The sequence below is a fragment of the Lithobates pipiens genome, unplaced genomic scaffold, assembly GCF_037356315.1.
Source record: "Lithobates pipiens isolate NorthernLeopardFrog02 unplaced genomic scaffold, aLitPip1_a1.2 Scaffold_16, whole genome shotgun sequence".
Lineage (NCBI taxonomy): Eukaryota > Metazoa > Chordata > Amphibia > Anura > Ranidae > Lithobates > Lithobates pipiens.
Window position 1 is genome coordinate 41,336,961 of NW_027507748.1, and position 72,089 is coordinate 41,409,049.

The window sequence follows — 72,089 nt, forward strand, 5'->3', positions numbered from 1 at the left end:
GTGGGAGACTTGGGATGTCTGACAGTCTTTGGTGTAAAAATCATACAAATATTAAAAGATCCCTTTTTAGCTCAACTGAGATTTTACAAACAAAATGTGCTTGATTCTACCAATAAAAACATCAACTTATTTATGCCTGAAGCCAACACTTCCCCCAACCACTTACTCTGGTTCAAGAGCTTACCGGGCTTCAGTTATTCCAAAAAACCTGCAACAAATGTTAAAAGGCATAACTGACATATCTAAGAAGACCTTTTTGATTCCCTTTAGTGGGGTTGATTTTGTGCCGATTTTCGCCCACATTAATAACCTCCAAGCTGAACCACTCCATCCTTTTTACTGCCATCTCAGCCAACCTACCCGACACTACTTGATGTGACAATCACACCCACTACAAGAGTATTCAGAGAAATGTGAAGATTCGATTTTTATTTTATACACACAAATATACACACGAACATATATATGCACAGAGACAAATGAAGAAAACTAACAGAAAAAAAGGAAAACATGGTACTGATGGGGACTTTTCTCCTGATGCTCCAAAGGGCGGACTGAGGTAACTTCCACTGGCAGGAACTCTAAAGTGACTCCTCCCACAAGTGCTCTTTATTGGACCCACTGCTATATATGCTCCCGCCCACCGCCATGTCACACTGTGCTAAATGGCACCACATGACCCATTCCATCTAACACTAAGGGTTTTAATAATCGTATTCCTATGAATTCAAAGAAAAATATCCACAGCTGTAGTTTACTCGAAGACCAGTCTTTTTACATTGGTAGGTGTTGCAACTGTTTGCCGTTTTCTTTGGTTTAATAAACTGTCCGGGGATTCCTGAGGAGAAGAAAGAATAATGATACAAACATGCAAAAATGGCACAAAGAAATACAGTGTCTTGGAAAAGTACTCACACCTCTTGAAATTTTCCACATTTTGTCATGTTATTGGGATATTATGTGATAGACCAACACAAAGTGGCACATAATTGTGAAGTGGAAGGAAAATGATAAACGGTTTTCAACATTTTTTACAAATAAATATGTGAAAAGTGTGGCGTGCATTTGTATTCAGCCCCCTTTACTCTGATACCCCTAACTAAAATCTAGTGGAACCAATTGTCTTCAGAAGTCATCTAATTAGTAAATAGAGTCCACCTGTGTGTAATGTAATCTCAGTATAAATACAGCTGTTCTCTGAAGCCCTCAGTTTGTTAGAGAACCTTAGTGAACAAACAGCATCATGGAGGCCAAGGAACACACCAGACAGGTCAGAGATAAAGTTGTGGAGACGTTTAAAGCAGGGTTTATAAAAAAATATCCCAAGCTTTGAACATCTCACAGAGCTCTGTTCAATCCATCATCCGAAAATGGAAAGAGTATGGCACAACTGCAAACCTACCAAGACATGGCCATCCATCTAAACTCACAGGCCGGGCAAGGAGACCATTCATCAGAGAAGCAGCCAAGAGGCCCATGGTAACTCTGGAGGAGCTGCAGAGATCCACATCTCAGGTGGGAGAATCTGTCCACAGGACAACTATTAGTCGTGCTCTCCACAAATCTGCCCTTTTATGGAAGAGTGACAAGAAGAAATCCATTGTTGAATGAAAGCCATAAAAAATGGTGTTTGCTGTTTGTGAGAAGCCATGTAGGGGACACAGCCCCCCAATGGTAGCTTGGTGCTCTTGGTACCGGTTTGTCTCTGTAACTATATTTTCAATAGCCTCATCAGTCAGAAATAGTTGTAGGTATGCCAAGGGGTTGTTATCTTCAATGTCCACTTTCATACCAGGCAGGTACTCCAGTAAATGGGAATCTTGGGGACGCTGCCTGATCCGTACTGCAGTCAATAGATCACCAAGTCCGCACATCACTGAACTCAGGATCGTCGCTGAAATCACTTTCTGTGTCTGATGATGACTTTCCCCACGAATCACTATCACTCAATTCTGCAAGTCATTCTGTATCGCTATCACTGTTTTCATGCAGGTCATAAACCGCTTTTGATGTAGAGGCATGCTTTTTGGATGCCATGGTCATTCTCCAATTTCCAGGCAGAAAGAACAGTAAAACTACATGCAGGTACTGGACAAGGCACTGGGGACAAACTGAGGTCAAATGATTTGATACAAATTATTACAATGTATTGTGTTTTATACATTTTGAATTTGCCGCCGGTTCCACCACCCTGCGTTGTGACGCTCACAGGAAATGGAAGCCAGGACACAGAGCATCGGGCAGAAGATCCGGCTGCCGGACATAGTGTACATCGCAGGAATGTCGGGACAAAGTAAGTTATCTCTTCCAGGATCCAGCGAGTGTGGCTCGGGGTTGCAGCTAATGGTACTGAAATTTCAACCCGAGCCACACTCGGTAATACTGCCAAGGAGGTTAAGTAGAGTAACGGTTTAGGCTACTTATTGCATATATTTTGTACATGCTTATTTTGCTAGAAAGGATAATTGGCTTGTGCATGTTGTAGGCATAAGCTATGAATTGTGTTGTATTGTGTAGCCTACAGTTGAATGTGCAGCTTTTCTGTTTAGTAAAGCATTGATACACTACAGAAGTCTAAGCTTCCTTGGTTTTACAGCAAGAACCTTTAAAAGATAGACCAGGGGTCTCCAAAGTAAAGCCTGTGGGCCACATCCAGTTATCAGACTTGCCACAGGGACGGTCTCTCTGCCAAAGCATTGTCAGGTTGCAAAACCTGTGATGCATACTCAAAACACAGCTGCAACCACTCTCGACGCTCGGCCTCAACCAATGAGGTACTTCAGTGCAGACTGGCTGCACCTCCCAGCTCCCGTCTGCTGTTTACATCAGTGTACATTTGCATACAGCTTGCCTATGTAACAGTGGGGCAGGAGCCAAGATGGGGAGGTGAAGAAGGTCTGCATTTGAGGCACAATGCACAGCGGTACAGTACGAAGAGACTGATGAGGAGGAAACAAATGTGCAGTATGGGGATGGATTGGCTATGTTGGGGACACAGTTGTTGGGAGGGTGTGGAGTTGGTTGCTCTGAAGTGGACACAGTTTGGGGGAGTTCGATGGCACTGAAGGGGACAAAGCTGTGGGGGGGAGGGGTTTATGGCACTGAAGGGGACACCGTTTTGTGTGTGTGTGTGGAGGTTTATGGTACTAAAGGGGACACAGTTTGTGTGTGTGTGTGTGTGAGGGGGGGTTTATGGCACTGAAGGGGACACAGTTGTGGGGGGTTTGATGGCTGTGATGGTGACACAAATGTGCGGGGAGACTCTGATGGGCACACAAATGTGAGGAGGGGCTCTGATGGAGACACCAGTTTGCAGGAATCCTCTGATGGATGACGGAGACATAAATGTGCGGGGACACTCTGATGGACACACAGATTTAAGGCCCTAATGCACACTGGAAGTTGAACCCCCTGCATTTAGCTGCAGGAGTAGGATACAGGTGCACCTTCTAGCAGCTTGGTACATTTTATTCTATTCTGCTGCTGCAGATTTATTTCTATATATTTTTTTTTCAGCCTGCAAGTATGTATAAAATTTACGATGTGGCCCTCGAAATGAAAAGTTTGGAGACCCCTGTGTTAGACAAAGCAGAACATCGGAGGCTCATCTGGGATTTGCGCTAAAAGCTCAACTCAAGCAGACCTATTTTCTGTGGTGTGATTTGTTGCTTCTGCTGGGGCAAAATGCTGCGTATACTGTTTAGGAAGAGCAATGCCCCATACACACGATCATTTTTTATGAAAACAAATGTTGGATGTGAGCTTGTTGTCGGAAAGTCATGTGTATGCTCCATAGAACGTTTGCTGTCGGACTTTCCGCCAACAAATGTTTGAGAGTAGGTTCTCAAATTTTCCAAGAACAAAACTTGTTGTCGGAAATTCCGAGCGTGTGTACACAGTCCACACATGCAGTCCACACAGTGCACAAAAGTCCACACATGCTCAGAATCAAGCAGAAGAGCCGCACTGGCTATTGAACTTAATTTTTCTCGGCTCGTCATGCGCGTTGTACGTCACCGTGTTCTTGATGTTTGGAATTTCCGACAACATTTGTGTGACCGTGTGTATGCAAGACAAGTTTGAGCCAACATCCTTCTGAAAAAAATCCACGGTTTTGTTGTCGGAAAGTCCGATCATGTGTACGGGGCATTAGGCTGCAAAGGTTTCTGGTGTCCAGGAAGAGAGGGTGTGCACTTTTCCTACCTGGGCCAGAGATAGTCACTGGATGTCTGTTGCAAAGGTGCTGGCTAGATATGCTTCTCCTTTGAACAGAGCTTGGGGGGATGGAGTCTCTAATCTTTCCTCAGATTTTAGTCTGAAAAGTTTTGGCTTTAGTAAGGGAGATATGGGGGCAGTTGCTGTGTTTGATTTGCACTTCCTGCATGCTCTACATATTGAATCTGAAAAGAGGGAAAAGGCAGAATTAGAAAGAGATTTACTGAAGGAACAGCTTGCAGTGGCATCCAAGTGTTTGAAGACATTGCAAGCAAGGCAAAAGATTTAGAAAGTAGGGTAATCAAAGTTAAACCTGCAGTGGCCTCAAATTGTGTTCAAACCCCTGTAGGCAGAGCTGAAGATTTGAATAAGCAGTGTGCAGCCTTTATAAACAAGTCTAATGATGCCCTAACAAAGACCCTAAGCCTGTAAGCAAAAAGCAGGAAATGTGCCACTGTTGCTTCCCATAAGTGGGAAACTGAGGATCTGATCAGCTAGTTTATAGATGGCCGAGTTGAGTCAGATTAAAGGAAGGCAAGGCCTATGGTCTCCAGGAGACACATTTGGACTGATTTACTTAAGGTTGGGGTCCTAGAGAGGAAATAGATGGCATTCCTACACCAGCATTTCTTAAAGCGGAGGGCCACCCTAAAAAAAAAAGAAAAAAAAAAGAAAAAATTTTTTTTTTACTTACCAGAAATGGCTGTTGCTAGGCAGATCGTCCTAATATGCCACTTCCTACACCGCGGTTATCTTCAGTCTTCTCCTTCTCGCGTTGTCTTCTGGGGAAGATGGCGCGCTGTGTTCTGGGTAATGTGTGTGTCCCGATATACAGCCGGGCATTCACAAAGTGCTGCGCGACTCGCACATGCGCAGTAGGAAATATTCAGTGAAACAGCAAGGCTCCACTGACTGTTTCCCTTAGTTCGAATGGCGGCACTGGGACCCCGAGAGCCGAGGGACGGGTCGGCCTCGGGCGGCTGACATCACGGGCACCCTGGACAGATAAGTGTCTTTATTAAAAGTCAGCAGCTACAGTGTTTAAAAAAAAAAAACTCAGCTGGCCCACCGCTTTAAGAAGTGGAAGCAAGTGGTTGGGAATGGTAAATTCAGTCAAATTAAGTGTTTCTGTTGCCATAAACTGGAGCATTTTGCTAGAATGTGCTATGCTGTAAAGACTGGACAACAGCAGGCCTGTGTTCCCAGGACTGCACAGAGAGACATGGAAGCTTATTAGTTCCATTGCAAGTCCATGCCTTTCCATGAAAGCGTTTCAAGGCAACAGAGGGCACCCTACAATAGTTTTTCCAGTTAGAACTGGGAAGATAGAGAAATGTGAGCAGTGAGTTATGTTTTTGGCACAGTTGGAAGGAACATATAATCTGCTTTGTCTATTACTCTTGTCAGGTGCTGAGAATCAAGAGGTGGAGCAAGGAGAGCGGATGAAAAGGCTCGATGGGAGGAGACAGACCAGAAGAGAGTGAGGAAGATACGGATGATTTCCTGATGGTGGATGAATTGGAGTGGACTTTCATCTGAGCATTTCCTTATAACCAACAGGAAGACAAGACTTTCATCATCTGGACTTTCTTTCCACAGACTGCCAAGGACATTGCTAACCCTGCTCAAAGGAATGTTGCAGCCTTCTGAGAGAAAAAGATACGGGGGTCAAAAGGGAATTTTTTTCCTCCCGTTTACAATACGGGGTTTATTTTTTGCCCTTACCTGGACAAAGGTTTTACAAGCTGCTGAAGTTTAACATTTTTCCTATATTATGCTATAAAGCCAAGAGGTGGTATGTCTTGCCATTTCTATTTGTAGTGACTTTATAGACATAATATGGAGTTATATTTTTAGCCCATATGTTGTTACAATCTGTCAGGGTGCACATGCCAGCAGACAAGTTCGTCCCTCTAGAAGTACTCCAAAGCGGAGAAGAAAACTTATTCCCTTTGCTCATAGGAAACAAGCATTGGCACATAGAAGTGTGCATGCACAAACTGGCGTGCAAACAGGAGCCGTTGCGCATTCGCGATTGTCACTGGTGCCAAACGGTCTATTTAAACCTAGCCAGTGCTTGCCTCCAGTGCTGCTTCGTCTCAGCTCCTGTGTGCTCTGTTACCCATGAAACCTGTGTCCCAATCTCTGTATTAACCTGGCTTGTTTTGACCATCCCTTGAACTCCACCTGCATTGACCTCGGCTTGTCCTGTGACCCTTCTACTGCCTTCTCCCTTGGCTCCTGTTCGCATTCATCTGGTTCCAGACCTGGCTTGTCTCCTGACTATGCTCCTGCCTGCACCCTGCATCTGACTGTCTTGCCATGTATGACCCAGCCTGCCTGACCCTGCTATCTGTTGCTGTCACCTGCACCAGCGGCCTGTCAAGATCTTCTTGTATCTTCTCCAGCCATTCAGGACATCCGCCCTGCTGCCTGCAAGATTCCTTGGCACTCGTGCGACTCTGCACTCTGGCGCCTTCTGTTCACATTATCAGAGGCCCCGAGTCAGAGGTGTAAGGGAGGTCTTCCTGGTCCAATCAGGCTCTACTACCAGGTACATGATAGTACAAAGCAGCCATGTTTGAGCCTGGACGAGCGACCTCCCTGGTGGATCAGCTGTGCCATCACCTTACAACACTTACTCAGACGGTCAAGAATCTGCAAGATGGATACAGGCTTGAGGAGCAGATCCATGAACTCCCTTCTCTCATGTCACTCTCTGTCTCATCTGCATCTGTGGCATTTCCTCCTGCACTAACTGTGGTAATGCTGCCATCTGAACCCAGAGTACCGACTCCAGAAAAGTTCTCAGGCCATTGCAGCAAGTTCAGGACTTTTCATAATGCTTACAAGCTGTACTGTTCATTACAGCCCCAGACCTTTTCTCTTGAAGCTACTAAGGTGGGGTATGTAATTTCCCATCTAAAAGGTGAGCCTCAATCCTGGGCCCACCGTTTTCTGGAATATAATAACTACTGTCTGTCAATTCTGGAGCTTGCAGCTGTTTTATTGATTTGATTTTTGCACTACAACATAAGATGCCACTACAGCCAAGATCTCATGGACTTTCGGTTCACCTAGCAGATGGGTCACGCATTAAATCCGGTTCTGTCACTCAAGAGACTGTTCCTCTACCGGCCACCATTTTCGGTAATCACAGAGAACTGTTACGTTTGGATGCCATAGCCTCACCCTTGTTCCCCGTCATTCTGGGTATGCCATGCCTCCAGGCGCATAATCCCTGCATTCATTGGGATTCAGGAAGAATCAAGTTTCCTTCTCCTTACTGCCAGCAAAATTACTTTCCCAAGCCATCTACTCACCAGTCTCCTCTGCTATGTATAGACTCTGATGCTGAATTGTCTTCTTCTATTTCTGCACCTTACCGAGACTTTGCTGATTTGTTTAGTAAGAAAGGAACGGAGACTCTCCCCCTCATAGGCCATATGATTGCCCCATCGAGCTCCTTCCTGGGGCCGAAATACCATTCCCTCTGACGGACCCTGAATTTGCTACTTTGAAGGAATACATTGATGACAGCCTGAGAAAGGGGTTTTTCCATCCCTCCATGTCCCCAGCTGGAGCTGGAATTTTCTTTGTTGAGAAAAAGGACCATTCCCTTCGCCCGTGTGTAGATGACCTCAATAAAATAACGATTAAAAATCGTTAACCCCTGCCTTTGGTCCCAGAGCTGTTTCAGAGACTCCATTCTGCCGTCATCTTCACGAAATTGGACTTACGTGGGGCATATAATTTGGTGCGTATTCGTGAAGGTGACGAGTGGAAATCGGCTTTTTGCAGCCGATTTGGACATTTTGAGTGCTTAGTAATGCCTTTCGGACTTTGCAATGCCCCAACAACATTTCAGCACTTTATTAATGTCTTCCGGGACTATCTAGATCAATTTGTTAGTGTATCTGGATGACATTTTAATATTTTCTACCTCCTTAGAGACTCATCGAGAACATGTCAGAAAAGTCCTGACTCGACTCAGACAGCACGGCCTATATGCAAAACTCGAAAAATGCGAGTGCGCGTGCCAAAGTATCCAGTTCCTGGGCCTTATCCTGTCCACAGACACCATCAAGATGGATGCTCAGAAAGTCTCTGCCATCCTGGATTGGCCAGCTCCCATGGACAAGAAGGGGGTACAACGCTTTATAGGATTGGCAAATTTCTATAGGAAATTTATTAAGGGATTTTCTGCAATAATTTCCCCCATTACACAGTTGACAAGACAATGCAAGCGTTTCCAGTGGTCTTCAGAAGCACAGTCTGCATTTGAAACCCTGAAGGGGCGTTTAACATCTGCACCTATTCTCCGGCAGCCAGATGCTGCTGTACCATTTGTCTTCCAGGTAGATGCTTCAGAGAAGGCAGTGGGAGCAGTTATATCTCAACGTCAAGGGGCCAAAACCTTATTACACCCTGTGGCTTTTTTTATCCCTGGCTGAGAAAAATTATGATGTGGGAGACCGTGAACTCTTGGCAATTAAAGCTGCTCTCGAAGAGTGGAGATACTTGCTGAAAGGGGCAGCTCACCCAATCTTGATATTCACTGACCACCAAAATCTGGAATACTTACGAGCTGCAAGACGTCTGAAACCTCCACAGGCCTGGTGGGCACTATTCTTCACTAGATTTGTCTTCCATATCACTTACAGGCCAGGGTCAAAGAACACAAAACCGGATGCTCTATCCCATATGTTCGGTGTGTCAGAAGAACCTGCCCCTTCAGACACCATTCTTTCCCCTGGGAATTTCCTCTTGCTACAGAAAGATTTCCTGTCCGAGATTAAACAAGCTTCTATTGGGATCTCATCCTCTTTTGGGGTGGTGTTACAAGCAAGGGATGGACTGTTATGGCACAACGACAGAATCTTTGTACCTGAAAAGGTGCAAGTTGCCGCCCTGGGTCTCTGCCATGACTATGCCCTTGCAGGACATTTTGGAATCCACAAGACATCCGAACTCTTACAACGTATCTTTTGGTGGCCCAGTTTAAGAGAAGACTGTAAAAAGTACATAGAGTCTTGTCCTACCTGTGTTAAGAATAAGACTAGCAGGACAAAGTCCTGGGGTCTGTTGAGACCCTTGCCAATTCCAGATAGACCTTGGAAAATTATTTCAATGGTCTTTATCGTGGAACTTCCTCCTTCCGAAGGTCACTCCACCATCTTTGTGGTCGTAGACGGTTTATCGAAAATGGCACATTTCTTACCCATGAAGGGTACACCATCAGCTTCAGAGACAGCACAGATCTTTATTAAAGAAATTGTGAGACTGCATTGACTTCCTGTTAATATAGTGTCAGGCAGCAGAGTCCAGTTCACGTCTAGATTTTGGAGAGCCTTGTGTGAAGTCCTGAAGATTGAGTTGTCCTTTTCTTCAGCATATCACCCACAGACCAATGGTCAAACTGAAAGGACCAACCAAATGCTGGAACAGTATTTACGCTGTTTTTCTTCCTTTTTGCAGGATGATTGGGTGGCACTATTACCATTAGCAGAGTTCGTATACAACAACTCAGAACATTCTGCCACCAAGCAGCCCCCCTTTTTTGCCAACTATGACCATGACAGCCCCTGAATGTCCCATTCTAGCAGTTCAAGATACAATGAACTTCTTCAGTTCTAACAACCAACTGTTGCAAAAAAACCACGGCCAAAGCCCAGGAAGACTATAAGAAGTCTTTTGACAAGAAGAAATGGGGAGATCTGATCCCCGAACCTGGTGATCGGGTTTGGTTAGCCAACCAATCTAAAGTTAGCTTGCCCAAAAAAAATTGGGCCTTAAATTTGTGGGTCCATTTGCAGTGAAGAAGAGGATTAACAACGTGGCCTATGAATTGGCACGACCAGAGTCCTTTAAAATCCACCCAGTTTTTCATATTTCTCTTCTGAAACCTGTCCGGACCCATTTCCTGAATGGAATAGTGTTGTAGGAATCGTCCTGAAAAACTAGCCCAGTTGGGCATCCGGAGGCTGCCCGTTGGAGAGGGGTAATGTCAGGGTGCACATGCCAACAGACAAGTTCGTCCCTCTAGAAGTACTCCAAAGCGCACAAAACACTTATTCCCTTTGCTCATAGGAAACAAGCATTGGTGCATAGAAATGCGCAAAGTGGCACGCAAACAAGAGCCGCTGCGCATTCACGCGTGCGTCTAAGCTTGAGTGCACCCTTGATTGTCACTGGTGCCAAACAGTCTATTTAAACCCAGCCAGTGCCTGCCTCCAGTGCTGCTTTGTCTCAGCTCCTGTGTGCTCTGTTACCCATGAAACCTGTGTCCCAATCTCTGTGTTAACCCAGCTTGTTTTGACCATCCCTTGAACTCCACCTGCATTGACCTCGGCTTGTCCTGTGACCCTTCTACTACCTTTTATCTACTAACCAGAAGCTCCCGAGGAAGCGATAATATGAAAATCGCGAAACATGTCAAGCACCCAGTTTTTTGATTATCAGGACCTATGAACACCCCACCAACATATGCCACATCCTAGTGGAGGCCATCTGATCCAGATATTAATACCCCACAGGAAGTACACAAGCTGTTATACCCCCTTTTTGAGCTCATTAATGGGTCCTTCTGTTTTCGTTTTTTCCTTTTTTTTTGTGTTTTTTTTGTTTTTGTATAGTTTAATCAATTTGTATTGTCTTTAATGTGTACTTGTATAATATGCATTGTGAATTATTAAAATTTTGATATCGTTTTTTTATATGTGCCTGGAAAGTCCATTTCTTTTTCCACATTTCAAATCTAGTTTACTTATGGCATACATTTTGTACATGCTTATTTTGCTAGAAAGGATAATTCGCTTGTGCATGTTGTAGGCATATTTTGTTAATAGTTATGAATTGTGTTGTATTGCGTATCCTACAGTTGTATGTGCAGATTTTCTGTTTATTAAAGTATTGATACACTAAAGAAGTCCAAGCTTCCTTGGTTTTACCGCAAGAACCTTTAATAGATAGATGAAAGCATAACAATCAGCAAAATTTGTCAGAATTAATTTATACTGATAGAGGAAGGAGGCAGCAGACAGAAATTACACTTAGTGCTCCGGTTTAAGACAATTACATACTATGGAGAGATGTGCATTGTTCAGAAGTCTGAGATTTACAACCACTTTAACCATGACAAATGGCGCTAGAAAGTTATCCCTGTGTAGGGCTTTAACTGAACAAGCTAAAGGAACAAGTTTATTGATTATCATGCACAGCTGCTCAAGATTTTGTCTGCTTCAGGTTTGGGCCGGTTCACACTGGTCCGACATGCACTCCAACTTCCAGAGCACAAGTCGCATGCAATGTCAAAGTCAACGGTTCCCTATGAAAGCTGCCTTAACTGGTCCAACTCGTATCGGTCTAACTTTGGAAATGCTCCCTGTACTACTTTGGTCCAACTTGGGCACAATTTCAGCCCATTGATTTAAATGTAAGTTCGGTCCAAGGCAGATCATCATCTTAACTGATCTGACATGTGACTTGTGCTCTGCAAATCTTGAGGGGAAACCCCCATCCTGGAACATATCAGGCCACATGCCCTCAATGTGGGTGTGCCCCCCACCCCAAAGCACCTTATTCCCATGTTCATAGGGACAAGTGCCTCTTCCCGATGACAACCCTGGCCGGTGGTTGTGGGGGTCTGTGAGCAGGGGGCTTATCAGAATCTGGAAACCCCCTTTAACAAGGGGGGCCCAGATCCTGCCCCCTCCTTTATGAATGAGTATGGGGTACATGTTACCCATACCCATTCACCCAAAAAAAAAGTGTAGTGTTACAAAAAAAAAAACACGAGACATTTTTGGAAAAGTCAGAGAATAGCACAGGAAACAAGTTGTCAATTTCAGCTAAACCAGGCAAGTGTTTTTTGTTTTTTTTGTGAGGTTGGCTGCAATTAAACAAAATGGCACATTCTTGTAGATTAAACATATATACAATATATAATTAGTTTTAACGTTTACCTTAGAGAAGAATATATTTATAGTAAGTTACCTTGTGAATACTTCTATCACTGGATGATAAAACACTGGGTGATGTCACTTCTGGTGATGATAGTGTTTCTATTCCAGAGTCATTCATTGGTGAGTATAATGGAGAGTTGACCACTTTTGTTGATCCATTGTTCACCTCGTGTGATCTGTTTTTGGAGAGTATCAGTGTTGCTTGTCCAGTCTCAGCCTTGTCCAATTTCTTCGGTGTCACGTGCTCTGTCCTATATTTATACAAAACATTTACAAACAGTTGATTTTTATTTGATTGGGAATAGGTCATTTAAGCTTCATGTTTTTGCATTGATTTTTCAAGACGCAATAAAAACAAGACAAGTTGATATCTGATTGGCTGCTATGGGCAATCCATGCACTCAGTTTTGATCAATTTAATAAAGAAAATATAGTCATTTACAGTCATTTAAGCGTTATTCAAAGTGATGTTGAATGACACCTTCCTACATATACCTATAATAATTAGACTTCAAATTTTCAACTCAAGTGCTGTTAAATAAAAGTTCAGTTGGCTGCCATGGATCACTGTACATGGATCGCTGCAAATAATTGGTGATAAGCCGAACGTACCTAGGTTTGGTTCAGATCCAGTTTGACAAATTTTGTCAAAGTTCAGATGCCAAATACGAACCTCACTGAAGTCCATAGGAGCCAAGCCTTAGATATCAGTGTAGCAACCATAACCCTTTGTAGGGCGGCCTTAACTTATTGGACTTACCGGTTACCTCCGCTTGGCTTGTTCTTCCATGTCTAGGGGTTCCCAGGGTTGATACCCAACAACTTGGACACTGACACAAATAAAGTCCTTTTGATAGGGTTTTATTTTGCAGGGGTAACATCCAACAACACAGTCTCATATAGGAACAGAGGGTAAGGGTGAAGAACTCAGGTACCTTGAACTGCAGACATAACAAAGTCTATTTTCACCCAGAGAGTAGCCACTCACAGCTGGGCACTTCAAGGCCAGAGATCATGGCAGTCAGCATGTTGATTCAGAACTAGTAAAATCTCTGAACTTGAACAAGTTGTAACTGAAAGTGAACAGAAACCTTTTTTTCCTCAGTACCTGGAACGTTCTCTGTCTCCTTGATAGTACTGGAAAAAGTGTGGATGCGTCAATGTCCTTCCCAACTCAGCAACCAGGCACTTCTTAGGATGCCACTTGTTGGCCCTCCTCTTAAGAGTCCTCCCCCGGTCACTTTCACGAGCTGTGGTGCCCCTCCAAGCCGAGAGCACACCCGAACACCTTAAATCCTCCCTCAGTTACTGCGCCTCGGACCAGCCAGTTCCGAGACTCGGGAACAGACGGATCCTTACCCCAGACCAGGCAGGTCTATTGGGGGTAACCAACAGAAGCATGTTGCGGGATGTCGAACACCTTGTGACCGGGGCCCCTCGCAGGGCTACCCCCAGTCCAGGGACAAGAACAGACCACTCGGGCCTCACGAACTCCTACTCAAAACGTGACTTCAACATCTTAATTACCCCTTCCCAGACTCCTCAGCAGGGTCCAGCACACCCACTAATTGGTTCTGAGAAAGCCGATACCCAAAACGTCCAACCAGGCCTGGTTCTGGCTTATCATGTGCACCTCACTGTACACATGACCAGGCAGAACTCTAACACAGCCTGGCCAAACTGATGTCAAAGTTAACCTACATAATTAACCCTCAGAACCCCACTACTGTTCTGAGGCAAAAACTAAATTTACACATTAATGACAATTTGTCCAAAATGTCATCCGCTACATCAGTAATAGAACCTTTCTAGGCTAAAAGACAAGGCATTGTCAAATAGCATAGGGGCAGGCCCATACTGGGGCAAAAAAATAGGCCTGGGCATTTTAGATTAAGCGGACAATTTTTGCAGGGACTGGTGGGGGTGGGGCGGGGGAGAGGGAAGGGGGTTTGACAAGCATTAGCGGGGGCAGTTTCTGATGGGAATTCATGGCATTAGTCCTGCACACTGTAATGTAAAGGGGCACTGTGATATAAAGGGGACTGCACGGTAAAGGGACACTGTAATGATTACAGTGCAGTCCCTTTTATATCACAGTGCCCCTTTACATTACAGTGCCCCTAGCAATCACAGCCCCCATCACAGTGCAGTAATGGCCCTCCTTCTCTCTACATCAGAGTCCACAGAGCCCCCTTTACATCAGAGTCCACATAAGGCAAGTGAATGGTTAATATACAGGTCACATGCAGGGACAGCATTTAGATCAGATGTATAGGAGGGGAGAGTTGTGGGAATGGGTTTCAGCTGCTGCTTATTCATTTATTCATTATTAATTCCTCTTTATTCCTCTTCCTCTGTTGTAATGGGAAGGGGCAGGGTCACGGATGTAAACACTGCTGGTCACTCTACTGCCAATCGCAGTGATTCCAAGGCACAGAGCCAATCAGATCAGCTCTGTACACCGTGACTGTGAACTCAGCTGCCTAAAGATTGCTCATTCTGAACCATCCACCACTAGTGTAAATGTTAAAGTTCATCTGAAGCCATTTTTTTTTCTTTTGGGTAGAGTGGAGAAGGTTTTTTGTTTTACTGTCTATGCCCCTTAAGTCTCCGGTCACACCAAATCCAACTTTAAAATTGTACAACTTCACTTGAAATCTCACGACTTCAAAGCTGCATGTCAGTGCGACTTCAGGTGCGACTAGGCTGACATCTGTGCTATTTCATCATGCACAGATATCTATGCAAGTTCACCTGAAATCGGCAAAGATAGTGCAAGAACTTTTTTTTAAATTGGTGCAACATCGCAAGGTTGGTTTCGCACCAATTTGAATAGTTCCGTTGCCAACAATAGGGTGAAAATTGTCATGCGATTTGGACCTGTCAAATCGCATGACAAGTCGCACCTGTTTGACAAAAAGTCCCCTATGTGATACTACTCTGCTGTGGCAAGTTCTCTTTAATATCAGGGATCTGCAGATGGAAGTGCGGAACCGAAGAAGCATGAAGGGGGCATGTGGTGGGGGGAGGTAGACAAATGTTCCAAGGGTGTGTGGAAGTGACCAAACCTTCTCAGTATTGACATTAAAGGGGGGGGGAGTGGCTTCTGATTTAAATCCTTCCACTTGTGTATGGTTTTTATAGACTGCTGACAAAAAACGATATTGTACTCTGAGTCAATCTGTGGATAGTATAGGAAAGGAACAAAAAGCAACAGAGAACATTGACCTGAGGTGTGCCGGGGTCACGCGGTCAGTATGCCTAAAAGGGGGCAAAAAATAACCACAGTAGGATGAAAGCTTACAAACAGATTATGACATACTGAATTAATGATCAATCTGCCAAATTGACAAATGCTTGCAACATCTCAAAAAGTGGCTCTGGGACATACCCAGAGAAACTGGACGACCTCCACGTGCCCAAAATCGAAATAAGGGCCCAGGACCCCTTGGCGCCAAGCCGCAGAAGCCGCTCCTATCCTGAATGAATGGCTCGGGTATGCTTAGGGTCCAGACACCGATTGGCCAAAAAAGGGGCGGCAATGAAGTATGCATTGAACTGAGAGGGGAGCACAAAGGAAAAGGCCCCAGAGGACCATCCCTGGGTTTGTCAGATGTAACACTGATAAGCTGGTCTAACACCAAAGCCGGGCACCATGCCGTGCCGGTCTCCAAGAACCTGACGTCAGTGCCGCCTCCCGCTTGCTGCGTCTTGTGAGCATGCAGATGTAACAAGAAAAGGCTGGGGTGCCCAACCAGTTGATTGGCCAAAAGTATGCGAGACGCTGGGCCAAAAAGCGTAACTCCCCTGGCCTCAAAACCATAAAGGCCAGATATACCTGTTGTGAATTCATGAAGAAATACATTTAATATTCACTGGCAGAGATGAGAGATTTCAGTAGACCTCAAAAAAGTGGATGAACTATAATGTTGATATCATTGAACTGTTACCCTTTTGGAGACCTTTAAAACAAAATACATGATCTCACACTTTGTTTTTCCAAATGTGCAGGGGATTAGTTATCTGTAACTTTTACAAACCCCGTGTTGAAACAAGAAACTGGAACAATAGTAGCTTTTGTCACCAAACAAAAAGATGTGTACTTATTTTGTTGGTTAGATTGAGAAGACCAAACTTGCATAGGGAACGATCACATGGAAATAGCCCTTAACTATAAAACCCCATTGTGCTCAAGTGAAGACTGTTTGGACAATATACAACCACGAAGACAAAATTCAATAGCTGAAACCTTTTCCAACAAAACCTATTGTGTGAATTTTAGGGACTTGAGGACACAGCTAAGTTATCTAAACATTTATTGGACTGCTCAAAGTCCATCTCAACACATGGTGTTAGCCCTTACACACGGTCGGAGATTCCGTCGGAATGTGTCCGATCGGAGCATTTTGTCGGATATTCCGACTGTGTGTGGTCTGCATCGGACTGTTTCCGTCGGAATATCCGTAGGACCAACTTTTCCAACTTGCCGGAAATATTTTCTGACAAAATGCTCCGATCGGACATACTCCGATCATGTGTAGAGAATTCCGATCGGACAAAGTGCCACACATGCTCAGATCAAATTCCTACACCAAAGCTATTGGCTACTAGCCTGAACGTAGTCCCATCGTAACGAAATAACGTCATCACGTCGGATTTTCCAAAAACTTAGTCCGACCGTGTGTATACAACAGTTTCGGACAAAATCCGACAGACAAAATCCGACGGATTTGGTTGTCGGAACCTCCGACCGTGTGTACAAGTGCTTAGAGGGATATGCAAGTCAGACATATTTTAAAAGTACTCATACGGTGAATATAAGTCATTCAAATTATATGTGATATTTGTAGGTCACAAAAGAGATATTATAATTTTAGTATCTAATGATCTAAACAACTGTATCATAAAGAAATTATATATGAAAGTGTGATCATAAGTAGAAGTGTTTTAGCAACAAATTAGTATTATGAAAACCATAATCATGATTATAACCATCTAAGAATTTAACCTATGTTTAGATAAACAAATATTGATTGGATATATCAGAATTATCCAGTTATCCAGATAAATTATTTTATGGGATATTGATTGATATATATCTAACCTGTGTCCTTTCTAAATGGACTAAAGATTTAATAGATATATATATATATATATATATATATATATATATATATATATATATATATATATATATATACACACACACACACACACATTTTATACAATGGGGATTATTCAAAATTATGTTAAGTGTATTTTCTATTATATCGGTTACTATCATTCCTGAACACTAAAGATATATTCGTTAGAACATATATAAAAAATGGATGCATATTTAAAAAAGTATTAACTTAAAGAGATAAACACCAAACACATGTGAGACACCTGGTGGCTGAAGGTGCTATTACCTTAAAATCATTAGACTCCTGGGAAAGCTAACCATTACATGTTGCCTGCCAATGAGGAGGGAACACATACCTTTTGGGCAGAAATTAGTATAATTTTATGATCTTATTGTTTAACCACTTTCAGACCGGACCAATTTGCTGGTCAAAGACCAGACCACTTTTTGCGATTCGGCACTGCGTCGCTTTAACTGACAATTGCGCGGTCGTGCGACGTGGCTCCCAAACAAAATTGACGTCCTTTTTTTCCCACAAATAGAGCTTTCTTTTGGTGGTATTTGATCACCCCTGCGGTTTTTATTTTTTGCGCTATAAACAAAAATAGAGCGACAATTTTGAAAAAAACGCATTATTTTTTACTTTTTGTTATAATAAATATCCCCCAAAAATATATAAAAAAAACTTTTTTTTCCCTCAATTTAGGCCGATACGTATTCTTCTACATATTTTTGGTAAAAAAAAAATCGCAATAAGCGATTATTGATTGGTTTGCGCAAAAGTTATAGCGTTTACAAAATAGGGATAGTTTTATAGCATTTTTATTAATAATTTTTTATTATTATTTTTTTTACTAGTAATGGCGGCGATCTGCGATTTTTATTGTGACTGCGACATTGTGGGGGACCCATCGGACATTTTTGACACATTTTTGGGACCATTGTCATTTATACAGTAATCACTGCTATATAAATGCAGTGATTCCTGTGTAAATGACACTGGCAGTGAAAGGGTTAACCAGTGGGTGGCAGTGTAGGGGTTAAGTGTTCCTAGGGGTGTGTTACTAACTGTGGGGGGGTTGGGCTTTCATTTAGTGTACACTGATCTCTGCTCCAATCACATGGAGCAGAGATCAGCGTCACTAGTTGCTAGGCAGAATGGGAAAATGTTGTTTATACAGCATTTCCTCCATTCGGCCGCTCCGTGAGACGATCGCGGGGATGCCCGCGGCGATCGAGTCCGCGGGTCCCGCGACCGGACTCACGGGGGTCCCGACCAGCGCGGGAGCGCGCCGCCGGCGGCGCGGTCCCGATGGCACGGCGGCAACGAATATTGGACGTACATGTACGCCAATATGCCTGCCCGTGCCATGCTGTCAACGTACATCGTCGTGCGCTGGTCGGGAAGTGGTTAAGAGGATATTTAAGAAGCAAGAAAGATGACAGAGAGGAGAGAGCTCAGGGACACATCCTGGGGGGACACTGGGAGCCTCCCAGACAAACTGACATGCATGCACCATGCATGAATACATATTTTTCCATTCAGGAAGATCCTTGCTCCTTGGAACTCGGAGGTCACACAAAGTAATTCCTCTGTAAGAGAATCCATGTTGAAAGCCACGGCAGCCATCTTAAAAATCCTGGTAACCAACAATCCAAACTAGTAGCCATTTGGAATGGGTAAATATGCCATGTTCATTATATCTTCTATGTTCTCTTAAATATTGATGTATTGAATATTCTACTATTGAAAATCGTTCTCCCGAATCAATAACCGCCTTTTAGATTTTTCTCTAAATTCAATTTTTCATTATAAATTTCTTTTTGCATAGATGCCAATTTTATTGACAAACGTCTAATTTATTTCACATTATTAACCACTTACTTACCTGCAGTATAGTAACGGTTGAATGTGTGAAATACAGACTATCAATTATAAAAAGGTTATTGATTCTACCGAGAAGTGATAATGGTGATATTAAGTCCAAAGTACTATACTCCGATTTTGTGGGTGTTTCCATTAATTGTCAAGGTGTTCATGTGACGCAATCGATATTTTAATTTCATGTAAATATTTGCCTTTTTGTCAACCAATAAATGTAACTATTTTGTATGATCACTTGTCTCCGTGAATAAGTTTCACATGTATAGACTGTGTCATATAGATTGATTTTGTATCTTAAAAATATCTTCTTTAAAAATTACTTAATAAATATTGTGCGGGAAATTGTCCTTAAAAAGCACAACAACCGCTGCCTTGAGCACCAATCCAAAAGGAGACCTTGAGAGCATGTCAGACATCACGGAAAATATGACCTGTGATGGGAAGTCTGCTGGGCACAGCAGGAGGGCTACTCCTCAGGATCCCTTTGAGGATGGCTTTAATGGGGTGCGCAGAAAATAAAGGCCTGTCGGGGTCTTCCAAAACAGAAATGCTGAGTCCCAGCCATATACGACCTGATAGTGCCGTGGGCCAATTTGAGTTGGGAGGCAAAAACAAAAAACGAATAGGTGCTGGAAGTTTGTAACTGTCAGGACTAGGAAACCTCGAATGGAAAGCCTGGAAAAAACATTCCAAACAGTGACATAAGTCTTCCTGGCATACAAAAATGAAGATCTAGTCGAACAAGGCAGCTGCGTCAGCCCAATGGGAACCTAATTTCTGGAACCGAGGAGAAGGCGTGAAGCAGGCATCTGCGTCCGAGACCTGGGCCTACCGGTACCGGCATAGGCACCGAGGGTGTTCCAGAACACACTAACCACTGAGCCAGTAAAAACGTAATTTTGCATGAAAAACTTAAGATTGCATGAAAAATGTAAAATTGCACAAGATTCGTAAAATTGCACAAGAAACATAAAATTTCACAAGAAACTGCACGAGAAATGTAAAATTGCATGAGAATTGTAAAATTGCACCAGAAATGTAAGCTGCGTAAGAACAGTTGAGGAGACTTGCCACTCAACAAGCCAATTAAAAATGATCACCTCAATCTGTTAAACCCATACACGTGATGGGTAACCTGCAGTGGGAGAACATAGACAGCCCTACTATGTGAAAATCAGCCCATGAAAGAACACCCCTTGGTATCTGACAAGTATGAGGATGTGGGTGCAGAAAAGACAAGACCAATAGCGCATGCATGTGAACCTGATGACACGGGAAAAAACAAGAGCAAGACAGGGAAACGAGAGCAAGACGGGGAAATGTGAGAAACATGGGAAAACATGAGAAAGGTGAGAAACATGGAAAAACTTGAGTAATAAGGAAAAACGTGAGTAAGCTGGAAAAGCGAGAGAAACAGGGAAAAACGTAAGTAACCTCGGAAACGTGAGAAACGTAAATTGCATGAAACATAAATTGCATGAAACGTAAATTGCATGAAACATAAATTGCATGAAACGTAAATTGCATGAAACGTAAATTGCATGAAACGTAAATTGCATGAGAAACATAAAATTGCATGAGAAAAACATGCTTTTGTACGAAATCCGTAAGCTGTGTAAGAACAGATGAGGAGACTTGCCACCGAACAAGCCAATTAAAAACGATCACCTCAATCTGTTAAACCCATAGACGTGATGGGTAACCTGCAGTGGAAGAACATAGACAACCCAGCCGCGTGAAATCGATCAGAGAACATAACAGACAACCAGCCCATGAAATAACACCACCCCTTGGACCAACAGCGCATGAATGTGAACCTAATGACAACAACACCCTAATGTATGCAGTAAGCGAGCCCGAGCAACCTAGAGCACCAAGACAGGAAATTGAAAACTAACACTCAGGGCTAAGGTACCCACAGACTGTGGTGGGTAGTAGCAAAGGTGTAATGGTGAACGTGCACGTATGACGTATGGAATACAGGTGAGAAGATTGTGGGACGATAATTTAAAAAACGAAACCTCAGCCCATATAGATCTGTAGACGTGACAGATCCTGTATGTGAGCACTAGCTAGCGGAAATGTAGTGAACGAAAACATGAGAACATGGAAAGATGTGAGAAAACGTGGAACGACGTGAGAAAATGTAAAACGAGTGAAAAAACATGGGAAACTTGAGAAACGTGAATTTGCATGAGAAACGAAAAACTGCATGAGAACCGTAAATTGCATGAGAACCGTAAATATTGTATGAGAACCGTAAATTGCATGAGAAATGTTCTAGAACCATGCAGCCCCTGAGGACCCCCCAAAGAACATAATGAGATGGCAGGCGATGAGCAAGTGTCATGTCATCTCCACAGCCTGAATTAACCCCTGAAGACCCACACTAGTGACCACGTGGAGCTAAGGAGGGGGGGGGGACCACCACGTAGAGCTCAGAAGGGGGGGGGGGAGACCCACCACGTGGAGCTCAGGAAGCAGGGGGGGGAGACCCACCATGTGGAGCTCAGGTGGGGGGACCCACCACATGGAGCTCAGGAGGGGGGAGAACCACCATGAGGAGCTTAGGAGGGGGGAGACCCTGCCCATACATACCTATGCTGCAACATTGTGAGGTTTGGGGATGCCTTGGTTATGTACATGACCAGCCATTGGTGACAGCAGACCCAAACACCAAAATCACGAATGCAGCCATGATCGTCCCTAGTCCAGCCAACTCTGACCCCCGCCCCCCCCCCCCCCGCACCAGAGACCCCCAGCCCTGCAGGCAACAGCAGAGCCAGCCAGAATGCAGCCTGACAGCACCACGCTTGCAAATGACCAACAGCTCCTGAGTAACCTGCATGCGTGCACCAGAGACACATGAGGGTGTCAAAACTGACACTGGGAAAATGGCAGGGCTCTGATCCCGACCGGACCCTGAATGGGGAGAGTAGCGGCATGCCAGTAGTCCAGATGGGGGTGGCCGCCCGCCCGTGGACCCCCCTGACCAAAGCTGTATCCTGCCAGTGAAAGCGGGGAGACTCGGAGCCTCCCTTGCAGCCGCACATCTTCCTAGCCGAGACAAAAACCTGGAAGTTACGTCAGACAGGTCACACTGGAAATTATGCTATCAGGAACAGATACGAGAGCCTACGTCCACGAGGGAGGAGAGCAAAAGAGGGCAGGCTTTAGGCAGCCTGACTCCTACAAATACAGGCTGACCTGCGGTCAGCCTTACACTTGTCAAAAGTATTTATTTTTTCTTTATACGCACATGAACTTTAATGGCATCCCAATTGTAGCTCGTAGGGTTCAATATTGAGTTGGCCCAGCCTTTGCAGCTATAACAGCTTCAACTCTTCTGGGAAGGCAGTCCACAAGGTTTAGGAGTGTGTCTATGGGAATATTTGACCATTCTTCCAGAAGTACATTTGTGAGGTCAGGTACTGATGTTGGATGAGAAGGCCTGGTTCTCAGTCTCCGCTCTAATTCATCCCAAAGGTGTTCTGTCAGGTTGAGGTCAGGACTCTGTGCAGGCCAGTCAAGTTCCTCCACCCCAAACTTGTTGATCCATGCCTTTGTGGACCTTGCTTTGTGCACTGGTGCACAGTCATGTTGGAACAATAAGGGGCCATCCCCAAACTGTTCCCACAAAGTTGGGAGCATGAAATTGTCCAAAATGTCTTGGTATGCTGACGCCTTAAGAGTTCTCTTCACTGGAACTAAGGGGCCAAGCCCAACCCCTGAAAAACAACCCCACACCATAATCCCCCCTCCACCAAATGATTTCGACCAGTGCACAAATCAAGGTCCATAAAGACATGGATGAGCAAGTTTGGGGTGGAGGAACTTGAGTCTCCTGACCTCAACCCAATAGAACACCTTTGGGATGAATTAGAGCGGAGACGGCGAGCCAGGACTTCTTGTCCACATCAGTGCCTGACCTCACAAATACGCTTCTGGAAGAATGGTCAAACATTCCCATAGACCCCCTCCCAAACCTTGTGGACGGCCTTCCCAGAAGAGTTGAAGCTGTTATAGCTGCAAAGGGTGGGCCAACTCAATATTGAACCCTACGGACTAAGACTGGGGTACCATTAAAGTTAAAGAGGAAGTAAACCCCTTCAAACCACTTTGACCTACAGGTAAGCCTAGATTAAGGCTTACCTGTAGGTCCAAGCAATATCTCCTAAACCTATATGGTTTAGGAGATATTTGCCCGAAAATGGGCACCGATGTCTACGGCGCATGCGCCGTAGACAGCGGCGCGCAGGCGCACTAAATGCGGCAAATCCAAGAATGGATTTGCCTAATTTGTCGACTCCCGTGCGCATGCGCGGGAGTGACGTCATCGCGGCTTCGCCGAATGGCAGAGGCGGAGCTGCGAGACGCGACTCCCGTGCGCATGCGCGGGAGTGACGTCATCGCGGCTTCGCCGCTGTCATTGGTCGGAGCTGCGAGACGCCACCAGCAAGATGGATGCGGCGGACTACAGGGATCAGCGGCGACTTCGCTGGCTCCTGTGTCAGGTAAGTGACACATAATGAGCTACTATGCGATGCATAGTAGTCCATTATGCTTTGCCTTTGCAGGGAAAAAAAGAGGAAGTAAACCCATCAGGGTTTACTTCCTCTTTAATGTGCGTGTGAAGGCAGGTGTCCCAATACTTTTGACAATATAGTATGTATATATATATATATATATATATATATATATATATATATATATATATATATATATATATATATATAAACCGCTTCAACTCTTCCGGAAAGGCTGTCCACAAGGTTTAGGAGTGTGTCTATGGGAATGTTTGACCGTTCTTCCAGAAGGGCGTTTGTGAGGTCAGGCATTGATGTGAACGAGATGTGGATTATGGCAGGTTATTTTATTAGTTAATACAAATATTTCCTGGTAGAGTTCCTCTGTTATCAGTGTACACTGAAAATCACATTTACAGTATTTAGAGTAATCATATCACAGCTACATTATGGGCATCACAGAAAGACAAAAATCATAAAAACATCAAAAAACTTTCAGCTCATTTAGTAAATGATCAGACACTCACACCCCGTACATTTATTTAACTTACTTTTTCCGTGCTGTATAATAGAACACAATCAAAATCACTATCACCAATAAGATTACTCCACCAAAAACGGTTGGATACTGAACCCAGGAACAGTGCTGTTGGGTTTGATGTATTTTTTGGTCACCTGCAAGAATACAAACATACATAGGTGGCCATGCCAATAAAACAATAACCCTACATGGATAGGAGAGTGCAAAGGTCACTACATCTAAACTCATTCCACTTGCTGACAAAAGTAGACTCTTCATTTTTTTTACAGATGTTTATCACCTTATACCCTCCGCACTCCTCTCTGGCACATGCATCCTCCTTCATTACAAAATTGTACACATTAGATTTCTTACTGTATATTAAATATTTTTTTCTAGTGTATTGCTAGATAGTGGGATGGCACCTGAGGCCTTGATTCTTGGACCTACATCCCTTTATGTTTCTTAAACATTCCAACCAACAATTTACATGGAGTTTTTATGGTGCTACAATAACAAAAACCTCTTTAACCACTTGACCACCGGGCACTTAAACACCCTTAATAACCAGACCAATTTTCAGCTTTCAGTGCTGTCACATTTTGAATGACAATTACTCAGTCATGCAACACTGGACCTATATGAAATTGTTGTCCTTTTTTTCACACAAATGGAGCTTTCTTTTGGTGGTATTTAATCACCGCTGGGTTTTTTATTTTTTGTGCTATAAAAGAAAAAATACAGAAAATTCTGTAAAAAAATGAATTTTTCTTCGTTTCTGTTATAAAATTTAGCAGATTAGTAATTTTTTCTTCATAAATTTTGGGCAAAATGTATACTACTACATATCTTTGGTAAAAATAAGTACAAATTGGTGGATATTATTTGGTCTTTGTGAAAGTTATAGAGTCCACAAGCTGTGGTGCCAATATCTGAAAATTGATCACACCTGAAGTACTGACGGCCTATTTCAATTCTTGAGACCCTAACATGCCAGAAAAGTACAAATACCCCCCAAATTACCCCTTTTTGGAAAGAAGACATTCCAAGGTATTTAGTAAGAGGCATGATGAGTTTTTTGAAGTTGTCATTTTTTCCCACAATTCTTTGCAAAATCAAGATTTTTTTTACTTTTTTTTTCACAAAATTGTCATATTATCAGTTTATTTCTCACACAGCATATGCATACCACAAATTACACCCCAAAACACATTCTGCTATTACTCCCGAGTACGGCGATACCACATGTGTGAGACTTTTACACAGTGTGGCCACATACAGAGGCCCAACATGCAGGGAGCGCCATCAGGCGTTCTGGAGCACCCAGGACAATTCTGACATTTCTCTCCTACGTGTAAAAATCATCATTTATTTGCAGAAAATTACATCGAATCCCAAAACAGTATATATGTTTTTTTAGCAAACACCCTGGAGAATACAATGGTGGTCTTTGCAACTTTTTATCTCGCACGGTATTTGCGCAGCAATTTTTCGAATGCTTTTTTTTGGAAAAAAAAGTTTTGTGCTTAAAAAAAAAAAACACAGTAAAGTTAGCCCAATTTTTGCATAATGTGAAAGATGAAGTTACACTGAGTAAATCGATACCTAACATGTCACTCTTCAAAATTGCACAGGCTTGTGGAATGGTGCCAAACGTCGCTACTTAAAAATCCCCATAGGTGACTATTTAATTTTTTTTACTGGTTATATGTTTTGAGTTACAGAGGAGGTCTAGGGCTAGAATTATTGCTCTCGCTCTAACGTTCGCAGTGATACCTCACATGTGTGGTTTGAACACCGTTTTCATATGTGGGCGGGACTTACGTATGCGTTCGCTTCTGCATGCGAGCACATGGGGACAGGGGCGCTTTAAAAAAAATAAAAACATTTTATTGTTCATTTTACTTTATTTATTTTAGTTTGACATTTTTTTCCCCAAAAATTAATTTTTTGATCACTTTTATTCCTATTACAAGGAATGTAAACATCCCTTGTAATAGGAATATGGCATGACAGGTCCTCTTTACAGTGAGATATGGGGTCAATAAGACCCCGCATCTCACCTCTAAGCTGGGAAGCCTGAAAAAAAAAAGATTCTGGATTTGATCGTATTGGCGAGTCGGTAGAAGCACCGGAGGGCGGCGAGAGGGGGGGGGTCTATGGCTGGGTATTGCAGGGTATCACCGACTATGGCTGGGTATCTCAGAGTATGGCGTTGCAGAGTATTGCATTGCAGGATACTGGAGGGTGTTGCAGAGCATTGCACGGTATTGGCGGGTGTTGCAGAGCGTTGCAGGGTATTGCAGAGTGTTGCAGGGTATTGGCAGGGAATTGAGGGGTTAATTTTCGGTGAGCAGCGATGTGGGCACTGCAGATGCAGCCCACATCGCTGCTGACACCGAGCTCTCCCCCCTCCGCTGTTCCGATCGGTACAGAGAGGGGGAGGGAGGAACCGGCGTCATAACATGACGCCGGTTTGTTTACAAGTGACCACTCCCCACACAGGGGTTCTTCTCCCAAAAACAATACATGAAAAAATGCCAAGCCACCTGGCTCTCCTCAGCAGTACTGCCACCTAGGCTTTACACTTCAGCCCTCTTGGCCATATAACAGGGATCCCATACAACTGCTCTACCTCTTTTCAGCTTCCTTGCTGCTCAGGCCTTCCACTTCAGGCTCTCATCTGTCTCCTTAGGCCCCTTTCATACGGGGCGGATCAGTAATGATCCGCCCCGCTCAGCTCAGCTCAGCTGAGCCGGCTGCGGACAGGGAGGTCTCCACACACTGTGCGGGGACCGCCCTGTCAGCTCTCCACTCTCCTCTATGGGGATCGGATGAGCACGGACCGTCTGTCCGTGTTCATCCGATCCGCTCTGCAGACGGATAGAAAAATAGGATTTTCCTCCGTCTGCAGAATCGGACAATTGCGGAGGCGGACAATAGCGGGTGTCTGCGGATGTTCATCCGCAGACACCCGCTGTCCCATAGGGATGCATGTATGTCTATTTCATCCGTAAACGGATGGATGAAATACGGACATATCGTCCGCATGTGTGAAAGGGGCCTTAGATGCACACAGCTTCAACACACACAGCATCTATCTAGAAAGCAGCCCCTCACTGCTCTGATCCTCAGACTTGGGTCTCTGGCATTCACTCTGGACACCTCCTGTCTCTCTGGGTGGAGCCGAGAACCCTAATCCTAACTCTGCTATAAGCCCAGGACCCACCTGCTCAATCAACCAGCCAGACTCCTGGATGTTCCAAAAACCCGGTCCCAGGATTGGAGATTCCATCCCACCCATAACACTATGGAATCTCTGGGCTCCAGGTCCCCAAGTTGATTTTACAAACTTTGGAGGAAACTGATAAAACAGATACACCTGCCTATTTGAGAACCCTGGGCGACAATTACTAGGATAGGGAACTGTACTGTCACAATATATATATTATATATATATATATACATACACACAGTATCTCACAAAAGTGAGTACACCACTCACATTTTTGTAAATATTTTATTATATCTTTTCATGTGACAACATTGAGTTCAGTGAGGCTGAGTTCAGGGGTCAGTAGTGAGGATGAATTCAGGGGGTGAGTATTAAGTGAGGTGTAGTTCAGGGGTCAGTATTAACCACTTACAGACCGGACCATTTTGCTGGTCAAAGACCAGACCACTTTTTGCGATTCGGCACTGCGTCGCTTTAACTGACAATTGCGCGGTCGTGCGACGTGGCTCCCAAACAAAATTGACGTCCTTTTTTTCCACAAATAGAGCTTTCTTTTGATGGTATTTGATCACCCCTGCGGTTTTTATTTTTTGCGCTATAAACAAAAATAGAGCGACAATTTTGAAAAAAACGCATTATTTTTTACTTTTTGTTATAATAAATATCCCCCAAAAATATATAAAAAAAAACATTTTTTTCCCTCAGTTTAGGCCGATATGTATTCTTCTACATATTTTTGGTAAAAAAAATAAATAAATCGCAATAAGCGGTTATTGATTGGTTTGCGCAAAAGTTATAGCGTTTACAAAATAGGGATAGTTTTATGACAGTTTTATTAATAATTTTAAATTCTTTTTTTTTTTTTTAACTAGTAATGGCGGCGATCAGCGATTTTTATTGTGACTGCGACATTGTGGCGGACACATCTGACATTTTTGACACATTTTTGGACCATTGTCAGTTATACAGCAATCACTGCTATATAAATGCAGTGATTCCTGTGTAAATGACACTGGCAGTGAAGGGGTTAACCAGGGGGTGGCAGTGTAGGGGTTAAGTGTTTCTAGGGGTGTGTTACTAACTGTGGGGGGGGGCTAGGCTTTCATTTAGTGAACGCTGATCTCTGCTCCAATCACATGGAGCAGAGATCAGCGTCACTAGTTGCTAGGCAGAATGGGGAAATGCTGTTTACACGGCATTTTCTCCATTCAGCCGTCCCGTGAGACGATCGCGGGTATCCCCGCGGGAGATTGAATCCGCGGCACCCGCGACCGGACTCACGGGGGTCCTGACCGGCACGCGAGCATGCCGGTGGCGGCGCGCTCGCGATTGCAGGGCGGCGTTGAAGATTGGACGTACCTGTACGCCAATATGCCTGCCCGTGCCATTCTGCCGACGTACATCGGCGTGCCCCGGTCGGGAACTGGTTAAGTGAGGTGTAGTTCAGAGGTCAGTGAGTGAGGTGGAGTTCAGGGGTCAGTAAGTGAGGTTGAGTTCAGGGGTCAGTAGTGAGGTAGTTCAGGGGTCAGTAATGAGGCTGAGTTCAGGGGTCAATAGTGAGGCAGAGTTCAGGGGTCAGTAGTGAGGTGTAGTTAAGGGATCAGTAGTGAGGTGTAGTTCAGCGGTTAGTAGTGAGGCAGAATTCAGGGGTCAGTAGTGAGGCAAAGTTCAGGGGTGAGTATTAAGTGAGGTGTAGTTCAGGGGTCAATATTGAGGTGGGGTTCAGGGGTCAGTAGTGAGGCAGATTTCAGGGGTCAGTATTAAGTAAGGTGGAGTTCAGGTGTCAGTAGTGAGGCAGAGTTCAGGGGTTAGTAGTGAGGTGTAGTTCAGGGGTCAGTAGTGAGGAAAAGTTCAGGGGTCAGTAGTGAGGAAAAGTTCAGGGGTGAGTATTAAGTGAGGTGTAGTTCAGGGGTCAGTAGTGAGGTGGGGTTCAGGGGTCAGTAGTGAGGTGGGGTTCAGGGGTCAGTAGTGAGGTGGGGTTCAGGGGTCAGTAGTGAGTGAGGTGGAGTTCAGAGGTCAGCAGTGAGTGAGGTGGAGTTCAGGGGTCAGTAGTAAGGTGTAGTTCAGGGGTCAGTAGTGAGTGAGGTGGAGTTTGGGGGTCAGTAGTGAGTGAGGTGGAGTTCAGGGGTCAGTAGTAAGGTGTAGTTCAGGGGTCAGTAGTGAGTGAGGTGGAGTTTGGGGGTCAGTAGTGAGTGAGGTGGAGTTCAGGGGGTCAGTATTAAGTGAGGTGGAGTTCAGGGGGTCAGTATTAAGTGAGGTGGAGTTCAGGGGTCAGTAGTGAGGGGGAGTTCAGGGGTCAGTAGTGAGTGAGGTGGGGTTCAGGGGTCTGTAGTGAGGTGTAGTTCAGGGGTCAGTAGTGAGTGAGGTGTAGTTCAGGGGTCAGTATTAAGTGAGGTGTAGTTCAGGGGTCAGTAGTGAGGTGGAGTTCAGGGGTCAGTAGTGAGGTGGAGTTCAGGGGTCAGTAGTGAGGTGGAGTTCAGGGGTCAGTAGTGAGGTGGAGTTCAGGGGTCAGTAGTGAGGTGGAGTTCAGGGGTCAGTAGTGAGGTGCAGTTCAGGGGTCAGTAGTGAGGTGTAGTTTAGGGGTCAGTAGTGAGTGAGGTGGGGTTCAGGGGTCAGTAGTGAGGCAGAGTTCAGGGGTCAGTAGTGAGGCATAGTTCAGGGGTCAGCAGTGAGTGAGGTGGAGTTCAGGGGTCAGTAGTGAGGTTGATTTCAGGGGTCAGTATTAAGTGAGGTGTAGTTCAGGAGTCAGTATTAAGTGAGGTGTAGTTCAGGGGTCAGTAGTGAGTGAGGTGGAGTTCAGGGGTCAGTAGTGAGGGAAAGTTCAGGGGTCAGTAGGGAGGCGGAGTTCAGGGGTCAGTAGGGAGGCGGAGTTCAGGGGTCAGTAGTAAGTGAGGTGGTGGTCAGGAGTCAGTAATGAGTGAGGCAGAGTTTAGGGGTCATGGACTTCAGGGGTCAGTAGTGGTAGTTTCAGAAAGCGCACCAAAGCTACGGTATATATTAGAAGTCTATAGCAAAGTTCAGCTAACCCACATGGAAACTGCAGGTACACTGCACTGCAACCATGTAAACCATATGGCATCAGTGTGAACGCACCCTACTGGGGGAGGGAAGACCAAAAGCATATTTTATGGGTGCAGAAAGGCTTTTGTTGTACCACGCTCTTTAAGCCCCTCCTCACCTAAAGACAATTTGGCCACACTCATCATTTACCAAGGCTTTGGGGTGAACACCCTAATGCAATAGGCTGCGCACACCTATGGATTGTATTGTATATTATGTATGTAAGCTCCTATGAGCTACCACTTTCCATTATTGTCTTTCCCTTTTACCTTCTCATTCCTAACAGAGTTATAAGAGTGATAAGGATGAGCCGAACATCCCCTGGGTTCAGTTCGCACCAGAACTTTCGAAAAATTTAGATGAACACGCTAACACCATTAAAGTCTATGGGACACGAACATGAAAAATCAAAAGTGCTCATTGTAAAGGCTTTTATGCAAGTTATTGTCATAAAAAGTGTTTGGGGACCCGGGTCCTGCCCCAGGGGACATCAATCAATACAAAAAAAAGTTTTAAAAACTGACGTTTTTTCAGGAGCAGTGATTTTAATATTGTGAAACAATAAAAATTAAATATTACATTAAATATTGTTCCGGGGGGGGGGGGGGGGGGGTGTAGTATGCTTGTAAAGTGGCACACTTTTCCCGTGTTTAGAACAATACCACAGCAATATTACATTTCTAGAGGAAAAAAGTAATTTAAAACTGATTGCGGCTGTAATGAATTGTCGGGTTTCGGCAATATAGATAAATTTCATTGAAAAAAAAAACAGCATGGGTTCCCTCTCCAATCCATTACCAGGCCCTTTGGGTTTGGTATGAATATTAAGGGGAACCCCAAACCAATTTTTTTTTTAAAATGCAGTAGGGGTCCCCCCTAAAATCCATACCAGACCCTTATCTGAGCACACAACCTGACAGGCTGTGCAGGAAAAGAGGGGGGGAATGAGAGTGTGCCCCCCCCCCCCGGAACTGTACCAGGCCATATGCCCTCAACATGGGGAGGGTGCTTTGGGGTCACAACCCTTGCCCGGTGGTTGTAGAGGTCTGCGGGCTTATCAGAATCTGGAAGCCCCCTTTAAAAAGGGGACCCCCGGATTCCACCCCCCCTATGAGAATTGGTAATGGGTACATTGTACCCTTACAAATTCACAAATAAAAAGTATCAAAAAATAGTAGAAAAAAGACAGGAGGCACTCTGAGACAAGTTCTTTATTAAAACATAAAAATGTCCCACAATGTAAATCCATCTCACGCCACCCAACGAACTGAAAAAAGCAAGAAAAAAAAAAAAAGCAACAGCTCTGCCTCCATGGGAGGCTCCCGCCGAGTAACGGTTCTTCTTGATAACAGCTGTTATATAGCTGAGGGCGGGGCCACCCAGTGATGCAAACGGATGACCCCACCCCCCTCTGATGCCACGTGACATCAAAGGAAGGTGGAGTCACCTGTTTACGTCACCGGGTGGCACCGCCCTCAGCTATATAACAGCTGTCATCGAGAAGAAGCGTCACTCGGCGGGAGCCTCCCATAGAGGCGGAGCTGTTGCGTTTTTTTTTTCTATTTTCGGTTCGTCAGGCGGCGCGAGATGGATTTACATCATGGGACATTTTTATTTTTTTAATAAAGGACTTGTCCCAAAGTGTCTCCTGTCTTTTTAACCTTTTTACACTTTTTTGTGAATTGGTAGGGGTACAATATTTCCATTACCAATTCACATAGAGGGGGGGGTCGGGATCTGGGGGACCCCTTGTTAAAGGGGGCTTCCAGATTCTGATAAGCCCCCTGCCCACAGACCCCCGCAACCACCAGGCAAGGATTGTGGGGATGGGGCCCTTGTCCCCATGAACATGGGGACAAGGTGCTTTGAAGGCTACTCTAAAGTACCCTCCCCATGTTGAGGGCATGTGGCCTGGTACGGTTCAGGAGGGGGGGCGCTCTCTCGCCCCCCTCTTTTCCTGCAGCCTGCCAGGTTGCGTGCTCGGATATGGGTCTGGTATGGATTTTAGGGGGACCCCTATGCCATTTTTTTAAAGAATTGGTGCAGGGTTCCCCTTAATATCCATAGCAGACCTGAAGGGCCTGGTATGGATTTTGGTGGACCCCCACACAATTTTCTTCATTTTGGTTCGGGGATGCCCTTAATATTCATACCAGACCCGAAGGGCCTGGTAATGGACGGGGGGGGCATGCCGTCTTTTTCAATGGGTTTTATCTATATTGCTGAGACCCGACAATTTTTACAGCCGTGATCAGTTTTAAATGACTTTTTTCCTTTAGAAATTTTAATTTTGCAGTGGTATTGTTCTAAACACGGGAAAACTGCGCCCCCCCCGCACGATATTTAAAGGAATATTTTATTTTTATTGTTTCGTGGTGTTCAGGGGTCAGTAGTGAGGTGTAGTTCAGGGGTCAGTAGTGAGTGAGGGGGGTTCAGGGGTCAGTAGTGAGTGAGGTGGGGTTCATTGAGTGCTATATAACTATCTATGTGTTTGTGCAACTTTGTTTGTTTTTATAGCAGCTCTGTTGCATATGGTGTACCAATGCCTGTTAATAGGAAATATCCTGTATTATATTCACAATTAATCATGCTCAAGATTAATATTTCTCACCTTATTGCCAAATGCCATGTTACATATTTGTATTTATACCTTTTTTATCAACTTTCAATACTTATCATGTGTTGTCAAGCTGAAACATATGTATCCATCATGTTCATGCCATGTATGTATGTATGTATGTATGTATGTATGTATGTATGTATGTATGTATGTATGTATGTATGTATGTATGTATGTATGTATGTATGTATGTATGTATGTATGTATGTATGTATGTATGTATGTATGTATATATATATATATATATATATATATATATATATATATATATATATATATATATATATATTGTGAGGGGATTCGCTCGGTAGCGGGTGTGTGTGACCCCCTGGATGGGTTCACAACACAAAGTCAGGCACAGCAGACAGCGGTGTAGGTGCAAAAAACAAAAGATCCGGTTTATTTAGGCTACATGCAGTGATACATATAACAGCCAAACAAAATAAAACAAGAAAATAAATCCTGGTCAGCTTGACCTCTAACTACACACGTAGACTCCCTGTCTAACAACTGGGTGCAGCCTTGTGCTGCCCCAGTCCCTTTCTCTATTGTAGGGGTTTGCCACACAGGCGTTAACTCACCGCACAGAACAGATCTCAGACTCCCCAGTCTACACACACAAAACTGGTTCCAGGATGGAGCATCTCCCTATGCATGCTGGGGTTTTTTGTAGAGGTCTTAATGAGCCCACTTACTTCAGCTGGGCTCATTAACTCTTCCCCTCTAATTGTAAAAGTCTGCATAAAGCCTGAATCTAGGACACACATATTTCCCATCCTGAATACAACCAGGTGATTTTACCTGCGTGCTGCCACATACCCCCCCTCTTGTTTCAACCTTGGGGTTGTAACACAAGCAGCCAAACACGCATGTATCCGAGACAAAGCATCCACATTCCCCATTTTAACACCAGGGCGATGCTTAACTGTAAAGTTAAATTCCTGTAGGGCCAGGAACCACCTATTTACCCTTCTATCGGTCTCCTTGTTTTGAGCCATCCACTTTAAAGGAGCGTGATCAGTCACCAGGTCAAAGTGCCTACCTAGCAGATAGTACCGAAGGGAATCTAGAGCCCACTTCACTGCTAAACATTCCTTCTCAATCGTGGCGTAATTTACCTCATGGGACTTTAACTTCCTGCTGAGGTAAATGACTGGGTGCTCTTCCCCGTTCCAGACCTGGGATAACACTGCTCCTAACCCAACGTCTGATGCATCAGTTTGTACAACGAAGTCCTTAGAGAAGTCTGGTGAGTACAACACTGGCTGGCTACATAAGGCTGTTTTTAAGGACTGAAATGCTTCCTCAGCCTCTGGGGACCATTTAACCATAACCGACTCTTTCCCTTTTGTCAGGTTGGTGAGGGGCACAGCCTGAGAAGCAAAATGGGGAATGAATCGTCGATAATAGCCAGCGATTCCCAGAAAGGCTCGTACCTGTTTCTTGCTGTTGGGACGTGGCCAACTCTGTATGGCCTCGACTTTATTGACTTGGGGTTTTATCACCCCCCTCCCAATAGTGTACCCAAGACATTTGGCCTCCTCCTGTCCAATGGTACACTTCTTTGGATTGGCCGTAAACCCAGCTTCCCGGATAGAGTCTAGGACTGCTTGTACTTTTGGCAAATGTGAGACCCAGTCTGTGCTATGGATAATCACATCATCCAGGTAAGCTGCAGCATATTTATGATGGGGCCTCAGAATCGTATCCATTTTCCGCTGGAATGTTGCCGGTGCATTCTGTAACCCAAACGGCATTCTCTTATATTGGAATGCCCCATCTGGGGTTACAAACGCAGTTTTCTCCTTGGCCGACTCGGCCAGGGGAATTTGCCAATACCCTTTGGTGAGATCAAGAGTTGTCATATATCGGGCTGTTCCCAGCCGGTCAACCAACTCATCTATACGTGGCATGGGGTAGGTGTCAAATTTTGTAACTTTATTTAATTGTCTAAAATCGTTACAAAACCGCCAGCTCCCATCAGGTTTGGGCACTAGTACAATAGGACTGGACCAGTCACTCTGGGACTCCTCTATCACACCCAATTCCAGCATCCTTTGAACCTCCCCACGTATTGCCTCCCGTCGGGCCTCTGGTATTCTATAAGGTTTTAGTTTTACCCTTTCTCCTGGCGGGGTGATAATGTCATGCTCTACGCCAGATGTTTGTCCCGGAAGCTCAGAGAAAATCTCTTTGTTACGAAGTACAAACTCTTTAACCTCCTGTTGTTGGGGTTTCGATAAGGTGTCTGCTATTCCAACCTCAGGAACTAAGCAATCAGGCTGTACTTGTGACAAAGTCTCTGCGACTAGGGATTCCCTATCCCTCCAGGCTTTCAGCAGATTGACGTGATAGATCTGCTCCGGCTTTCGCCTTCCTGGCTGTCTAACCCTGTAGTTCACCTCACTAATTTTTTCAATTACTTCATATGGACCTTGCCATTTGGCCGGAAATTTGCTTTCAACCGTAGGGACTAGCACCAAGACCCTATCCCCCGGGGAAAAAGTACGTGTCTTGGCCCCACGGTTGTACACTCTCTGCTGTGCTAACTGCACTTGGGTTAAATGTTCCTTTACAATTGGCATTACCTGTGCAATTCTATCTTGCATCAGGGCGACATGCTCAATCACACTCCTGTGAGGAGAACTCTCATTTTCCCAAGTTTCCTTGGCGATATCCAGCAGCCCTCTTGGGTGTCTCCCATAGAGCAACTCGAAGGGTGAGAAACCCGTAGAGGATTGGGGTACCTCCCTAATGGCAAACATCAGATAGGGTATTAGACAATCCCAATTCTTTCCATCTCTATCCACCACCTTCTTTAACATTTGTTTTAGGGTTTTGTTGAATCTTTCAACCAACCCATCTGTTTGGGGGTGATACACAGATGTACGCAATTGCTTCACTTTGTACAACTTGCATAATTCTTTCATAACCCGGGACATAAAGGGTGTACCTTGGTCCGTAAGCAGTTCCTTACAAATACCCACGCGGCTAAAAACAAGGGATAGCTCTTTGGCTATGGTTTTGGCCGAGGTATTTCGGAGAGGAATTGCTTCCGGATAACGGGTGGCATAGTCCAATATAACCAAAATGTACTGATGCCCCCTAGCAGACTTCATTATCGGACCTACCAAATCCATTGCGATCCTCTCAAAGGGGACCTCAATGATAGGAAGAGGTACCAGTGGGTTACGGAAATGTGGCATAGGTGCCGACTTCTGACACACAGGGCAGGAGGAACAATACTTTTCTATTTCCTTCATGACCCCAGGCCAATAGAATCTCTGCAGTACCCTCTCTCTGGTTTTCTCTGTCCCCAGATGACCTCCCAGAATGTGTCCATGAGCCAATTCTAACACCAACTTCCTGTAAGGTTTGGGCACTACAAGTTGCTCAATGGTTTCTTCTGCCCTTTGAGCCACTCGATATAGCAGGTCCCTTTCCATAGTGAAGTAAGGATAAGGGCAAGTCTTATCTGGGTTCACTAACTCGCCATCTATTTTCACCACATTTTCCCGTGCCTTTATTAGGGTGGGGTCTTTTAACTGTTCTGTGGCAAAATTTTCCCTGTGAACCTCAAGATCCGAAAACTCCACAGACGGCATGTTTTCATCTGAGGATGTTGGCTCCTCCCCAGTTTCTCGAGTTTCCCCCGCCAATACCGACAAGGGAAATTCAGGAGAGTCCTCACCACTCCCAGAGGAATTCTGGTCATCTTCCTGGTTTATAGGGGCACCAATGGGGGCCTCAGGACAATCCCAGAGTTCCCAGAATTTTGGAAAATCCCTTCCCACAATAGCATCATGTGGTAAGTGAGACACTAACCCCACCTGATGAGAGAGGTTACCTTTGGGGGTCTCAAAAAACACTGAAGTTACAGGATACTCTCGGGTGTCCCCATGCACACAAATAACAGCCACCCTGTTCTTCCCAGAGACCTCTGTAGTAACTAATTCAGCTTTTATCAATGTTACCAGGCTACCTGAATCTAGCAACACATCAACATGTCTACCATTAATACACATTTTACATAAATGTTTCTCAGGTCCCCGAATGGCAGTGCATGCAACTGTCGCAAACAGCGACTGACGTCTCTCCCTTATAAAGTCACATTGCATAGGCTCATCCACAACTGGGCAATTGGCTGCAATATGTCCCTCTTGCCGGCAGCGGTAGCAAATAATTTTTTTCGCTGCCTCTTGCAGCATGGGCTTCCTGGGCTGCTCCCGCCAGAGCTTAGGTAGAACTCCCACCCTCTCACTCTCTCCACCCTCACCCCTTGGAGTCATCTTACCCGCCACTGGGGATGATCTGGTCTTAGGGGGGAAAGTCCGTGAGTCCCTGGAAGAGGTGGTCAAGTTCTCTGTAGCCAAGTACCTCTCAACCAGATCCACAAGTTTATCTGCATTTTCTGGGTCTCCATGGCTTACCCATTTTTGGATGGCAGTAGGAAGAGCTCTCAGGAAACGATCCATAACCACACGTTCCACAATGTTTGGTGCGGTCAAAATCTCTGGCTGCAGCCACTTCCTGCTCAGGTGAATGAGATCATACATTTGAGACCTGGGAGGTTTTCCAACCTGAAAAGTCCAGTTATGCACACGCTGAGCCCGGACTGCCAGGGTGACACCTAGCCGTGCCAATATTTCTGCTTTTAGCACCAGATAGTCTTTTGCTTGGTCAGGCTCTAGGTCATAATAAGCTTTCTGCGATTCCCCAGTTAACAGAGGGGCCACCAGTCCAGCCCATTGCTCCTTAGGCCACTTTTCCCTTTCAGCAGTCCTTTCAAATGTGGTCAAAAACACCTCCGGATCATCCTCTCCAGTCATTTTTGTCAGTAAACGGCTCACATCAAAGGTTGCGGTATTATTGTACCCACTTGCTTCATTGGTCTGCGGACGTTGCTGTATCAATGTCTCTATTTGCTGTTGAAATTTCTGCTCTTGCTTCTGCAACAGGTCTATGAAGCGGGCTTCAGATCGCTGCTGGGCTTGTTGCCGAGCTTCCAAACTCTGCTGCAAAGTTGCATTTGTCTGCTGCTGATTTGCATTTGCCTGCTGCTGGGCTTCCAAACTCTGCTGCAAAGTTGCATTTGTCTGCTGCTGATTTGCATTTGCCTGCTGCTGGGCTTCCAAACTCTGCTGCAAAGTTGCATTTGTCTGCTGATGATTTGCATTTGCCTGCTGCTGGGCTTGTTGTTGAGCTGCAAGGCTCTTTTGTAAAGCTGCATTTGTTTGCTGCTGGTTTGCATTTGCTAGAGCCAGCTGTCTCAGTATCTCCTCCATGCTGGCCTTAACAACAAAAAAAAAAAAAAACTGCCAAAATTCTCCACCAACTGTGAGGGGGTTCGCTCGGTAGCGGGTGTGTGTGACCCCCTGGATGGGTTCACAACACAAAGTCAGGCACAGCAGACAGCGGTGTAGGTGCAAAAAACAAAAGATCCGGTTTATTTAGGCTACATGCAGTGATACATATAACAGCCAAACAAAATAAAACAAGAAAATAAATCCTGGTCAGCTTGACCTCTGACTACACACGTAGACTCCCTGTCTAACAACTGGGTGCAGCCTTGTGCTGCCCCAGTCCCTTTCTCTATTGTAGGGGTTTGCCACACAGGCGTTAACTCACCGCACAGAACAGCTCTCAGACTCCCCAGTCTATACACACAAAACTGGTTCCAGGATGGAGCATCTCCCTATGCATGCTGGGGTTTTTTGTAGAGGTCTTAATGAGCCCACTTACTACAGCTGGGCTCATTAACTCTTCCCCTCTAATTGTAAAAGTCTGCATAAAGCCTGAATCTAGGACACACATATTTCCCATCCTGAATACAACCAGGTGATTTTACCTGTGTGCTGCCACAATATATATATATACACACACACACACACACACACACACACACACACACTTTTTGCTTGTTTCATATTACTGTTACTAATAAACAATGAATGTTTACCAACCACTCTACCTCCACAAGTCAATTGCCTCATTTAATGTCCCACATTCCTTTCTTATTTACCTGAATCAGGGATGGAGGTACATGTATTGTGCCTCATTTAATCACTTAAGCCCTGGACCATTTGGCTGCCCAAAGACCAGAGAACTTTTTGTGATTTGGCACTGCGCTGATTTAACTGAAAATTGCGTAGTTGGGCAACGTGGTTCCCAAACAAAATTGATGTCCTTTTTCGCCACAAATAGAGCTTTCTTTTGGCGGTAATTGATCACCTCTGCGGTTTTTATTTTTTGCGCTATAAACAAAAAAATAGCAACAATTTTGGGGAAAAAAAAACACATTCTTTTTTACTTTTTGCTATCCCCAAAAAATATTTTATAAAAAAAACATTTTTTTCCCACAGTTTAGGTTGATATGTATTCTTCTGCATATTTTTGGTAAAAAAAAAAAAAAAATTGCAATATATGTTTATTGATTGGTATGCCAAAAGTTATAGTGTCTAGAAACTAAGGGATAATTTTATGGCATTTTTATTAATCATTTTTTTTACTAGTAATGGCGGTGATCTGCGATTTTTATCGTGACTGCAACACTTTTGGCATGATTTTGGGACCATTCACATTTACACAGCCATCAGTGCAAATAAAAATGCATTGATTACCGTGTAAATGTGACTGGCAGTAAATGGGTTAACCACTAGGTGGTGCTGTAGGTGTTAAGTGTGTCCTAGGGAGTGATTCCAACTGTGGGAGGGAGGGGCTGTGTGTGACATGACACTGATCACCGCTCCCGATTACAGGGAGCGGTGATCAGTGTCCTGTCACTAGGCAGAATGGGAAAATGCTTGTTTACATCAGCATTTCCCCATTCTTCCTCTCCTTGACACGATCGCGGGTATCCCCACAGACATTGAGTCCGTGGGACCACTCATGGAGGTCGCAGCGGGCGCTTCTTAAAGGGCAATGTATAGGTACATTAATCTGCCTGTATGTGCTCTTCTGCCGACGTATATCGGCGCGAGTCAGTCAGCAAGCGGTTAAAGTCCCGAACTCCCCCCCTTTTAATTGATTCACTTATCAAGAAACTGGCACATATTTGCTAGTTATTAGAATATGTTCTCCTGACAGCAATGGATTTTCCTTCCAGCTCAGCATATGGTTGGATGAAGCGGGATTGTGATAAAATTCACAATCAATTTTCTAAATAGGCAAGACACAGACGAATGGCCGCTCTATTGTTTATGGGTGTCCTGTCATTGATTCTCATGTAGGCAAGAAAAGATCACATCATGTGACCTGACCAATGTCAGGCTACAGCAAGGAATTGCACTCACCTTTATTGGAACCCTCCATGTCCAGTTCCTCTTCAACACATGGAACTTTATTGGGATGTTCCTCCAGAGGCGGACCTACCCAGACAAGTTAAAAATCTTCCATTAACATCTAGAATGGTAATTGCACCCAGAAAAATCTGCTCCACCACCCATAAGTATGAGACAATTTATCTATTGCATTGGATGCAATTATTGGACCATTTGCATTCACTATTGTCTTCCAGCTTCTCCTCCTGGCCAATCAGGACAGGAGGTGGATCGGGTTGGCCGGGAGGAAAAGGCGAGGAAGCCATGGTGCCATGACCCAGGGGGGGGAGGAGGTGGGGAGTGCAGACCTGGGGAGTTTGTTTGCCACTCCCCCAAAAAGTTTAGCATCAGGAACCTATGTACAGTAAATGTAGCGCTACCCCTGTGGGGGGGGCTATAAGATAACTGCCCCCAAAGGATGCCATTGCAGCATAAGAGGACAAGCAATATCCAGCGGACCTCGCAGGGGTAGCGCTACAGTTATAGAGGGGTTCATACCTCCCAACTTTTGAACTTGAGAATGAGGGACACAGTAGAGAAATGGAAACGGCAAAAAGTGGGTGTGGGTAAATTATGGTTAATACTGGGTGAGTTTGATTAGAAACAATAAATAAACACATCCTGGGATTTATTCCAAATTAAATTCAGCCTCTGTACACACTGACCCCCTTTTTTCTTGTACACAATGCTCCTCTCTGCCAATCCCTTCACTGGCTTTCCCTACCCCACCGTGTAAAATTCAAAATGCTAACCATAACATACAAAGCCATCCACAACCTCGCCCCCATCTACATCACCAACCTCATCTGCAGATATCGCCCAAATCGTCCCCTCCGCACCTCTGACGACCTCCTGCTTTCTAACTCCCTTGTTACCTCCTCTCATGATCGCCTTCAAGACTTCTCCAGAGCCTCTCCCATCCTCTGGAACTCCCTAACCCCAGTCTGTTCCGCTCAGCCCCTACCCCGTCCACCTTGAAGAGTTCCCTGAAAACTAATTTATTCAGGGAAGCCTATCCCACACCCACCTAACTGTCCCCGAGCCGCCCCCATCAAATCATTCTCTGCAGCTATTACCTTTTGTACCACCACCCCCTCCCTTTAGAATGTAAGCTCTACGAGCAGGGCCCTCCTGTACCTTTTGTATTGTACTGTAATTGTGTTGTCCCCCTATACATTGTAAAGCGCTGCGCAAACTGTTGGCTCTATATAAATCATTAATAATAATAATAATAATACTTGCTTTTTACACTATCCCCCTCCCTGTACATGCTGCCTCCCTCTCATAAATGCCTCTTCTAGCCTGTGAATAGTAAAGTAATATGAGCCATGCATACACATCTCAGACCACATTTAGGGCACCCACTCCCATATAGGCGGTAGTAACTACATTATGGCGTGACCATTTGAATGGCTGGTGAGCAAACCCGGAAGGAAAATGGGAGAAGATGGAAGCACCTGGAGCAGTGGCAGCTCATCACTGGAGGACTCCATTTAAAGTGATTGTAAAGTCTTGTTTAAAAAAAAAAAAAAAAAAAAATTACAAATTATGTTATACTTACCTCCTCTGTGCAGCTGGTTTTGCACAGAGCAGCCCGGATCTTCTTGCATCCCTCTTTGCTGCTCTTGGCCTGTCCCACCTATCGAGTGCCCCCTTAGCCAGCTGCTTTCTGTGGGGACACTCGAGCAGAGTCAGAGCTCCGTGTTTCCATTCAGACCCAGAGCCCCGCCCCCTTTCTTCCCTGATTGGCTGACTGACTTTGGCTGATTGACGTCCGTGGGAGCCTATGGCGCTGCTGTTGTGTCTCAGCCAATCAGCTGGAGTGTCCTGGGTGACTTAGACATTCGTGGACATCGTTGGAGAGAGTAGGGGCTCAGGTAAGTGATTAACGGGTGCTGGGGAGGCTGCTACACACAGAAGATTTTTATCTTAATGCATAGAATGCATTAAGAGAAAAAAACATTTGCCTTTACAACGCCTTTAAGAGCAAAGTCATAATGTGCTAGTATATGGTTCATACACACAGAGTTCAGGAGTCAGAATTAAAGGAGAAGTAGGGCCAAAGCTTTTTTGGCCCTACTTCTTCTGTAGGTCACAGGAGTGCCCTGCAGTCTTGTGACCTATATTCAGCAATCAGCGGGCTTAAACAATTGTCGGCTGACATCACTCAGCCAGTCCAGACTTTGGAGAGACCCAAACTTTAATGTCAGGATCCATTCCATCCGCATAACCAGCAGCTGTCTCAGCCTTTCTGTATGCTGCCCCACTGAAATCAATAGAAGCCGAATATGTGGAATTAAAAATGTCTATTTTCTGGGCTTATAGGCAAGGGGGGTGTCAAAAGTATTGCTTCTATATATGATCTTCAGCTTCTGACAGATAGCTGAATGGGCTGAAGTTCAGTCCAACCATGCAGTAGGTTTGGACCAAACCTTTGGCTCATCCCCATCCGCCATTACTAATCTTTACTTTACCTCATATTATGCCCCGTACACACGATCAGACATTGATCAGACATTCCGACAACAAAATCCATGGATTTTTCTGACGGATGTTGGCAGGGCCGCTGATAAGCCAGTACAACTGGCCCTGTAGTACCGGGCCTGGCCAGCAGGGGGGCCCAGGAATATACTGTAAAAAGGGAATGAAAGAATGAAAAGTAAAAAAAAGTGTTTCCCTCCCCTTTTCCAGCCCGCTCACATTTCACTCTACAGTGCTGGAGTGGGGCTGAATGTGAGAGCGAGGAGGGAGACATACGAGGTATGACAACAGCAATACAAGTTCTGCAAGGACACACAGCTGTGGCTGAATGGAAACAGGATAGTCGGGACCACAGTAACATGAAGCTAGTCAGCTGCAGTGTCTTCCAGATATCTGTGTCAGTGAACAGGATGATCAGCCTCCCCTCCCTCTTGTCTTGTCTTGCTGGTTACTTTTTTTTTCTTTTATCTGCCTAACCTGACCTGCACATTGTCTGATCATACTGATATGATCTCTGGAAGACTCTGCAGTAGCTGTTAACCATTTCAGTTTATAATCAGCTTTTTAGCCAGAGCTCTGTGTGTGCTGCACAGATTGTTTTGTTTTTTTGAGGATTTACTGCTGGTTTAGGCTAGAAGCTTCACAGCCCCATTAACTGGTTACTGTCCTCAGTAATCCTGAGCAGTTCACTGTTTGTAAGAAAATTTGTAGTTTGGAAATTGGATGTGAAGCTGTCTTCTGTCACTTGGTTGTACTTTCAAAGGAAAATCACTGACTTGATTTTGCAGAGCTGGTTTAAAAATAGTGGATCAGCCCTGTGATACTATATATTTGTACACTGGATTCAGCCATAAACGCAGTCTCTGACCATCTCCCGAATCAATCATGTCTGTGATCCCTAACCATCTCCTGTACTATGTCTGCAGTGTCTGATCATCTCCTGTACTATGTCTGCAGTCTCTGACCTTCTACTGTACTATGTCTGCAGTCTCTAACCATCTCCTGTACTATGTCTGCAGTCTCTGATCATCTCCTGTTCTATGTCTGCAGTCTCTGATCATCTCCTGTAGTATGTGTGCAGTCTCTGATCTGTCTCCTGTAGTATGTCTGCAGTCTCTGATCCATCTCCTGTACTATGTCTGCAGTCTCTGACCTTCTCCTGTACTATGTCTGCAGTCTCTAACCATCTCCTGTACTATGTCTGCAGTCTCTGATCATCTCCTGTACTATGTCTGCAGTCTCTGATCATCTCCTGTTCTATGTCTGCAGTCTCTGATCATCTCCTGTAGTATGTCTGCAGTCTCTGATCATCTCCTGTTCTATGTCTGCAGTCTCTGATCATCTCCTGTAGTATGTCTGCAGTCTCTGATCCCTCTCATGTACTATGTCTGCAGTCTCTGACCATCTCCTGTGGTATGTCTGCAGTCTCTGACCTTCTCCTGTACTATGTCTGCAGTCTCTGATCATCTCCTATACTATGTCTGCAGCCTGTGATCATCTGTTGTACTATGTCTGCATTCTCTGACTATCTCCTGTACTATGTCTGCATTCTCTGACTATCTCCTGTGCTATGTCTGCAGTCTCTGACAATTTCCTGTGGTATGTCTGCAGTCTCTGACCATCTCCTGTATTATATCTGCAGTCTCTGACCATCTCCTGTATTATATCCGCAGTCTCTGATCATCTCCTGCTGTACTATGTCTGCAGTCTCTGACCATCTGGGGCAGGTCCTGGGTGGGGCTGAAGGAGGGGCCAGGGACGGGACCAGGGTGGAGCTGAAGGAGGCCCCATCAGATCGGCTGTACAGGGCTCCATGATTTCTATCAGCAGCCCTGGATGTTGGCTCAAACTTGTCTTGCATACACACGGTCACACAAAGTTGGTCGGAAATTGCCAACGTCAAGAACATGGTGACATACAACACATACGACGAGCCGAGAAAAATTAAGTTCAATAGCCAGTGCGGCTCTTCTGCTTGATTCCGAGCATGCGTGGAACTTTGTGCGTCGGAAATTGTGTACACACGATTGGCCTTTCCGACAACGAATTTTGAACCAGATCAAATTTTGTGTGACGGAAATTCCGATGGAAAATGTCAGATGGAGCCTACACACGGTTGGAATTTCCAACAAAAAGCTCCTATTGAACATTTTCCGGCAGAAAATCCGACCGTGTGTATGGGGCATTAGACTGAAAGCACAAAATCTCGCCTCCCAAGCTCTAGTGAAATGTCTCCTGGCACTTCCCACCATATCTCCTGTTGGCAGATCTCCATATATCACTTCTGAGACAATGAACAGTCATTTACTTTGTTTTTTTTGTTTATAGGGGAGTATAACTTGGTTGGGGAAAGGGGTATATGGGATGCCCATAGATCAAATTACATCATATTTATGATTTTTGAATTTTGTTTGAACCTTGAAGAAATGATGCACATATATAACATCTACATGTCCTCTCTGATCCAGGACTCCTCATCTTTACATGGTCATTTATGAGGACTTCTTCCATGACCGTGTAAGGATGAAGTTCCCTCACAGATTATTGCTCCTCCTCTGTGTAACACCTGCAGACTATTGCTCCCAGAAATCCTTCCCTCCTGCACAAACTTGTTCTGTAGCACCTCATGTTTCTTGTAACACCCTCTTCTATATGCAAAAGAACCCACTCTGAATAGCTTATAGTGCGGACTCATATTGGTTGCTGCTACTAGGCCAGAGGCCTGCAGTACCTCTCCCCGGAGGCCTAGTAGTTTAATAGCATGTACTGAACGATGGACTACTGCTATTCCATCTTGAAAATCCTGCGCCATGGGGCCGCATCGATTTGACACTATTCCCCACAGTCTCTCCTCTGATCCAGGACTCCTCATCAATGACCGTGTAAAGATGAGTACTTCATCCATGACCATGTAAGAATGAAGTTCCCTCACAGACTTCGTGGCATGTCTCCACATCCAGCCCTCCACTGCGGTACATTCACCAACCTTTCTCTGCCCCACGTCCATGACGGAGAACTTAACCAGATCATGTGTTCCAACAGCTTCACCTGTGATTCTGCTTCAGGAATTCCTCATCAATGACCATGTAAAGATGAGGATTTCATCCATGACCATGTAAGGATAAAGTTCCCTCACAGTTCTCCCCAGGCCTCCACTCTAGTACTCCACTTCTCCCGGCCAATAACTCCCCCCCAGTGGCTTGTTACCTCAGTTTATATAGGAAGCCTGCCCCCTGCCAATTCCAGTTGGGTTGGTCAGGGCTCTCCCATGAGCTGCCTGCCGCTCCAATTCTAGGCCCTGCCTCTCTTCCAGAACATTCTCTCTGGAAGCACGGGGGTGCCTCAGAACCAAAGTACAGGTGGTCACACCCACTGCTACACACTCGCTGCCCCCAGATCAAAACAGACAGGCTTAGCCTGAAACATAGGCCTGCATAAATTTACCTGTACTGACAGTTTCCCTTGCAGAAAAATACTATGCTAGCACTTACCTATGGTAGAGGGTGCTACACTTCATTAAAGAGAACATAAGTTGGGGAGCAGCTATTAACTTTATGTTACTGTGTCCTAAATGGGTAAAGTGAGAGATTCCTATTGATGTGCTGGAGGCCTGTAAGAACTATTCCTGCTCTCTGTAGATCAGCATAGTGATTTTTCTTCCCTCTGGTTGGAGTCCTGTGACGTGCTCTCCTTGCTACCTTCTCTCTACCACCTTTTAGTTAATGACTTGACACTGCACATTACAATCTTGAACCTGCCCTTTTTCACCATCTATGATCTAGTCCTCAAACGGAAGGTAGAGGTTTGTAAGGTCTCCAACATCCACCAGCTCTGTGATGTCATCATGGAGGAGTGGAAGACGACTGCAGTGGCACCCTGTGAAGCTCTGGTGAACTCCATGCCCAAGAGTAACCCAGTGCTAAGTTCTTAAAAATAATGGTGGCCACACAAAATATTGACACTTTAGGCCCAATTTGGACATTTTCACTTAGGGGTGTACTCACTTTTGTTGCCAGCGGTTTAGACATTAATGGCTGTGTGTTGAGTTATTGTGAGGGGACGGTAAATTTACACTGTTATACAAGCTGTACACTCACTACTTTACATTGTAGACAAGTGTCATTTCTTCAGTGTTGTCACATGAAAAGATATAATAAAATATTTACAAAACTGCGAGGGGTGTACTCACTTTTGTGAGACACTGTATATCTAAAATATTTTTTTCTTGACAGTTTATTTTAGTCTGACTTACTGATATCGTTCAAGGAAACTTCTCCTTCGAAGGCACCATCTGGATGTGCAATAAAGAGGCAAACATAAAAAGCTTCATCTTCCTTCTCCAGCTTAGAAAGCTTTATAGAAGAGGTTTTTGAACTGGCACTTAGAATGGAGACACGTTCCTGAAATGGTGCAGTGATGTGGCTGCCGTACTTCTCACTATAGGTCACCATGTTCTCAGTGTTCTTCTCCTTCTTCTTTTGCCAGGTGACTTGTAGAACATCCAGATCAGCTTGGAACTCACATGACAGAGTAACATCTCCTCCCAGTACAGCAAGGCTTGATTTTTTACATAATACTTGAGGTCTTGATGCTGAAAAGAAGCAAATGGTTACTGTGACTTAGAAAATAAGGCCTCATGCATACTTGATGTTTTTGGAAGTTTTTACAGCTGCTGTTTTTGGTTTCAGATGTTTTTTTCTACAGTCACTAAACTCATCAGCATGTTATCCTATGTGTTCTTGCACACATAGGCTGTTGTCAACTGTCTTTGGCTGGGGCGTTTTTTGGCTGTAAAAAAACCCCCAAAACTAGTGGGTTCTGAGAGGCGTTTTTCCGCTGTAAAAATGCTATAATGTCAAAAACCGCCAATCAATGCTCGAAAACGTAGCTCACCAGCATTTAAGGTTTTTGATCCATTGGGAAAAAAAACACAAAAAAATGCTATTGCTGAAAAATGCTAAAAACCGCTAAAACCGCTATTGCAAAAACATTGAAAGACTCACTGCAAAGCTACTGGCGTTTTTGTAACATTATTATAACATCCTGTGAACCTACACATCAAAATATGACAATAATATACCATGTGGGGGAAAATCTTGGAGTTCAGTCCGCGCAAAAAAAATCTGGAGTCTAATTAACCCCAATATCTATTATATTAGTCTGGGTCAGTGGCAGCCCATCTATTAGGGGCGCACGGGGGCGCCGCCACCTCTATCTATGCGCCCGGCCCCCTGATCTACATGCAGGGCGCCGGCGCATAGATTTCAATGGGGAGATGTTTTTTTTTTAAGCATGTGATTAGAGCCAGAGGCTCTAATAGGCCTCAAAAAGGGCGCGCTCCCCCAGTTGTGTGACATTAGTGAATTAATATTCACTATTGTAACACTGATTCTTCTCCCATCCAATCAGGAAGTGGGTCGAAAGGAGATCCAATCATATTGGCCCACAGGAGGAGGAGGGAGGAGATGCAAGGGAAACGAGGAAGCAACTGGAGAGAGCAAGAAAGAGAGCAGCCGACACCGCCCGCTGCCCCGAACTCTGCCCGCGTGGGGCAGCAAGACCTACTGACTGACCAACCCAGGGAGTGCCGCCTGTGATCCGGGTGCCCCCCCCCCCCAAAATAGGATTTTGTACATTATACTTACGTGTAAAATAATTTTCTTTGAGTACACAATGGGACACAGAGTCGGGCTAATATTCATTTCCTGCTGGGTTATACTTTATCTCCAGGTGAATGGACACTGGTAGACCAAAGGTCTTTAGACAGGAAGTGATCCCCTATATAACCCCTCCCATACAGGAAGCACTTCAGTTTTGGGGCAAACACTGAATCCTCAAAAAAAGAGGGAAGTGCTCTCTGTGTCCCATGATGTACTCAAATAAAAGGATTTTACAGGTAAGTATGACGTAAAAATCCTATTTTCTTTTTCATACATCGTGGAGCACAGAGTCAGGCTAATATGAGGCTGAGAGAAAAAAAGAAGGCAAAATAATGTCCTGATTTAAATGAAAGGCCGACACCACCTTTGGAAAAACTATGAAACAGGTCGTAACACGACTCTGTCATAGTGAAGGATCAAGTATGGTTCCCTGCATGAAAGGGCCACCAACTCTGACACCCTTCTAGCCAAGGTGATAGCCATCAGGAAGGCTAGCTTGCGTGACAGTAAGTCCAATGGAATTTCCTTAATAGGTTCAAATGGTTGTTTCTGTAACACAGACAGCACCAAGTTCAAGTCCCAAGGACACATAGGTGACCTAATGGGGGAAGCAAGTGAGTTTCCCTCTGCATAAAGGTCCAGTGAATGGGAGGATAAAGGCCTTTGGAAGAATACTGATAGGGCCGAAACTTGGCCTCTGATTGTACTTAAAGCCAATTTAATTTCCACAGCTGACTGTAGAAAAGAGAGAATTCTCCCAATCACATATTTCCAAGGTTGACATTTTCTGGCTTCACACCCAGCAATAAACCTTCCAGACCTTATGATAAATCTTAGTGACAGCTTTTCTAGCATTCCCTAGAGTAGACATCACTGGTCCCGAGATGCCATGGTCCTTTAACACCATTGCTTCAATAGCCATGGCATCAAATTTAGAGACTGTAAATTGGGGTGGAATATAGGACGTTGAGACGGTAGATCGGGGGACGTGGAAGTGTGGAAGCGTCCATGGCCCGTCTATTATCAGTCTCACAATCTCCGGGAACCAGGGCCTTTCAGAATGCCATGAGAATGACTGGAACCCCCTCTATCTGAATCCTGCGCAACAAATGTGGAAGGAAAGGGATCGGGGGGGGGGGGAAAGCATAAACAAGGGTGTACTGGCTCCATGGAACTATTAGAAAAAACACACACCAAACCAACGCTGTCCCCATAAGCAACACAGATAATATAACAGTCTGTATAAAAAAGTTCTCTTAGCTCTAGGTGCTGCAGCTCTCTCAAGAATCCACAGGGTGGCGGACTTGATCTGAAATGTACAAAGAGAAGAGAGCGCAAGGCTACCCTAGTGTGATATTGTTTAATGGCAAAAATTTTGTAGCAGTGGTAATAAAAAATTAAACTTGTGGGTTTAAATAATATTTTTTTGTATAATTCTCCTTGAGGGGGCATGGCAGGGGCTGTGTCCTATGCCTCCATACTTTTGCTAATAGGTGTCTCTTGTTTCCTGCACAGAAAGTTGGGAGGTATACCATACCTCCCAACAGTCCCGGATTCTGCAGGACAGCCCCGCGTTCTGACATATTTCCCGCAGTCCTGCTCCGCTAAGCATTGTCCCGCAGCATCAGCTCCACTGGGGCTTTTTCCATTTTTTTCTGGTCTGTCAGGCAGTGTGATTGACAGTGGATGTACACTGCACCCCAAAGCACCCTCCCCATGTTCAAGGCAAACGGACTGGTATGGTGCTCGCTTACCTCCCCCCCCCCCCCTTTCCTGACCTGCCAGGCTGCTTTCTCAGATAAGGGTCTGTTATGGATTTTGGGGGGACCCCACGCCAATTGTTTTTTACATTTTGGCGTGGGGTTCCCCTTAAAATTTATACTAGATCCAAAAGGCTTGGTTTGGATTTTGGGGGCCCCATGACGTTTTTTTTTTTTCTTAATTCTGTTATAGGGTTCCCCTTAATACACTGCATTATATACTCTGCACTGCACTATATATACTACACTGACTGCACTACATACTCTGTACTGCGTTATATACAGTATATCACGGCGTTATATACAATACATTGACCACACTATATACTCTGCACTGGGTTATAGCATCTACACTGCACGCTCAATCCACTAACTAACCTGCCTAATATTTCTTCATTCTTAAAGCGGGAGTCCACCGGGACTCCGCGTTTTTTTTTTTTTTTTTTTTTAAAAGCCAGCAGCTACAAATACTGCAGCTGCTGACTTTTAAATAGTGACACTTACCTGTCCAGCGCGCCCGCGATGTCGGCACCCGAAGCCGATCGCTCGCTCGGCTGCCGGGTCCCGCCGCCATCTTGGGTATGGGAATCAGGAAATGGAGCCTTTCGGCTTCATTTCCCGGTTCCCTACTGCGCATGCGCGAGCCGCGCGGCGCAATCCGGACGGTCCCCGCTGCCTCTGGGAGCTGTGTGTTTCCCAGCAGGCAGCGGGGCACTTGCTGAAGGGGGCGGGCGCTTGCGGAACGTACGCCCCGTTCCGCAGAGAGCTAGCCCGGAAGTGGGTGCAGTTACCTGGATTATCCAGGTAACTGCACCCCCCTCCCCCCTGAAAGGTGCCGATTGTGGCGCCGGAGGGGGGGGGGGATTCCGATGAGCGGAGGTCCATTTTAGGGTGGACCTCCGCTTTAACCACTTTCAGACCGGACCAATTTGCTGGTCAAAGACCAGACCACTTTTTGCGATTCGGCACTGCGTCGCTTTAACTGACAATTGCGCGGTCGTGCGACGTGGCTCCCAAACAAAATTGACGTCCTTTTTTTCCCACAAATAGAGATTTCTTTTGGTGGTATGTGATCACCCCTGCGGTTTTTATTTTTTGCGCTATAAACAAAAATAGAGCGACAATTTTGAAAAAAAACGCATTATTTTTTACTTTTTGTTATAATAAATATCCCCCAAAAATATATAAAAAAAAACATTTTTTTCCCTCAGTTTAGGCCGATACGTATTCTTCTACATATTTTTGGTAAAAAAAAAATCGCAATAAGCAATTATTGATTGGTTTGCGCAAAAGTTATAGCGTTTACAAAATAGGGATAGTTTTATAGCATTTTTATTAATAATTTTTTATTATTTTTTTTTTTACTAGTAATGGCGGCGATCTGCGATTTTTATTGTGACTGCGACATTGTGGGGGACCCATCAGACATTTTTGACACATTTTTGGGACCATTGTCATTTATACAGTAATCACTGCTATATAAATGCAGTGATTCCTGTGTAAATGACACTGGCAGTGAAGGGGTTAACCAATGGGTGGCAGTGTAGGGGTTAAGTGTTCCTAGGGGTGTGTTACTAACTGTGGGGGGGTTGGGCTTTCATTTAGTGTACACTGATCTCTGCTCCAATCACATGGAGCAGAGATCAGCGTCACTATTTGCTAGGCAGAATGTAAAAAATGTTGTTTACACGGCATTTCCTCCATTCGGCCGCTCCGTGAGACGATCGCGGGGATGCCCGCGGCGATCGAGTCCGCGGGTCCCGCGACCGGACTCACGGGGGTCCCGACCAGCGCGGGAGCGCGCCGCCGGCGGCACGCTCCCGATGGCAGGGCGGCATCGAATATTGGACGTACCTGTACGCCAATATGCCTGCCCGTGCCATTCTGTCGACGTACATCGTCGTGCGCTGGTCGGGAAGTGGTTAAAGTGGTTGTAAACCCATGGGGAAAAAAAAAAAAGCAACCTGCAAGGCAAAGGCATAATGAGCTAGTATGCATACTATCTTATTATGAATAACTTACCTGAGAACGAAGCCCCCAAAGCGGTCCTTCATGTTCGCCGCTGCCATGTATCCCAGAGTCACTTCCGTGTCTCGCTGCTCCAGCACTGATTTGCCGGAGCAGCGATGACGTCACTCCTGCGCATGTGCACGGGAGCCGACACTCGCGGCATATTGGCGCGATCTGCGGCCTGCCCGCCGCTGTCTACGGCGCTTGCGCCGTAGACAGCGGCGGCTGTCTTTTTGTAAATACCTCCTAAACCGTATAGGTTTAGGAGATATTTCTTGGACCTACAGGTAAGTCTTAATCTAGGCTTACCTGTAGGTCAAAGTGGTTTGTAATGCCGTGTACACACGATCGGAATTCTCGTCGGAAAAAGGTCTGATGGTTTTCCCGACGGAATTCGGCTCAAGCTGTCTTGCCTACACACGGTCACATCAAATTCCGATCATTTATAACGTGGTGACGTACAACACATATGACGTGACTAGAAAAAGGAAGTTCAATAGCCAGTAGTCAATAGCTTCTGTCTCGTAGTTGAATCTGAGCATGCGGGATTTTTGGCGTGTCGGAATTGCATACACACGATCGGAATTACCGATAGAAAGTTTTTCCGCAGGGAAAATTGAAAACATGCTCTCAATTTTTGGCTGGCAGAAATTCAGACAGCTAAATTCCGATGGAGCATACACACAGTCACATTTTCCGATGAAAAGCTCTCATCGGTCTTTTTCTGGCCGGAATTCTGATTGTGTGTACGCGGCATAAGGGATTTACAACCACTTTAACACTGTACACAGCTGCCGTGTAAGCATTCTTATATATTTTGGGACGTGGACTTAGCCCCTGAGCCATGATTCGGCCAATCATGGCTCTCACAGCACATCTCGCTGTGATTGGCCAAATCACACAGGTCAGGTGCATGCTTTGTCCAATCAGCAGCCTTCAATGCACTGTGATCTCACTGTGCATTATGGGACGCATCTTGACGAGCGAACTTCAGTGAGCGCCCCATATGTTTGTTTGTTCTATGAAACAAACAAACAAACTTTTATGTTCGACTCGAACATCAGGGCTATCCCTAATCACAAGTACTCGTGGTGTTTTGACACAGGATTTTTAAAGGTGAACCATTTTTAAGGGTCCTTTCACACTGCCTTGTCCCCCCCACGGACTCCGCTTTGCTCAGTTGGGATCTGCTGATCCCTGCTGAGCAGGCGGATGACAGGTCCGTTTCCGCTCACTGTGCAGGGACGAACCTGTCAGAGCCCTGCTCTCTATGGGGAGATCGGATAAAAACAGACCGCCTGTCCGTTTTCATCCCATCCCATCCATCAGATGGATGGAAAATAGGGTCTCCATCCTTTGGATTTCATGACCAGTGTAGTTCAGAGGTACCCAACTTGCCTCTTACTGCTATACCACTTGTACTCCACCATCCCCATTTCTTACCCTTCTAAAATGATGAGACCACACCTTAATTTTGGAGTATAAATGGCCGTAGCAGCCTATTTATTATTCACACCATATAAATAACTCCAATATCAAATATATACCAAAATATCACCTCCGTAACAACTTGTTCAACTCCAGTCTGTTGGTCTTTGACGGCACCCCGGAACTCCAACACATATTCCACCAATACACTGCGGGACCTTTTTCCACACGATAGGCCTCCAGCGGATAATCAGCTCGGAGACAACCCCCTTCCCGCAGTGCAACCATTACAGTATTCCAGCTAACCTTTTGCTGGAATACACCGGAGGGGCACATACTACCGATGAGCCCCCCACCCCTTTCCATCACATATGTTTACTGCCACCATCAAAGACCAACAAAACACCGCCACAGCCCGCAAGGATGATACCTTACCCTTAAGGGCTCCCCCACACCCCTGGGGCCCGCTGGATCCCATCTTTGAGTCCCAGAGCCCAGAAAACTATCCCCACTACCTAGAGGTGTATTCTAACACCCTCAATTACAGGCCCACATTAGTTTCCACCTCTACTTTCCTGATCACCAGGCCCCCCATTCTGAGCCACAACCTCCCGACCACCTAAGTGTTAGACAACTGTACGAAGTCGTAAAATATCTGACTTAACGTCCGAGATCAGCTCCCTGATCATTCGAACCCAAAAGCATTACCCCTTGCATGCATAACCCAAATGGCTGGCGGTTTATCCCACCGCGCCTAACGTTCCACTTCCCATATCACCTTGCTGCACCTCAACCCCCATACACCTAGCCAGTGAACACATGCCTCCCTCCTCTAACTACCCAACTGTCTGCCAACCGATCTCGCATCTGCTCTCCTGGCCCCCCCAACAAACATACAGACAACAAAGAAAATCCAGACAAGGCGTATAAGTCCTCCATCTGGACAAAAACAAAACAAAAACGGCAAAGGTAGCACCAACTTTAAAGTAAACCAATGTAACCCCATACCACAAACACAGCTCGTATGTACAGACTACTCCCCCACTCATGTGTTTTTTTTTTGTTTTTTTTTATTATTATTATTTATTCCACCACCACATGAAGGCATAGGTAAGTGCGTAATCGCTTTGCTTCCCACCTACCATTCCTCCTTATCGCCGCCTCATCCAACCCATATCTGGCAGCTTCTAAAGCTGCCCCAATGTGGAAGGAGTGTGAACCGTATTCTGCACCATCCAACCTTGCGTCCCAGTGGCATTTTCAGAACACCCACCCAAACTGGAACCTCGACCAATACTTCCCAGCCTTGTGCTACATGAACTGCCCCCCATGCCATCTGTTCCAAACCCTAGAAACTCTCTAAACATTTTATCCCTTTTTTTTTCTTTTTTTTTATTATTTGATGATTTATTTATTTTATTTTTATTTATTTTTTATTACTCCGAATCCTGGTAACACGAACAGCAGCACCTCCACCCCTCTAACCCTTTGATCATTTTTTTTTTTTTTTTAATTTATTTATTTATTGTCCAACCCAAACTCCTTTTTTCAATCCACCCTGCACAGCAGGTTAAACAAAAGCCAAAAACCCACCAGTTTCCGCTCGATGGCAAATACCAACCCCGTTTACCAAGTTCCTGGAACCACAGTACCACCAACAACCTTACCCCCCACACAGCCATGTTCGACCTCAGACTCCTGCACCGAACAACCCACCCTTCTTTTCATACCTTTACATAAGCCGCCCATGTGGACTCACTGGCTGACTGCCCTGTTACCTCCCGTGGTGACTCCAATGCCATCTCCCCTATCCAGCCCGAGTAGGGAACCCCTCCCCCTCTGTGTCCGGCTAACTCTCTGAACCTATCCCACCAAAAATAGATGCACGAGTAAGCCCCCCGTGTTTCCGAAGCCTGCAAGATGAATAGCATATAGAAAATGTTCAACTGCACCTAACGCAACACAAAATGGCATAGCCACCATATGACCAGTTGTGACAATGCGGACATGTGGTTGACCACGTAACCACACCCACATAATCACAATTCAACTCCGTGTCAGGTTCCTGCATGACCCTTACCCCAGCTCCATAGCCGCAACCACTGGAAAAATTCCAATAGCACAAGTTTACGAATGAACACCCCACTTCCACCCAACAAACTTGGGGCCAAATTTCCTCACTCTATCGCCCCTGAAAGAGAAATTTCCCCCAAACCTGTTTACCCCGCCGTGTTCGTGACCTCTTTTCCCATCGACCCGGCATCCCCCCATCGTCCGTTATATGTGGCCAAGAACTCGTACCAAACCTTCTAACCCTCCCTATGTTCCGCATTTAACTGTTTAAATTATCCAGGGCCTGAAACCCCCACTGTAGCAGACGGCAGCCGTCGGCCAAAACCCACTCATTGGAATAAAACCGGCAGGTGAAACTGAACTTACCCAGCAATGAATGCAAAGTCCTCAACTGTACCTCACGCCGTCCCTGGGCCTCACACACCCCCTTCTATAGTACCTCCAACTTGGTCACTGACAGATGACCTTCCGTAACCCCTGAAACAATCGCAATGCCAGAACAAAATAGTACAATATCCCTCGTCGGCCCCCTGTGTTTTGCAGCCAATGGCACTAATGAGCCTACCTGCAATGTGCTGCAATGTATAAAGTATAATCGCACACACATCGGAGGAAGGCAGCCCAACACACAAACGTCCAAGCCATGGATGATTGAATCAGGGACCGACACGTCTCTACCCCCCCACTCCGGTAAAGAACTATACATCTAACCATAGCCCACTAAATTGAGAAACCCATGGGCAGGCATCGTTCCAAGTAAAAAACTCCTCTTGCCAGCATCTATCCAGCAGCCAAAGCTCTCCGAATAAACTAGAAGCAAGTGGAACACGGATTCCTAGTTTGCCATAGGCGCCCTTTTCCGTCACACCTAACCCACCTTATAGCTGTGTACGTGAAGTATCGGACACAGTGCACCGCATCGGATTATGACAGAACTCTTTTTTTTTTTTTTTTTTTTTTTTTTTTTTTACAGATAAGTGGCGAAACGAGGCGAAACATGTCTGGTTCCTTCTCAGGCACCACCCCCACTGTAGACCCCATTAAAAACCCCGGAGGCAAGCAGCCTCGCTATTTCCGTATCTACTTACGAAAGGCTGCAACCTTTTCACCCCTTTCCAAAAGTCATCCCTTGTGTGACTAGGCTCGCCTGTACATTGTCCTCACATGAAGCCACAATACAATGGATGGGTCCCCCCACCCTTCTAACACTCGTGTTTAACTCAACTGACAGGAGCTCACATTGCACTGCCAACCCACCCCTTTCTTTTCAGCCGAGGGGGGTATAGTTGCCTCTACTACTACAGAAACCGCTATCCTTTGATCCCCATTAAGAAACGGCCATACCGACCTGCGCGGTCTAAACCGCTCATCATCCCGTAGCCAATCAGATCCCCCTTCTTAACATGTGCACCTACCAATGGCCTACATATAACATAACAACGCCGAACCCTGTTCGGGTTTTTCCCCCCATGACAATCGCATAATGGCGACTGCCTTCGGCAAAAGCGATCGGTACCTCCTCTTACCTTCATCCTTTTTCCCTTGATCTTCCTGCTTGACCCTATACACTTAAAATGTAAATTCCCCCCTTTTTTTTTTTTTTTTTTAAAGGTGGCCATAACGAGAAGATCTCCACACACTTGCCTTTTCAAATCGTATCCCGGACCCCCTATTTAATTGTGTTCCCAGGGGACCCTCAAAGCACCTGTACATCTCACATTTTTATTTATTTATTTTTATTTATTTTATTTTATATTTATTTATTTATTTATTTTGCACCTGCAATCCTTACCATCTCCATCCTACCATTACCTGACAACCCCACCACTGTCCCCAAACTGGCAGGTGCACCGCCCGCCACTTGTGGGCCAGCATCCACCAACTCTGTTCAAGGAGGAGCAACTACTGCCGACATTGCACCCCCCTTTCCAACCCCCCAACAAATCCTGCAATGCAACTTAAACGAAAAACCTTTAGACATTATTTGACTTACCAGGCTGACTGGAACCCCAACAGCCGCCTCGCTTGCCTCCATCGCTGGCTTGCATTCCTGCGGCTCCTCCTCCTCGCACACTGACAGCTCACCTTCCGACCTGTGGTCCCAGACCAGGACCGGTGGTGTCATCAGCCCCCCAGGCAAAGAGGTCCTGGGGGCCGTGGAGTCCCTCCGTTGTACTGCCTGTCTCACCCCTGAAGCTCCGCCTCCTGCCACAGTTCCACACATGCCCTCACATTCTTTGACCTGGAAGGTCAACCTCCTCCTTCCACCGCCATCTTGTGCCATCTCGAGCCGCCGGTATAGGCCACGCCCACCCGCGGAGCCCCACCCCCTTTAACAAATCTTATTATTTTTTTATTTTTTTTGTATAAGCAGCCTGATGGCCATACTAATAAGTCTCCCTCCTAAGCCTTCCTCCCCGCGCAGTGATGCAGGCAGAGGAGGTAGTAGTCCTGCGATTCATGGGCGGGGAAGCGGCACCATAACGGCCCGTGGCCCCGCCCACCGAGCTGGGCTGGTGGCGTGGAGTCCACCCAGACCCTGTTCAGGCAGACGGCTGGCTATTCTTTGCTGGGGGACCCGATTGTTCCCCCCAGAGGGCTCCTTGCCTGGCGCATGGTCCCAGATGAGGGCCCTGGTGAAAACAGAGTGCCAGAGGCTGCAAACTCTGCATGCAAAGCAACCCTCACCTCCCAGCCTCGATCAGCTCACCTGGTCATCCATAAAGGCCCTCATCCGAGTGACATCTCAGCCATGTTGGAGGAGCAGAGCAAAAAACTGCCTCCTCATTTCTTTCTCCACAACTGTCCCCTCCCCTCTAATCTCTTCATATTAACCCATGCATTGTCTCCCCTAAACACATGGTCATGCCCGGCCCTGCACTACTTTTTCTTTTCTGTCTTTTCCGTTCCGGGCCTCACTGGATTGGGTCAGATAACAGCGGAGTGTCAGCGGACATGTCACCGCTGTCATCTGCTGCCCCATAGGGGTGAATAGAATCTCAGATCAGGTCCGCCTGAAAAACTGACAGGTGGACCTGATCACAAAGCCTGTGTGAAAGGGGCCAAAGAAATACAGGGCATGGAAAGCAAACACACAGCATACAGCACTTACAGATACAGAAGGATTATCCACTAAATAAGTAGAGCTTGCTCACTTTGAAAATACATTTTTACCTAGGTTAGTGAAGAAAGTGAAATTGTACTTTGCAAAGAATGACCAATTATATGTACAGAGAAATAAAAAAAATAATAATTTATGATACATTTGTGTTAGTACTGAAAAATCAGAGGCCATATGCATACTTAGGGGGTTATTTACTAAAGACAAATCCACTTTGCACTACAAGTGCAAACTACAAATGCAAAGTGCACGTGAAATTGCACTGAAAATGCACTTGGAAGTGCAGTCACTGTAGATCCAAGGGGGACATGCAAGGAAAAAAAAAAAAAAAAAACCATTTTTTTTTTTTAGCATGCACATGATTGGATGATACAATCAGCAGAACTTCCTCTCATTTCAGATCTACTCCTCAGATTTACAGCGACTGCACTTCCAAGTGCACTTACAGTGCAATTTCAAGTGCACTTTGCACTTGTAGTGCAAAGTGTAATTGCTTTTCGGAAATAACCCCCTAAGTGACTTTGCTATCCAAAGTATGTAATACAGGCTGTAACAAATGTGTTACATTATTCAAAGAGAAAACATACTGCACAGTATACAGTATAAAAAAACACACCAAGCATTAAATAATTGTACTCACCCGCTATGGACAATAAAGATAGAATCAGAATTGTACGGAACGACATGTTCTGCACAAGGTTTATCGGTTCATTCAAACTCCCTTTGGCGCTCGAATTTAAATCTCATTCAGGCATGCAGAGTCCATTAGTCATTGACTCTTGCTAGATTACTTTCACTTTCATCTATGGCCTCTTCATTCTAAAGCATTTAAAGTTTAACCACTTACAGACCCAAAGATTTTCTCCCTCAGGCTCGATTCACACTAGCGCGTTTTTTGATGCATTTTGCTGAAATGCAAGGAAATTTTTTAACATGGGTTTCTATGGAACATGTTCACATCAATGCATTTTTGTGCCTCTGCGTTTTTGGAAAGGGTCGGGAACTTTTTTTCATGCAAAATGCAGCGTTTTGCATGTAATAGAAGTCAACGGACCTGCATCAAAAACGCAAGTACCGCGTTTTTGCCGCGATTTGCGTTTTGCGTTTTTTTTTTTTTTTTTCACTGTATATATTTGGTTGCTAAGCAAACAAAAAAAAGAAAAAAAACGCAAAAAGAGGCAAAATCGCGGCAATATCGCGGTAAAAACGTGTGTCCAAAAACGCGGCAAGCACCGCAAAAAGCACTGCAAAAACGCTCAAAAGCAACATGCATAGATGTGAATCGAGCCTAAATAACCATTTTTTGAGATGCGGTACTGCATCATTTTAACTGACAATTGTGCGGCCGTGCGACATTGTACCCAAACAAAATCTATGTCCTTTTTTTTCCCCACGAATAGAGCTTTCTTTGGTGGTATTAGATCACCTGCCATTTTTTTATTTTTTGCGCTGTAAACAAAAAAAGATTCACAATTTTGAAAAAAAAATAAACATTTTTTTACTTTTTGCTATACTAATATACTTATAATAAAAAAAGGAAAATTCCTTCATCAGTTTCGGCTGATATATATTCTTCTACATATTTTTGGTAAAAAAATTCTCAATAAGTGTACCGTATATATTCGAGTATAAGCCGAGATTTTCCTTTTCTTTCCTTTTTTTAGGCTGAAAGTGCCCCCCTCGGCTTATACTCGAGTCACCGCCGTCTGCCTACCCGATCAGCGTGTCGTGCAGACAGACGGCGGCCATTCCACTATTCAAAAGCCGCGCCTCCCTGTCTGTGATAGGCGGAACACTCAATTTCCCAGCAGTCAGTGGTCCGCCTATCACGGACATCCGCTCATCCTCATACTACGGACGAGGATGAGAGGATGTCCGTGATAGGCGGACCACTGACTGCTGGGAAATTGAGTGTTCCGCCTATCACAGACGGAGGCGCGGCTTTTGAACAGTGGAATGGCCGCCGTCTGTCACAGACGAGGAGGAGAGGTGCGGCGATCCTGGCATGGCCGCCGTATGTTTTTTATACATGCAGATCGGTGCAGAAGGACACAGAGGCTGCAGAAGGACAAAGAGGCTGCAGATTGGCACACGGAGGCATGCACAGGACACAGGTAGGCTGCAATGGACACAGGGATGGACACAGTGATGGACACAGGGATGGACAGGCATGTCTCACCCTCGGCTTATACACGAGTCAATAAGTTTTCCCATTTTTTTTGTGGTAAATTAGGGGCCTCGGCTTATATTTGGATCGACCTATACTCGAGTATATACGGTATATTGACTTGAGTGGTTTGAGCAAAAGTTATAGCATCTACAAAATAAGGGATATATTTATGGCATTTTTATTATTTTTTTTTACTAGCAATGGCGGCAATCAGCGATTTTTATCGGGGCTGCAACATTGCGGCGGACAAATTGGATACTTTTGACACTATTTTGGGACCATTGACCGTACAACGATCAGTGCTATGAATAACCACTGATTACTGTGTAAATGTCACTGGTAAGGAAGGGGTCAACCATAGGGGACGATCAAGGGGTTAAATGTGTTTCCTCATGTGTGTTTCTAACTGTGGGGGGATGGAAGTGATTAGCGGAGGAGAGAGATCGCTGTTCCCGATTACTAAGAACACACGATCTGTCTCTCCTCTCCTGTTAGAAAGGGGATTTACATACACACATCCCTGTTCTGGCTCTCTGTGGAGCAATCGTGGGTGCCCACGGCCGCCGACCATGGGCATCGGGTCCTTTGATGGGTGGTGGCGCCTGCTATCACCCTTAAAGGTGCTGTTGTACACCATCGGCGATTCACAGTATGACGGCGGCTGGTCGGCAAGTGGATAACTAAAGGAATAACTTTTTCGACTTTGGATATTGTGGAGAAGGGCAGGAAGTGAAGGGAAATCTCCCCAACGAGACACAGATGGCAAAAAAAAAAAACTGACGGGTGTTGTAACCCTCCATTATGCTCTGTGTTAACATCATGCAGGTGTGATGGAGTATGCATGTGATCAGATTTGCTCGCTCACATGTAGTGTGCATAGAGCAGTGCATTGTCACTACCAGGATTCGAGCAAAACTCACCTGAGACAACTCTTGCCGGGGAAGCGACCAGGATTGGTCAGCTCATCACTGTTCACCTTTATACATTCTGCCAACAACCACCAGTGCTTGTGTTAGTTCTGTTACCTTTGTGTGCTAACTGATAAAATACTTGACCAGGGTAGTCTAAAGGTCCCTTTTTACCCGTTACCCATTCCACTCCAACCTCCACCCCTTTTTAACACCATAAAGTAAGAGACCACACCTTGCTTTGGAGTAAAATGGCCATAACAGCCTTTATTACAACACTCAAACACTCCAATCAAAAAAAAAAAAAAAATATATATATATATATATATATATATATATATATATAAATAACCAAACAATATACATATAACCATAACGCACATCTGGTAACGAATAACATATAGCTAACATGCCCGGTCTGGTGATCTCTGATGGTGACCCATAACTTTATCAGAGGACTTCTGATTTACTGCCAACCGTCAAAGACCACCAGACACACACCGCCAGCGTCCAATTCATTCCGCACAGCTGTCATGACATCTGATCAACGGCACCTGAAAAAGAAGAACAGAAACACCACCGGCAAACCCCAAAAACCTAAAACTAGGGAGGGAGGGTGGGAAAAACTGCCTCCTCTCTCTGTCCCCTCTGACGAACTGACCTTTTTGCTCCGCCCCTCCACCTTTTATAAGGCTCCTCCCCCATCCCTCACACTCTCCCCCGGCTCCTCCCCACAGCCTATTCTCACTGTAGCTTAACCCCCTAGCTCCCTGAAACATCCCTGTCATGCCCAGCCCTCCATTACTTCCCTTTTAGTCCATCCACTGCGGGCCTCCCTTGACCAGGGTAGTCTAAAGGTCCCTTTTTACCTGTTACCCATTCCACTCCAACCTCCACCTCATTTTAACCCCATAAAGTAAGAGACCACACCTTGCTTTGGAGTAAAATGGCCATAACAGCCTTTATTACAATACTCAAACACTCCAATCAAAAAAAATAAATAAAAATATATAACCAAACAATATACATATAACCATAACGTACATCTGGTAACGAATAGCATATAGCTAACATGCCCGGTCTGGTGATCTCTGACGGTGACCCATGACTTTACCAACCAAACAACTCACTGCGGTACCCACTTCCAACTTTTCCAGGCCTCCAGCTGTGACCGCTCGGAGACAACCTCCGCAGTGATAACCATAATGGTATTCCATCCAACGTTCAGGAATACACCGGAGGGACCCATCCTAGCAATGGGCCCCCCACCCCTTATCAGATGATTTCTGATTTACCGCCAACCGTCAAAGACCACCAGACACACACCGCCACAGCCCAAAAAGGGTGACTCCCTTACCCTTGAGGGCCACCCCACACCCGCAAGGCCTTTAGGATACCTTCCTGCAATCCCAATGACCACAAGTCAATCCCCACATCCGACAAGTGGACCCCATCCCGTCTAAGGTACATGCCCACATTACACTCCAGCTCGCGGTGACGAACCATGTTCCCACCCTGCTGGGCCACAAACCTCCCCACCACCTTGTTGACCCTAATACGGGTCCTATGGATGCTCGCCACTGAACAAGCCCAGCGCCAAGCTGTCCTCGCTACAATGTCCGACCACACCAGTACAGTACCTGGAAAACGGAAGCGCAGCCGCATGAAATCGGACTTGATGTCCGCAATCAAATCCCTAACCTTCCGTACCCCCAGGTCGTTCCCCCCCCCCCCCCCCCCGCATGGATTACCAGCACCGCCGGGGGACCCTCCTGAGACACATGTCTCTCAATCTCCTCCACCAAACGACCCCACTTCATCCCTGGGATACCAAACCACCGCAAGTAGGTCTCCCTCCGTGAAATACCAAGTTGCCTGCCCTCAGGCCGTTGATCTCCTCTCCTGGCCCCCCAACATACGTAGGAGTGCCCCACGATCCAGGCGAGGTGAGCCGGACCTCCATCTGAAAAGAAAAAACCAACAGCGTAAAACAGCCTCCACCCAGTAACAGTGCATCCACCCTGACAGGACAACAACCACGCCAGCCCCCTAAACTCGAAACGAAGCCCAATAGAGTTGTGCAGGCGTGCAACCTTTAAAACTGAATATACATTTATATATTTTTTCATTAAGAAGACAATCAAACCAACACATACTGTGGCCTCACATATGAAGGAAAACGCAGAGATTCCCATCTCCCAATCCGGCGAACTGCCGCCTCATCCAAACCGCACTGGGCCGCCTCCGTGGCCGCCCCGATCTGGAACGAATGCGACGCAAATTCTTTACCATCCAGACCCACCGCCTGCAAGCACTTCCAAAACACCGAAACAAATTGGTACCTGGACAAAAAGGACACATCCTCATGCTGCAGGAAAGGACCCTCCCCCCCCCCCGTCTCACTGCCCGAAAATCCCGCACCGCCGCCACTGGGCAGACCCTGGATCCCGGCAACGCAAACAGAGACACAAGGACCCCTTTGCCCTGCTGATCCGTTTTGGACCTGCGGAGCCAGAGCCCCACCCTATCAACTGCCACTCAAACCTCCCCATCAAACAATCCCCCGGCCACTTTTTTGGACGGGCTAACCAACTCCCCAATCCGAAACGCCCCATAGAAGGCCAAAGAAAATGCCACTGTAAACAGCCGGGTCTGATACTCTGAAGAGCACACCCACCCCAGCTGAGCACAAATCGCCTGCAAGGTAGTGAATGTAACCGGCCTCCGCGCATCCCTTGTCCTGTTCTGCTTGCGATAACCCTTCAACGCCTGACGCACCCAAAAATCTTTAGTCCAGTCTTCCACCCTCAACAGCTTAAACAAAAATGTCAAACCCGCCAGTTTCCAGCCGATCGCGGAAACCGACACCCCCCGTTCCATATTCCTGGCCACAAAATAGAGTATCAACAACTGCCAATCAGAGCCCCGATCACTTACCCCTGCCTCCCGAACCAGACCTGACCATTCAGACCAAACCTTGGAATAGGCCGCCCAGGTGGACGCACTCACAGACTGCCGGATCCATCCGGCGGCGACTCCAATGGCAGCCTCCAAATCCACTCCGGGCAATGGGCCCCTTCCGCTTCCGCGCCCGGAGCCAGCTCCCTGAACCTGTCCCACTGAAAACGAGACAGGGAGTCAGCCAACTCGTTTTCCACGCCCGGTATGTGTACAGCGTAAACAAAAACATTCAACTGTAAACAACGAAGGACTAACTGCCGCATCAACCGTATAACTGGAGGGGATGACGCCGACACACGGTTTACCACCTGCACAACCCCCATGTTGTCACAATTAATGCGCAACTTCAGATTCCTACACTCCTCCCCCCACAGCTCCAACGCCAATACAATCGGAAAGAGTTCCAACAGAACCAGATTGCCCAGAAAACCCGCTGCCTTCCAAGCCTCCGGCCAAGGCTCCGCGCTCCACTTACCCTTGTAAAACGCCCTGTACCCAGTAGAACCGGCAGCGTCAGTGACCAAATCCAAGTCAAAATTGCTGACAGGGCCCGCCATCCACATGGCCCTACCATTGTAAGAAACCAAAAATTTGTGTCAAACCCGCAAGTCCTCCCGATGCTCCCTTCCCAGCCGCACAAAGTGTGTGGGAACGCTGACACCTGCCGTAGCTGCCAACAGCCGCCGGCAGAAAATCCTTCCCATGGGAATGATCCTACATGCGAAGTTCAGCTTACCCAAAAGCGACTGCAACGTCCGCAACTGAACCTTACGCCGGCCCTGAATATCCCTAATTTCCCATTGCAATTCCACCAACTTGTTCTCCAGCAGCCGGCACTCCATTGCCCGGGAATCGATCACGATCCCCAGGAAACTCAGTTCCGACGTCGGACCCTCCGTCTTATCGGCAGCCAAGGGAACCCCAAACCTGCCTGCGATGTGCTGCAACGTAGACAGCAAAATCACACACACAGCGGAGGCAGACGGGCCCACACAGAGGAAGTCATCCAAATAATGGGTTACTGACTCCCAGACCCGACACATCCCTCACCACCCATTCCAAAAAGGAGCTAAACGAAGTACGCACACGAGATCGAGCAACCCATCGGTAGGCACATATCCACAAAATATTTGTCACGCCAGTAGCACCCCAACAGCCTAAAGCTATCAGGATGAACCGGAAGCAGCCGGAACGCCGATTCCACATCGGCCTTGGCCATCAGAGCCCCCTGACCATACCGCCGCACCCACCGTACCGCAGCGTCAAACGACGTGTAGGACACCGTGCACACCTCAGGGTCAATGAAATCATTCACTGAGCCCCCCTTTGGAAAGGACAGGTGATGAATGAGCCAAAACTTCCCCGGCTCCTTCTTGGGGACCACCCCCAATGGGGAAACCACCAAGTCGGGCCACGGCTTTTCCCCAAACGGCCCCCCCATGCGCCCGAGCGCCACCTCCTTTTGCAGCTTGTCATCCACCACACCCGGATGTTCCAATGCGGACTTCAAGTTTTTCGCGACCCGCGGCACCTCAGGCAGCGAACACGGAATCCTGAAGCCGTCCCGGAACCCCGCTGCCCCATCCGGATACCTACTTAGAAAAGGGAGCATCCTTGCCAGCATCACCGGCGTCCTCCCTCTTCTGAGCAGCATCCCCGACTCGTTTGCCTTTACGGAAGCACCGGAACAACATATGAGCCCCACCGCAACCAGAACACTCGTGCTTAAACTTGCAGGCTTCCCCGAACTTGCAGGCTCCCTCGTTGTACTGCCAGCAAACCCCCCACTTTTTTCTGGCCGGCAGTCCCGAGGTAGGCGCACTCCCGGCCCCCCCCCTGAAGAAACTGAGGCGGGGCCCTCGCCGACGACATAAGCCTCATCCAGAGGCTGATGTCCTTGTGGTCCCAGCGCAATTCTGGCCGCACCGCCTTGCGCTGCCAGAATTGCTCATCGTACCGGAGCCACGCCACCCCCCCATAAACCCGATGGGCCTCCCCAATCTAATCCATATAACAGAAAAGCGCCGAGCAATGCTCAGGGCTCTTCTCCCCAATGACGCTAGCCAAAATGACAAACGCCTGTAGCCAATTAGAGAGTGCGTGGTATCAGCCGATACCGCCGCTTCTCCTCATCCTCCTTCTTGGAATCATTGGGCTTAACCCTGTCCAAGTTGAACTTTTCCAACGGGAGAAGCGAGAAAATCTCAACATACTCCCCTTTCCAGATCTTGTCCCGCACCTCCTATTTCAAGTGGACCCCCAGCGGCCCCTCGAAACACACGTAAACCTCACACCGCGTCGCCCAACCGAACAATGTCCGACCGCGCCACCGAGTCTTTTTTGCCCGCGTCAGCCCCAGCTGCCCCGCCTCCCCCCCCTCTGTAGTCGGCACCGAAGGTGCCACTGGCGTTGTAACCCCCGTGGCCCCAGGGGCCACCCCGAGCTCTCCGGCCGGGGGAGCCACCCATGGGGCCACCGGCGGCGGCGAGGCCCGCCCCCGGTGGAAACGCCCCACCAAGGCCCGCAATCCCTCCAACAGGTCCCGCATCTGTCCAGCCGGTTCCGCCCCCCGCCCCCTGGCACCGCCACCGCAGAAACCCCCGCCACCCCCGTGTCGTGCCCCACAGGTGTCACTGGCCTCCCTGTGCCCGGCTGCAAACAGCATCATAATGTTGCAGCATCAGGGAACTCACCTGGCTGTCCAGGAACTCTCCCCACAGCCGGACTGGCAACATCTCCTCCTGGAACAGGCAGCTCTTCCTCATCAGACACTTCCCCCTCGGACCGGTCCTCCTGGACCCATGTAGGCGGGGGTGTAAGCCCCCCGGGGGAAGAGACCCCGGAAGCTGAAGCCACAACCCACATCGGTGATTCCACACCCCCGGCCGATCCTTCCTTGGCAGCCTGGCAAAGTGAGCCAACCCTGCCAGCCCCTGGGATAGTGGACACCCGGGCGCTCCTCTCATCCTTCTGGGTGGAGCAGCCTGCAGGCGGTCCACGCACCTGCCCAGGCTGACCTGCTGTCCCCCTGCCCCGGGCCGCTGGATCCTTGTGAGAGCCAGCCAGAGCAGCCATCCCTCCTCCAGAACTGTGTCCTGCTGCAGTATCCCCCCTTCCCCCCCCCACAGTCTCTTCAGCAGCATGCCGGCTGCGTGACCCGCCCGCCCCACCCCCGGGCCGCAGCGTGAAGACCGCTCCGGGCCCCCTGAGTCCCCCTGTGTCTGCTTAGCTGGGGGGAGCGATCGGTCCTCCCCAGGGCTCCGTACCACACGAGGCGGCCGAGGGTCAGGCCCAGGCGAAAAACGCGCCGGAGGCCGCGACCTCCGCGCGCGCTGCATCAGCTCACCCCTCCTCATGTCTGGTCCCGATGTCCCCGCCAGGCCCCCGAGATGATCCCACAGCCACTCTGGTCCACGTTCCTCCGCTTGCCGCCACAGTCCCGCCAGCATGGCCTCAATGTTCGCCCTTTTCAGAGGAGCAGTGGTAAAAAACTGCCTCCTCTCTCTGTCCCCTCCGACGAACTGACCTTTTTGCTCCGCCCCCTCCACCTTTTTATAAGGCTCCTCCCCCATCCCTCACACTCTCCCCCGGCTCCTCCCCACAGCCTATTCTCACTGTAGCTTAACCCCCTAGCTCCCTTAAACATCCCTGTCATGCCCGGCCCTCCATTACTTCCCCTTTAGTCCATCCACTGTGGGCCTCCCTAAAGCGCTGCTGGGTGTGAAAGCGAATGCTAATGACAAAAATCAGAACAGCTGCACCATTCAAAATGATCCAAACATTAAAGTAGTGTTTATACTAAAAAGCAATATTTGCACTATTTCTTTTTAGTTTACACACACCTTTGTGTGCTCCCGCTTGACCCTTGTCTGCTAGCTTTTCTGATCTACACTATATTGCCAAAAGTATTGGGACAACTGCCTTTACATATATGAACTTTAATGGCATCCCAGTCTTAGTCCGTAGGATTCAATATTGAGTTGGCCCACCCTTTTGCACCTATAATAGCTTCAACTCTTCTGGGAAGGCTGTCCACTAGAGATGGACGAACTTCATTTTGCGAACGGGAACCGCGAAGGCGGCCAAAAATTCACGAACCGCAAAGTTTGCGGCGAGCCCCATTTACTTCAATGGCAGGGCGAACCTTAAAAACCTACCGGTCATATTTTCAGCCACAAAATAATTACTAGCTGTGCACACATAGTCCCACCACATGGCCACTGACATAACATATGTATGAAGTGAATCTGGGATAGACAACTACAAGCATTCTTTTTTTATCTGTGAAATTTTGACAATTCAGGACTCAGGAGCGCATGAAGGCAATGGAGGAGAGGAAAGGTCAGGGTAGGCTATGACCAGGGTGCAGGAGATGATCACCAGCACCGTGATAGAGAGCACTGACGAAGAAACCAAAAAAACTCTGGATAGCCACACTCCGGATCAGGTAAAATAAGTTGTGCCTTTATTGTTTCCATCAAAAAAAAAAACTTTCACATCATACGAATTACAGCAGCAGAGGGAATGTAGAACAGGGAATGCTGACGCGTTTCACGCTGAAATTAGCGCTTACTCATAGCTAATCCCCGTTCTGAACGAAAAGCATATATATATATATCAAATGAGTGATCATGTGATAGTGTAATTAAAACATGAAGTGGTTGTGGCCACCAGCAATTCATTAGCCTGGAGTCTCCACACATGTGAACATCACTCAATTAATAAATAAATGAAGTGAAGTGATAAAAGTGGGAAAATAAATTTAGACTGAATGAGTAATAAAGGAAAGGGGAAGGAAAGTGAAGAGAATATATGGAAACTGATTTCTAAAAATGATGTGTAAAATAAATGATGTATTTTTATGAGTGAATATAAAGTGTAACTAACAAAAATTATGAGAATGAAAATGAATATCGAAAACAAAAGCGCAAAGCAAAAATAAAAAATATGTGGTGAAAACTAAAAAAATAAATAGAAAACAAAAATAAATAAAAAGGGAAAAAATTTAAAAATGTATAAGAAAAAATATGAAGTGAAAGTGAAGTGGTGTATGTGATATCAAAAAGCGAAAAAGAAGAAAACCAGGATTTTGAAGGGGAGTGATGAGTGTGAATGTGAGCAAAATGAGTGTGTGTCAACATGTGAATAAAAGTGAAAAACAGATAATAAATAAATGCCGTATAGTATGTGTAAATATTAAAAGAAATACTCGTGATATAAAAAAAAAAATAAAAAAAAAAATTAATAAAGCAAAGTGCTGTGTATAAAGTATAAAAAGAAAAAAATATTAGCAATAGAGTTGGATAAATAATCTCTCCACAAAGTCAATTGTTGAGTATAAACCAACAAACTGTCAAATATTGACATACAGCGGAGATTAATAATGTGAATAGAAAAACCCAATATAATTATAATGAATTGTTCACATGTCTGAAGGCTCCAATGCTCTGAACAAGTTGATCCGAAACTAATCACCAGTCCATGGCTAAAAGCCCTCATACATAGATCAATCTTGATCGGTCTTAAATTATCATGAATAATGAACAACTTTTTTTTTTTTTTTAAACGATTTTTATTAAGATTATGTAATTAAAACAAACCGTATACAATCCTAATACAGCACAATATTGATACAGAAAGTTGATAATAAACAATCAACCTGAGAAGAAACAAGCTATAGCCTCAGAGCATTGTTAACACTACATTTCTGGATGTGAATCTGATAAGGCATTGTTAGTTCTTTATAGTGATCCTCAGGCCGCGTACACACGCGGGGACTGTTCGCTCAGCGGACAGTCTGACGAACAAAGTTTTTCGGAAATTCCGTAAAACTGTCCGCTGAAACTTGGTTTGAGCGGACAGTCCCCCCGTGTGTAGGCTTGTTCGTCAAACTAAGTTCCGCGCATGCTCAGAAAGGATTTACACGGCGAAGGTTGCATTGCAGTGTATAGGACGTCGTATTTCTAGTCCCGTCGTACGTGCCGTTCACGTCATCGCGCAAGTTTTAGCGGACTGTTCGTTCGTCGTGTGTGGCCAAGTCCGTCCATGCTAATTTTGAGCGGACTGTCCGCTCAAACTGTTTGACGAACAAAGTTGGGCGAACAGTCCCCGCGTGTGTACGCGGCCTCACACTAGGACACCCCAACTGGGATCTCGCTGTGTCTTCATGTGAGTTAATTGAGAACTAGAAAGGTACATCTCTTCTGAGTATAGGGACATCAGAAGATAAGAAAGAGATGAGCTATAGAAAGAACCAACACTGCAAGCACTGAAATACATCAGCCAAACAAGGAGAGAAGGAGAAAGAAAGAAAGGAAGGAAAAAAAATAATAATAATAATTATATATATATATATATATATATATATATATATATATATATATATATATATATATATAAACTTAGTATAAAAGGAGTACATCCCAAGACTGGGTCCAGGTTGGAGTATTGTGGGTATGAAAGTGGGCTAGGTCCCATAGAGAGGTGTGTAATCATATACATAAGTCTTAGACCAAGGCGAGTAACTAATAGATGTGTACAAATCTCCCAGGTCCCGCCCAGGAGAAATATTTTTATGAGTCATAAAATTTGATGAGTAGTGAATGAGTAGCTAAGTGGTAACCTTCTACCTAAGGGAATGGTAAGTTATGATATAGTTGTACAGTATTTCCAATGATGTTAGTATAGTGCAGCAAGAGGGCATGTGAGGGCTAAGTCGACAAGGTAACATTGTGAGAAGGGGGGTCGCCTATACATTATCAGTAGGTGATCAACCTCTTGCCTGATGAGGGGATGTTAGTATCTATACTTTAACCACTTCCCGACCGCCGCACGACGATGTACGTCGACAGCATGGCACGGGCAGGCATAAGGGCTTACATGTACGTCCTTGCCTGCCCGCCGGTCGGGGGCCCGATCGGGCCCCCGCCCGGTGCCTGCGGCGGTCGGTATTCGTTCGGGAGCGATCCCGGACGAGGGGACGGCCATTCATTCATGGCCACCCCCTCGCGATCGCTCCCGACGAATGAAAATGTCCCGTGACATCATT

At 45.9% G+C, this 72,089-nt stretch overlaps 1 protein-coding gene across 1 annotated transcript; it reads right to left on the minus strand.

The window, feature by feature from the left end:
• Positions 1–402: 402 nt before the first annotated feature.
• Positions 403–59,802, minus strand: LOC143981724 (uncharacterized). The gene is made up of 6 exons (XM_077479768.1): positions 59,643–59,802; positions 47,203–47,541; positions 40,443–40,517; positions 24,267–24,390; positions 12,211–12,430; positions 403–838 (listed from the first exon to the last, which is right to left on the minus strand). Exons 1-6 carry the CDS (start codon positions 59,686–59,688, stop codon positions 755–757), a joined length of 888 nt encoding a protein of 295 aa, XP_077335894.1. The 5' UTR covers positions 59,689–59,802; the 3' UTR covers positions 403–754.
• Positions 59,803–72,089: the final 12,287 nt, after the last annotated feature.

What these genes read in the sequence shown, in the direction of transcription:
- LOC143981724 (XM_077479768.1), bottom strand. Translation starts at nt 59,688, where the DNA reads ATGTCGTTCCGTACAATTCTGATTCTATCTTTATTGTCCATAGCGG. An exon ending in ATCTTTATTGTCCATAGCGG is followed by an intron (nt 47,542 to 59,642) that starts GTGAGTACAATT and finishes GCTTCTTTTCAG; the next exon opens with CATCAAGACCTCAAGTATTA. An exon ending in GTGATAGAAGTATTCACAAG is followed by an intron (nt 839 to 12,210) that starts GTAACTTACTAT and finishes TCTTCTCCTCAG; the next exon opens with GAATCCCCGGACAGTTTATT.